The 53,375-nt window shown below is 44.7% G+C and overlaps 1 protein-coding gene across 2 annotated transcripts; it reads right to left on the bottom strand.

The window, feature by feature from the left end:
- Positions 1-1,532: 1,532 nt before the first annotated feature.
- Positions 1,533-37,382, bottom strand: ACOX2 (acyl-CoA oxidase 2). Of its 2 annotated transcripts, none has more exons than XM_068557830.1 (15): positions 37,311-37,382; positions 35,104-35,286; positions 34,516-34,678; positions 34,154-34,305; positions 33,628-33,735; positions 31,361-31,480; positions 30,922-31,037; positions 30,046-30,218; positions 27,816-27,978; positions 20,004-20,194; positions 18,260-18,430; positions 15,636-15,741; positions 11,524-11,741; positions 5,054-5,186; positions 1,533-1,882 (listed from the first exon to the last, which is right to left on the bottom strand). In XM_068557830.1, the coding sequence occupies exons 2-15, from the start codon at positions 35,261-35,263 to the stop codon at positions 1,820-1,822; spliced, it is 2,037 nt and encodes a 678-aa protein (XP_068413931.1). In that variant the 5' UTR covers positions 35,264-35,286; positions 37,311-37,382; the 3' UTR covers positions 1,533-1,819. The 2 variants fall into 2 exon arrangements, with proteins under 2 accessions (XP_068413931.1, XP_068413932.1); XM_068557831.1 differs by having other exon boundaries at positions 35,104-35,357; positions 37,311-37,381.
- Positions 37,383-53,375: the final 15,993 nt, after the last annotated feature.

Raw genomic sequence — 53,375 nt, 5'->3', positions numbered from 1 at the left:
TCTCCTCCTTCAAATTGATTAGTGGTTACCTAAAAAAGAAACAAGAAAAGGAACAGCCCAGCCAGTTATGTGTTGTTGAGTTAGCTGAGGTGAATGAAAGATGAAATTATTTGGGTTGAAAACAGGTATGGAAATGGGAATAAATAGTTGTTCCAAGGTTTTAAGAGTTAAACATCTGTGAGGTCTCTTCCTTGTCCAGATTACTGGAGATAAGTTTGCTTTTGGTAAATTTTCTCATATTTATAAATTATTAACAATTAAATGATTATTTATATGAGTAAATTAGGAAAAGTAGCCCGCTGAGATTTTTTGCAATTTAATTTGTTTGATGGTATTTAATTTTGAGTGTTCTATATACTTGGGCAGTTGAAAATGATGTGAAAAATGTAGGTTGGTTATATTTGGGTAATTTGAGACAATTATGTCTTTTATGAAACTTTAAATCATTTTTACTGTCGAAGAGTTAATTTTTTAAACATTTATGTTGTATTCCTAGGGCTCTATTTTTTTCCTTTTCATTTTTTTAATTGAAGTATAGTTGACGTACAATATTATATTGGTTTCAGGTGTACAACATAGTGATTCGACATTTATATACGTTACGAATTGATCACTATAAGTCTGGTAACCATCTGTCACCATACAAAGTTATCACGCTATTATTGACTATACTCCCTGTGCTGTACATTACATCCCGTGGCTTGCTTATTTTATAACTGAAAGTTTGTACCTTTTAATCCCTTTCACCTACCTCCCATCCCCCACTCCGCCAACCACCACTGTATCTATGAGTCTGTTTCTGTTTTGTTTTGTTTGCTCATTTGTTTTGTTTTTTAGATTCTACATGTAAGTGAAATCATATGGTATTTGTCTTTGTGTTGGATTTATTTTACTTAGCCAGTACCCTCTAGGTCCATTCATGTTGTTGCAAATGGCACAGTCTCATTCTTTTTTATGGCTGAGTAATATTCCTTTGTTTATATACACGACAGTTTCTTTAGCCATTCATGTGTTGTTGGACACTTAGGTTGCTTCCAGATCTTGGCTGTTGTAAATAGTGCTGCAGTGAATGTAGAGGTACATGTATCTTTTCAAATTAGTGTTTTTGTTTTCTTTGGGTAAATACCCAGAAGTGGAATTGCTGGATTGTATCATAGTTCTATTTTTAATTTTTTGAGGAACCTCCATACTGTTTTCCATAGAGGCGGCACCAACTTACATTCCCTGCAGCAGTGCACAAGTGTTTCCTTTTCTCCATATCCTTGCCAATACTTGTTATTTATTACCTTTTTAATGACAGCCATTCTGATTGGTGTGTGGTGATCTACATTTTATTTAGATTATACCAAGTGTAGGCACTTTTAGAAGAGGATTGTTTGTGTGCATGTGTGTGTGTATATATGTGTTCTTCTAAGCCCTGGGATAAATAAATGTGTGCTATAAGGACACAAGTGATAACTAATGAGTCTGTTGGCTTTTGCTAGATCTAAAGCAAAACCCTGGCATTTAACAAAATAGAAGCTGCAAATGGATAGTGCTACTTTTTTTTATTGTGGGAAATTTCAAACATATTCGGAAGTAGAATAATGTAAACACCCACACACGCATTGAGTAGCTTCAACAATGATTCATTCCCCCTTTTTCTTCCCATGGATTATTTTGAAATAAATCACAGATATTTCATCCACTTCAGTCTGTGTCTCTGGAAGATAATGATTCTTTTTAAAAAATACATACATATGTAGTTGTAGATTTTAATGATGCATATGCCATAGTACCATTACCACGTGGTGGTGCCTCTTGAATGCTGTTGATTATTTCATAGCCTGGATCTCCAGCCTTGTAATAGTGGTCTTATATATTTCTCATAGGCAGGGTTCCCCTGTTTGTAGAAAAAAGTGCATTGTTAAGACAGACTATTTCTGCCAGTATTAATGACTTTTACTTTCAAATTAAGTTTTTTAGTTTCAAAAAAGTAACATTACATAAGGTTCTTAATTTTTAAATTTATTTTTAAAATTCATTTTGTGTGAACGTATGGGGAAACATTTTTTCCAAAGGGCATCCTTCCTTTTCTCATGCAGATTTTAAATTGTGGATGCAGGTGGCTAATTAAAAAAACACAGCTATCATTTGCTTTTGGGATTTAATGCAAATAAAAGGCTTGACTCTTTGAGGCTCTTTGAAATTGAACATGTTAACCACAAAGCAAGGAACCAGAAGGTGAAATCAGGTAAGCAATAGTCTATGTCAGAATTGGCTATCCCCATTATTCTCTATTGTGATGTCTTGATTTCTTTTCTTCACAGATCTACCCTCATCTTTTATAGTATTTACTTGTTTACTTTTTTGCCTGTCTCAGTTAAAACTGTAAGCTCTTTGACGACAGGGTCTATAACTCTTTTGTTCTCCTGTGTCCTCAGTACCTAGAATAGTTTCTGGCATACATCATGTGCTCAATAAATATTTGTTGAATGATTGAATGAATGCATGGATCAGTAGATGTGTTTAACGCATCTGGCAACTACTTGAATAAATATCTGCAATAGAATAATTGGGGGGAAATAGGATTCTTATTTTGAAATTATCCCCAGTGGTTCTTTCACTGCTTACATCTATAGGGAATCACTTAGATAGGAGTTCACGTGGGGAACAGGAACAGTCTTCTGCAGTTCATTTCGGAGAAACTGTCGTGAAATAGCATCCAAATCAGGAAAAAAGCCAAAAGGCAGAACACCGTAGCGAGAGTAAACCATGGGAGTGCATCATCCTGTCTGGGAATAAAGCTCAGCACTTAACCTGCCCCAGACAGGAGAGACTCATGTAATTCTAAGACATTCAACACAGCATAGCACTTTTCTTTTGGTAGAAATGTCAGTGAAATAAACTCCTGTTTGTACTTCTGCGTCTACAAGGCATGTTTCAAAGTAGCTTTTGTTTTAATTTAGTTGAAATACCTGTAGAGTTCCTTTCTCTGCTAGTGCAAATGAGGAAAAACGTCTCTAACTGCAGTTTCAAAATTACCTACAGCAGATTAGAAAATACACTTTAAAAGGGCTGTTTTGGTGGTGCCTAGAGGAGCCAGAAATGTAAGCTTAGGGAGCCATATATCAGTTGTCAACCAAGTGTCGTTTTAACTAACTGGAAACATTCTTCAAGGTCACTTATAATCTCACATTCTTAAAGTCGCTGTGCATGAAAGAGCCACGTTGCTGTACCTGCCACCTTTTTTGCGAGGTAACGTAAGCTAGGGTGGCGAAAGTGTGCAGTATTGGGTATGCAGCAGGGTCCTCGTCCCGCTGCGTAGGTCACGGAACCATGTTCATTTACTCCGTAAATGCGAAGTATCTACTCTGTGATAGACCCTGGAGTTGGGAAGATGAAAACTCCACCCTCGTTCACAGTCACGTGGCAGGAGATAGGGAAGAGTGAATGGGATGGCTTGCATCGCCATCCTACCAAGTCTGCTGGTGCTGTGGGTCAGTCATGCCCCGCATCTAGACAAGCCTGCCCTCACATAGTGTCCAGATTAAATTCTTTCAAGATGAAGAGTAGAAACAAGTAAAAGACAAGAAAGCCCCTGTGTTCTTTGGTGAATATGAGGAATCAGGAGAACTGGCACGTTTCCTTGTGTTGCTAGTAAAGCAGGTTTGAGCTAGATACGTCAGTGTTTCCTGACAGGTGTTAAGGCAGGGTAGGTTTTTCTCTTGAGTACCAAAGGGCATGTGTGTTTCTTTAGACCACAGGGGCTAATCTGGAGTGACAGGATTGCTGTAGTTCTATGCCAGGATTTAAATGTTAGAAAGTAGAGAGATCTAATCATTAGAAAAAATAACACACTAGAAGTAGCTTAACTGTACTAAGCAGTACATGTATTGTACCTTCTTTAGGTAAGTTCTTTATCTTTCCTTGTTGAGTTAAAAGGATGCCTTCCTGGAGACAGGGATTGGCCTTCTAGCCGACAACCATCTTGGGGGTAACGCTGTGTTGCAACTTGAGATAACCGTGTTAAATTAAGCTATGAGGTATGACAGGATGCAGAATTTTAAGAGCAAGTCTTAACACCATGTTAAGTGTGAACGAAAGCCTGAGAGGTGCCAATTTGATGAGGTGTTAAGACACCTTTTCTGAAATTTGACTGAAGAGGTAAAGAACTAGACTTCATCATCTGAATTACATATCTGCATTATAGAACTTAAAATAACCTGTTGTGTAGCTGTAGAGTGTCTTTGTTTTGATCATCTGTATCAAATCTGCTAGTAAATGTTGGTTCCCCAAATTCTAAATACAGGATTTATTTCTCTAATCCAGTTAATGTAGCCATTGATATTCATAATGTTTCCCAATGAGGCCCATAGCAGAGAGTCTGGGACGCTGGCTGTAGACTGTTAGGATTTTATGAGCCCTTCCCCTTCTTCTGTTAATGAGTTCTGGTGTTCTCTCCTGGGACAGCTGGGGATCTTTTTGCCATAAGCCTTGTAATTGTCATTTATTTGGCTTTCCTGGGATACTGATGGCAGTGCAGCAGGCTTCTTTGTCCCTGGGATTTTGTTCCTCGGAGAGAAGAGGGAGGAGGCATCTCTAGCAGGCAGTGAGGGCTGAGAGAGAGACCCCCACCCCCAAGCTTCCTGTCACCCCTGAATACCTACTGTATCAACACGAAACTAAGAGTTAAAAGGCTGAAATTAAGACTGTTAAATCAGTGCAGTGATTTATCTTCTTATTTCTGTTACTTAAAAGCCACTTTGCCACTATGTGTGTATGCCCTTGTGTATGTCAAGCCATGATTTAGAGCTTGGGCCTTTCTCCCAATTCCCTTTACCAAATTCTGAGCAGTGCATTTTGCTTATTACAGTTCAGACTCAGAGTTCCTACCAGGCCACATCCCTGCCCCTGGTTTCTTTTATGTATTCTCAAAATATTTTAAATAGACATGCTATGCCAAGCAATGTCTAACCTAATGGGAATCAATTAAAATGGGAAAACGTGGAGGTATATTCACTGCTTGCTCTCGGCTCTCTTGCATAATTTATAATGTGTTCTATTCAACTACCTGAGTATTGGTTGGTGACTTCTGAGCCCACTGGAACAGACGTTCATAGACATTTCCATCATAACAACCAAGTGCTGAATTTAAACACTGATCGCTGAAGTCAAAGGCATCAGTTAACAAGATAGCATCCTTTCTGAGAGAAAAAAACAAAAGAGTTTGTGAGTATTTTAGATTGCTTTTACGAATCTGATTAATCTGGGATGGTGAATAACAACACCTAATTAGAAGTTGCATCATTATCCACTTTTCGAACAACTCAGCTGTTTTTTTTTTTAAGTTTTAATTTTTGATCAGTTATATAAGCACAGTATAAAGAGTCAAATAGTTCTTCAAGGCTTGTTATTGAAAATCAGCCTATCCCTGCCTCTCACCTTCATTTCTTCCCCCCTACCCCTAGAGGCAATCAGTTTTAGTCTTTTAGCTGATATTTTGGGAATTTACCTGAATGCCTCTAAATGTCTTGTTTGTATTGCTACTTCATATTCAGTGTTGCTAGATATTATCTGTTGACTGTTACAGAAGATACGGATTTACTTTAGCACCACTCTCCTCACCAGTACCGATCATCCCCCTCCCCATCCCCCAACCTCTGCTTCCTCCCCATGGCCTTCCTGCCTCCCAATATAATTACAGTTTTGGCCAGACTGATATTCAGTGCTTACCTTGTTATGACTGTATGTCTCCTGTGCGTTAGTATGACTTTATTTATTCTGTTCACGGCAGAGTCATGTTCCCATCACATCTCTCCTGGTCTAGGGGTCGCTCTCTAGCACTCTAGAGTCTCTCTGTGAGTCTCTGTCATAATTCTTAGTGATTTCACTGTCTATGTGGAAGTTCCTCTAAAACTTGATTTCTCCGTTCCTTGAATCTTCTCCTCCCTTGACCGTGTTCTACAGCCTCTCTCTGTCACTGTCTGCCAAGATCACACACCAGGCCTTGTCATCCGCATCTGCATCTCACCATAGTCTCAGCCATGTTCTTGTCACTGTCTCCTCTCTTTCTAGCTTACTCCCTCTACTATTCTGACTTCTATAATTCTTATTCTCCCTTTCAAGCAACAAAATTATTTTAACCTATGGAATGAAATATTAAAATAATTGTTCACATGCTTCCCTTCCTTTTTTTAGCAGAGGATATAAAATAAAATATGTGATTGTTTGTTTACACTCTTCCCTAACCCTTGTTTCACAGAGTATTTGAGGTGAATGGGATACTGTACTTATTTAATCCTTTCTGGATGGCCTTTAATCATTATTATGAAATGATTTTCCTGTAGGGCTGTTTATGATTCTTTGACCCTCCTGGCACCTACTGCCTATTTAAAGTCCCTCATCTGCATGGTCTCACTTCCCTCATCTGTCTGAAATTCCATGGTCTATTATATTCACTCCCTCCAAACAATATTCAACAATTTTTCTTTCTTTGTCATACTTGTTTAGCAAAACCCCATTCCTCGTTATTTCCAGTTTCCCCCCGACTTTGCCCCATACCTTTGTAACAATATATGGCTGGAAAAACCAATACTGACTGTTGTCATAAGGACTCAGGTGGGCCCTTATTGCTACCTGGCAGTCATACAACATTCTAATTCATGTACTCGTTCATTCTCTTAGATGATTATCTCCCACCTTCTCTTTGATCCTCAGATCTACACTACTCACCTCCCCATCTCTCTTAACCTACATGCCTTGGAGTCCTATTTCACTGGTAAAATAGAAGTGGTAAGAAGAGTTCCACAAGTTCCCACCCATGCATTTAAACATATGGGGTTTTCTCCCATAGCACAGGTAAACTGTCCAGGTTCCCAGCTCAGACCAGTCCCTCCTCGTCCACTAGATGCCTTCCCCTCCTGCCTAGTAGAGAGCAATGTTCCAGAAGTCCTCCTGCCTCTCCCCTATAACGTCAAAATTCCCCTCTCTCCCGGATCATTTCCATCAGTTTACAAACAAGCTGTCATTTCTCCCACCTAAAAACAATCGCTTGACTCTCTTTCCCTCTCCATCATCTGACCCATATCTTGGCTCTGCTTTGTGACAAAACTCCTTGAAAGTGTTCTGCTTGTTTATGCTTGCTCTTTCCAGTTCTTCTCCGCCTCTTCTCCTCAACTAGATCCGTTCAGGTTTTCACGCCCACCACTCCACTGAAACCGCTCTCGTCGAGGTCACCTCCTCATCATCTTTGGAGGGTCCCAAGACTCCGCACTTGGGCCGCTCCTCTTCATACACTCACCCCTTGTGGTACCATCCTTCTCATGGCTTTAAATACCAACCATATGCCAGTGACTTCGAAATTTCTCTCTCCAGTCTCACCTGCTTACTAACATCTTACTTGATTTCTAGCAGGCTCTTCAAACTTGATGTATTCAAAACCAAACTCCTGACCTTCTAGACCTTCTATCCATCCTGCCCAAACCTGGCCCTCCTGTAGTCTTCCCCGTTCATAGTAAATGGCGACTCTGTCCTGGCCCAAAGCCTGAACTCCTCTCTGTCTCTTACATTCCATATCTAATCTGTCAGCAAATCTTTTTCTACCTTCAGAATATATCCAGACTTCTACCACTTCCCACCACCTCCAGTGCTATCACCCTGGTCCAGTCCAGCAGCATCTCTCACCTGGATTATCTCAGCAGCCTCCTGACTGGGCTCCCTGCTTTTCACTCTTGTCCCCCTCCCGAGTCAGTTCTTAATATGGCAGCTGGAGTGATCCTTTAGAAACCACCTCGGATCTCCTCAGATTGTGTCTGTCCTATGCTCAGAACCTTCCTTGTTCTCACACAAAGTGAAAGTCAAAGTCTTTCGTCTTTGCAATGACCTACACCCCCTCCTTTGTCGTTCCCAGTACACCCCTAGCTCTCTGACCTCTATTCTCATTCTCCACCTCAGTCATGCCACTCCAGCTGCTGCGGCCTCTTCTCTGTTTGCCGGATGGACATGCCAGGCACGCTCTGGCTTCCAGCATTTGTACTGCTCCTTTGCCTGGAATGCACTTTTCCCAGCCAACCACATGGCTCCTCTCGCCTCCCCACCTTCAGATCTTTCCTCAGACATCACCCTCCCCGAGAGGCCTTCTCTAACCTATTTGAAACTACAGTCCTCCACCCCCACCCCCAGCATTCCTCATCCCCCTTCCCTGCTATCCTTTTCTTCGTAGCGTTTATTACCACTTTGCACACTATACGTTTGACTTATTTTGTGTAAGTGTGTTTGTTTCCTCTCCTCTAGTCTGTGGCCTTTTCAATCTGAAACTCATATCCTTCATTTGAGGAGTATCTTCTTGAATCATTTTGTTAATGATTTGCTCCCTTCTGCTTTATCTGTCATCTCTTTCTAGACCTGTTCTTTAGATGATGGGCGGTTAGGATCAGTCCTCTTACTATTTTTATCTTCTCTCCTATTTTTGTCTTCTTGCCTTTTTGCTTTCTTTCTGCGAGATTTCTGCAGCTTTGTCTTCCAGTCCTTCAGTTGAGCTTTTCATTTTCACCATCATTAATTTCATAGAGCTCTTTTTTTTTGTTGTTCTCTGAATATTACTTTTTAAGAAATGACATTCTTGTTTTGTGGTTGCCATATCTCCTCTTAACTCTTTGTGGATATTACTGATCTTTCAAAAAAGTTTTCTTCTCCGTGAAGATTCTTTTGTGACCCTCGAGTTGCCTTGTTCTTGCTTGGTCTCTGTCTTTTATGTCAGGGGCTTTCCTCAGGTGTCTGGTGATCATTGAGTGTCTGATCATAGCTAAGAGTGGGGCATTAACTAGCTGATTAGAACTCTGGGTGTGCTTGTCAGTGTGGGCTTCCCTATGGGGTGAACTGGGTAGACCATTGGGGGACCTCGGTGTCAGTGTCTTTACTTCTCTCTCCTTTGGGCTGGTCAGATTCTCTAGAGGAGGATCATGTTATCATTTTCCTGCAGGACACTAGCCTGGATGCCAATATGCTGGGAACCAGTGGGAAAAGAGGGCTGGGGGAGAGGGCTGTCAGCATTGGCCTGTAAACATTTATTCAAGCCCCTGTTTTCTGTAGGGTAGCCTGATGTTCTTCATCCTCAACTATGCCTGATGTCCCCTAGTCTATAGACCCTCTGTTTACCCTTCTCCCAGGGTGCGGTCAGGGAAAGCCTTAAAACTACTCAGACAGGAGAAGGGGAACTGGGGATTCAACTCCTTCTGAAATAGACTTCCAACGCATCCCGTCACTTTTACCTTCACCCCCATTGCCAGAGGTACCTGGTGCTGTAGTTCTTGAGGTTCTTTGGTGGCACTTGATTGCTTCTTGGCTTTTCCTACTTCTGGTTTATGATTCAGTTTATTCAGGTCTGCTAAGTCACTGTTTGTCCATCTACTCTCCAAATTTCATGTTTCCTCTCCTGTTCTCTTTCTTTGTGGGTTAATGCCTTTTAAAATTTAAATTTTTATGGGTTTGTGCCTTTTTAAATTTTTAAATTAATTTACTGACGTTTTAGTAGGGTTTCAGGAGGGAACAAAAATAAATGCATATGTTCAATCTGCCAGCTTTGCCTGGAAGTCTCCCACCTGAGATTTTATGACCATTTAAACAACTAAAAACTGTTTTGGTCAGTTAATTACCATAACACAGAGAGCTGGTTCTTAGTGTCACTTAGAATAGTGTGCCATCCTTCATTTGTCATCTCAGAAACCTGAGGGCGATACTGAATAATCGAGGCATGGAACACAGAACTGTTAAAAGCATGGAGTCTGTTACAGACCTCATTACCCTGCAGTAGTCGGAAGGTTACTTAGGAACCATAATGTGAGTAAATCAGTTTGTGGGTTTGATGCATGCATAAGTTGTCTATTTGCGTCAGTGCTGTCTTTCTTGTCTTGAATTGTAAGCCTCTGGGGCCAAGGGAAGCACTTAGCATGCTGTTGGAGATTAAAAAAATCATGCTTATGGGTATTAAGGTGATCTTTTGTGTTTCATTATCACTGGCAATCAGGGCTAGAACATTATTGTCTTCATGTGCTTTTAAATGCCAAGCGTTTCAGAAAGTTAGATACACTTGGGCTTGAATTGTGCAGTACTCAAGCATGCTATTAATGGTTCCCACCACTGGATTCTCTATATTAGGGAAAGTTTAATACCTGGGGCATAATTATATCAAGTGTAGCTTTTGATAATTTTTGAAGATTTAATTGAACAGACATTTACTGACCACCAACTATCTGTTAGGTGCTTATTTGGAGTCATATGTAACATGTTGCATATTGTTAGAAAGAAAAAGAACCTGGTCTAGTTTTTTTTTAAACCTCCTTCATGAATATCTTATTTTATAAAAAAAATTCAAATCTTTATTTATTGGCCGCGCCGCGTGGGATGCGGGATCTCAGTTCCCTGACCAGGGATCGAACCCATGCCCCCTGCAGTGGAAGCGCGGAGTCCTAACCACTGGACCGCCAGGGAATTCCCCTTTCTTTTTGTTCTTAGTCTTGTTGATAATGTGAACTATTGGAGGTTCTAGGGGAAAAGTCATACACACATGTGTCATGCCCCATCCAGCCCCCAACACACACAACAGGCATCCCATTTTTTCAGAAAAGGTTGTGTTCTCAAGTTAGCTCATTTTCCATCTTATGGACAATGGTTACTAATTAGTATTAAATTCTGTTTCTTCCAGTACCCTGGTCATGTTGGGGCTTTGGTTTTTATATGTTTTTAAAGTGATCATTTAGATTATATATAAAGTGACAGGATGAAAGTATTGCATTAGTATGTCATGACCCTAAACTGCACTGCATTATGCTGCATATAAAAACTGTATTATTGTGTTACAAATCAGTATGTGAATTACTAGATTTTAAAAATGTCATTTTGAAGCTGAGGGAGTATTAAAGTGAGTTTAGTCAACTAAGCGTATTCAACAAAGGTAAGGATAGATTTGAAATAAACAATAGCCCAACCTTCACTTTAACATACAGTTTAAGAGCACATGCTCTGGAGGCAGACAGGTCCTAGATTGTGCCCAGACCCTCCTCTGGCTAATTGTGTGACCTTGGGCCCTAAGCCTGAATTTCCTCCCCTGTAAAATGGGGAGGGTTAAATGAGATGATGTATATAAAAGCTTTTGGCATAGTGCCTGCCACGCATAAGTGTTCCTTAAGTATCAGCTAAGACCAAGGCTCATTAATATTATTAATTAATACATATTAATACATATTATTAATATGTAGTATGCTTTTATTCATATTCTGTAGATTCTGTCATTTCTGGACAATGTTGAAGAGTTCGATTGAGGTAGCTAGATAATTTATTCTTAAGCATTTTTAGTTGTGATTTTTCCCCCATTTTTTCCTTTCATTAATTCATAATGCTTTATGTTGGTATAATGATGCCAGGATGTAAACCTGTCCAGGGCTGGTGCTGCTTTTGCCAGACCCCCATTTAACAAGGTTTTAGAGTGGAAGGTTTTGGAGTTTGAAGTGAACAGAGGGCTGAGGGTGAAGGGCAGCCACTCACCGGATGAGGAGGAGCAGGTCCAGGTAGGCTTTTCTCGCCATATCTATTTGGGCGCCGGATAGGAAGCCATCATGGAGAAAGTCGCCCGTGTTAGTCATGATGCCGTGTAAAGCATAGAGATCACAGAGGCGTTTGAGCACCTGCTGAATTGCTGGTTGATTTTCCAGTTTCTCCAGAGCTTCTGTAAAAATCTTCACAGTGACATAGTAGAGGTGTGCCTACAAAGACACAAAGATGCGTTAGCCTCTGATTTCTGCCTTGACAAGTCATCCTGGAAGCTTGGCAAAACTGCTGGAATAAGCTTGCTGTGGCCATGTGTTTCCCAGCAGGCTGACAAGCAGCTGCCTTTCTACTAGCTCACCGCGTCTAACTGAGCCTTTTTGACAGGGGTGTGTGCATGCGTGTGTGTGCACACGCGTGTGTGTGCGCGTGCTGGGGGCTGGTGGGCTCTGGAACTTGGCCCTTAGTTTCCTCATTTTCCTTGGGCCAGTCAAGTAGGTTTGAAAGTAGAGAGAGAGAATACAGCAGTATTGGAGGCTGACCTGGGGACAGTGGAGGACAGCACTGCTTTTCTCAAGAAAACAGCTACTTATTGTCTGCCGTGTTCAAGGCAGTGGTTTTGTGTGTGTGTGTGTGTATGCGTGTGCCTTGAAGTGAGAGAATAGAGGTTCAAGATATACACGAAATTTATCCCAGCTATACTGTAAACTCCTTGAGGTAAGCTATTTAGCCCATATACAACAGTCCAGCTTTGTCGGTGGTTAAAACAATACTTTGATGCTGGTTGGTAAGTGACCACTGCCCTCAACTGGCAAGAACCCCCTCTGCCAGGCTTCTTCCCAGGGATGCCCCCTCCTCCACACAGCCCAGCAACTAAAGGTTTAACGCCCGCCCGACCCAGCAGGAGGCTTTTAGGACCCTGCCTCTCTTAGGTCTGAAGTCGTTTCTGATTGGTGGGTGCTCCTGCCCTACTGGTTATTAAACCCTTCTCCCTAAGACAAATGCACATTATTTTTATCTGGTAGGATATACGAGTTCTATGGGAGGAGAGAGAAAAGGAGAGCATATATATTAGGTCTTCTCAAATTTTTATGTGCGTACAGATTACCTGGGGATTTTGTCAAAATGCAGATTTTGGAATAGCTCCCCAGTAATGCCCATCCTGCTGGTAGTGACTTGAAGTAGCAAGGCTTAGAGTGTCTCGAGGGATCAAAGGAGTTTACCCGAGGGACAAGGAATGAGGGTAAAGTCATTCTAGGCAGGGGAAAACTGCACGGGCACGGGGCTATACTGTCAGGAGGCTGCAGCAATTTAAGGGTAAGGTGAGGTGATGACAGGGAACTGTGAAAGTTAGGGTGGACGGGCAGCTGGGACCCAGGTTGATGAAGGGCTGTGAATGACGTGGTTGGGTTTTTATTCTGTGGGGGTCAGGGGGCCACCAGAGTCTTCAACAGGCCAGTGACCTGATGAGGTTTCTCACTTGGAGTGGATCTGCCTTTCCCAGGGAGGCCTCACATGGGTGCTAACAATACCACTTTGCCACCTGGACCTGGGGTGCTCATAGCCATGCTGGGTTTGCAGCATTTGGATATGGAAAACGAGAAGATGTGCTCTGCTGCCCCTGCTGGGTCAAACAGCCCTTGGTGTTCAAACTGGACCCAGTTTGGCAAAGCTGGAGAGCCTCACTTTTTTCACTTAGGCCCTGTTTCCCTTTTCTAATCCGAGAGCCACATCCTTAAATTCTCAGGGACCTGGGTTTAAGAGTGGAGTGATGAAGAGCTGCCCAAGGGCCTCTGCCTCACAAAGCAGGAGGAGGACCAGAGAGAGGAAGGTGGCCTCTTCCTTTGGGGAAAGGCTGAGCCAAACCTTGGCACCATGCTCTGAACACAATGAACTTTATTTATTGTGTGTGTGTGTGTGTGTGTGTGTGTGTGTGTGTTTGTGTGTCTGTTTCAGTCTTGCTTCCTGCCTAATTTAGGGGTCGGGGTGGGATGTGTAGCATTTATAGCCTAGGTGGCTCTTTAAGTTGTACAGGTATTAACTCATTTAATCTTCACAATAATCCTACAAGTTAGGTACTATCAGTAGCTCCATTTTGCAGATGAGGCCTCTGAGGCATCGAGAGATTAAGTTCCTTGCCTGCCCGAGCACTGGCTGGTGAGTGGTAGCAGTGAGATCCAAACCAGGGTAGTCTGCCTCTCGGTTAAGTTTGTACTGTTAAGCACTGTGCTGTGTTGCCACAGCCACCAGAGACTGAGGCGAGACTATAATGGGCTGGGACCAGAACTTAGGCCCAGGTTCGCTCCTCCTTGTCCACCCCTCTGCCACTGTTCCCACCCCCCATCGTGTTGCCGTCACTCTACCTACACGTTTGTGGTTTCCAGATGAGACCCAGTTGGGTACTTGAGGTTTCTGTAGAGGAGATGGCCTCCCAGGGCACAAAGACCAGAAAGAGCAGATTTCCCTGCGCATTATGACTTTAGAGACTCGGCTTGGGCACCACCTTCCCAGGAAGCCACTCATCCTTAACACTGAGGTCATGCTACTTTCCCTCTCAGGGTCATTTAATATGAGGTAACCCTGGCAAGCAGCGTCTGGTGCATTTGAAGGCCGGGCATGGGTTTGGAAAGCAGGCGAATAATGGGCAGGTGTGGTTCCTTTCTAGGTGTCTGGTGAGAGCACAGCCTTTGCTTACCTCTTCTGTGTTGACCGGACATTTAACACAGCAGGGGGTGCCTCTGTGGTGGCCGGAGCAGAATGGAGGGTGGCAGAGTTAATACGAGCGCCGGCCGATGTGATGGAGGTGGTAGGTCACCAGGTGGCGCTCATGCCCAGCCTGCCTGACCAGCCCTGGCCACCCCCAACCCCGCCCCATGAGGGCTGCTGCAAAACTCTTCTGGGCTCCCCTGTTCTAGCCTGCTATTTTCGGGGCCTGCTGCCTGAGGATTGAAGTGAACACCTTGGTTTTCCAGCTGTAGGTAGGGCCGGAGTCCCAGCTGCCTAAGCTAAGAGCTCAGCGGTCATTCCTACCTCCTTCCCACTGCATTGCTCTCTGAAGCCCGTCCCTTTCTTCTACACCCTCAATATCTCTGCATCTCCCACTTCTCTCCATGCCCTCTGGCAGGCTCATGGTCTGGATCACCCTCAGCCCTTGCCCAGACTGCTGCTGCCTGCTCCGTACTGGCCTCCAGCCTCCAGTCCATTCCTCCCCCTGCAGCCTGTATGATCCTTCTAGAATGAAACTGATCGCTTCGCTCCTCTGATACAAACCCTGCAAAGGCTTCCCACTGCAATGAAAAACAGAAGCCAGACTTCTCACAGTGGTGCAGGAGGTGCCAGGCCTTGCCTGTCTTTCCTCCTCCCCTATCCTCCTTCCTGTCCTGGTTTGTCTTCTTCCTTTAGGTTCTCCTTGGAAGGATGTCCATTTCCTCCCAAGCACCATGCCTTTTCTTGCCTCCTCCTTCTGCACCTCCTGGTCCCTTTGCTGGGACACCTTCCTGTCCAAAGCCACAGCCTCCACCCCTTGCCTGGTTAATTTCAGCTCATCCTTGCAGTCTTGGCCTATATGCCACTTCTGAGAAGGCTTTCTGACTCTTCAAGGCGGGTAGACTTGCACCTGCTCTGGGATCTTGTGGCAGCCTGTATTTCCCCGTGACAGTGCTTTCCTGATCGTAGCCGTCTGTGGACACTGTTGAGCCCCCAGTACCCAGCCTGCTGGCTGATGTTGAGTGGGTGCTCAAATATTTGCTGACTGACTGTGAATTACGCGCAAACACAAAACACAGTGGAAATGGAATCAGACATCTAAGGATTGCCTGTGGGGCTAAGGAGAGACTTGACCTGCTTTTCTATCTGGGAGGAAATATTTGAACAACCTGAAGCAAATCCAATAACACTGCCTCATTACACTTTTTCCCTAAGAGCTGCCAGTAAGATTGCTTTGGAGTTAAGTCCTTTAATTAAAATACCCTGGACTAAAGCCTTGAAAGTAAAATGAAGGCAGCCACTGAGCAGGGCTGGGGAATAATGGCAGAGTTCAGATTTTCTCAGCACGACAACCTGCTGGGGAAACAAAACAGGTCTCTTTCAGCTTTAGCTGATGGGCAGCTCACCTTGGCGGCCTGGAGATGTATGACAGTGGTCTGGTTCCATGCCTCGTGCCTGTCAGCCCCAGATTGCATGAGAGTCTGTAAATGATGCACTGAGTCCTTTATGAGCCTAAAGGCCAAAGAAAAAAGGTTCTGTTTCTTGAACAAGTGGGGAAGAGATGGATGGCATTTGTTCCCAGGCTTCCTGGGGTCCCACAGAAGTAGAAATAATACCAATTTATTGACCATTTGTTTGTGTTACAAACCTAAATACTTGATATACATTATCTCTTTAACCCTTTTAAGGGAAGGCATTCCCAGTTTGCAGTGGGGAACACTGAGTTCTAGAGAGGCTAATTAACTGGTCCAGGGTCACGTAGCTAATAAGGAGTGGAGCTGTTCTTAACCTCCCGGCTGTAAAGCCTCAGGGCCCTGGGCCAGGCACCATCCCTTCTTTCTAATGCAGACTCCATCCTGATACCAGTGTTTTCAGGCCATTCAACTGACTGACTTCCTATGGCCCAGCAAGGAGAGTGGTTTTCCTCTAAAGGCTGGTGAAGCCTGTCAGTCACCCAGTCTGCTCCAAGTTCTACCAAAGGGACCTTAAAAGAAAAGAAAAGAGGAGAAAAGAAAACCAATCCTTGTTCTCCAAACCACGAAACTGGTAATTTGCCATTTAGTTAACCTTTATTCTTTTATTTTCTATTCCCTGCCCATCCACTCATGACCCTTGGAATTTGTATGCAAAACAAACTGTTTATTAAGCAATACTTATTTTGTTTTGTCATGGGATAGATAAGCACATGTCACATTGAGTTCTAAGCAAAAAGCAATATACAGCCGTCCCTTGGTGTCTCTGGGGGGATTGGTTCCAGGACCACCACAGATACCAAAATCGAGATACTCAAGTCCTGGTATAAAACAGTGTAGTATGGTCACCCTCCTTATTCACAGGTTCTGCATCTGGGGATATGGAAGACCAACTGTGATGGCATTTTAATTACCCTGAGCAGCCTTATTTTGCCTGCCCCACTGCTCCAACTGAAATGTTAGTTCTGTGAGGCCTGGGCTTTTTTTTTTTTTTAGCAATTTTTTTTTTTTTTTTTCCTGCATTGGGTCTTTGTTGCTGTGCGCGGGCTTTCTCTAATTGTGGCGAGTGGGGGCTACTCTTCGTTGCAGTGTGTGGGCTTCTCATTGCGGGGGCTTCTCTTGTGGAGCACAGGCTCTAAGCGCGCAGGCTTCAGTAGTTGTAGCATGCAGGCTCAGTAGTTATGGCTTGTGGGCTCTAGAGGGCAGGCTCAGTAGTTGTGGCGCATGGGCTTAGTTGCTACGTGGCATGTGGGATCTTTCGGACCGGGACTCGAACCAATATCCCCTACATTGGCAGGTGGAGTCTTAACCACCGTGCCACCAGGGAAGCCCGAGGCCTGGGCTTTTTATCAGACTGGTTTACCGATAGATCCCTAGTGCCTGGAACAGTGCCTGGCAGATTATAGTACTAAATATTTGTGGAAAAACATAAATGAATGTCCCAAGTTGCTTGTGATCTTGAAATAACTATTAACCATCCCTGGGACCACAGGTTGGGATATAAGACCTCATATTATATACTGAAACTATTTTTTCCAGGTTGTTTTTGGTGTTTTAGTTGGGGAGGGGCTCAGAAGGTTTCCTTTCTAGGTAGCTAAATCTCTCCACCTTTTCCATGATGGTGTCTTTATTCCCAGCCCCCTGGCATGTTTGGACATTCCTGACATACAGTAAGTGTCCGACGATATTTGCTGGATGACAGAATGGAGGAGTCCTTGGTCTTGTCTGTGTTACCTGGAGCCTACTAGACCCTGGAAATAAACATATACTATCCCTTGTTATAGTCACATTTTTGAAAATTATTTTTAGATTGTGGGATATTTCGAATATGTGGGCACAGTTGTCCCTCTGTATCCACAGTTTCCACATCTTCAAATTCAACCAAGAATCAAATATTTGGGAAAAAAAATTCTAGAAATTTCCAAAAAGCAAAAATAGAATTTGCTGCACACTGGCAACTATTTACATATCATTTACATTGTATTTATACCTATTTACATAATATTTACATTTTATTGGGTATTATAAGTAATCTAGAGATGATTTAAAGTAAATGGGAGGATGTGCATATGCAAATACCTACGCATAATATTGCAAATCTGCAAATATCCCATTTTATAGAAGGGACTTGTGCATCCTGGGAGTTTGGTATCCGCAGGGGTCCTGGAACCAATCCCCTGCAGATACAGATGGATGACTGTATTGCTTTATTTATTAGTATTTATGTACCAATACATATGTAGTATTTACATATGGGTACATTCTTTGTATTGCAAACCACAGTGAGAACCTAAAGATTTTAAAAATTCCTTGCACTGGCTAGAGAGGTGATGTCTTCCTACTATCTTGACCTGGATGGGGAAGTGATAGTGGTCCACGGCTGATAGGTGAATTCTCCTTTCTGCCCCTGGTGGCAGGAGCTGAGAGGACTGAGGAGGTTGGGGAAGGGGGTGGTTTTCGGAAGAGTATCCTAGAATGTCCACCCAACCAGTCCCAAAGGCCTTAGTGGGAAGGAGCCTGCCCCCAGGTGGGATGGTTGATTTCTGAACTTGGCTCACCTTGCTGCCACGTGTGCCCAGGCCGTGGTGTAAAGCTCTGGGTGGAGGAAGTCGGCTACCTTTTGGGCTGGGCACCTGGCCAGGTGAGGTGCAGTCAGGTATGCAACAGACTGAGGGAGAGACCTCTGTGATGTGGACTCCTGAGCCTGCAGGTAGCTCTTCACCAGAAACCTGGGGGACAGGGGTACCAGCAGGTGAGAGGGTGGGGAGCCCTGAGGGACAGCCCAGCACCCCTCTCCCAGTGTCATGCACTCTTAATGCTCCCTGTGGGAGAACCAGGGCCACCCACTTTCTTTCCCAGGTCCCTACTGATAGCTACTCTTCACTCAAAAGCCAAAATGCATCCCGAGGCTGTAGCTTCTTTCACAGTGAAATGGAGCTGGAGCTGTAGACCGCAGACATTCTCAGATCATCAACATAAACTCTTTTGATATCTGAACAAACTGAATCTTTTCTCTTGGTTAAGATCTTATGATTTGGGGATTTATGATGAATTGTACAGTGACGGCGGAAATTAAATTTTCTTAGCTCATAAAAGGATAGATGCAAGATTGCGAGCATGTATGGGAGAACTACAGGTGACTCTTAGCTTCTTCCTTGTGCTAATCCAATGGTTAGCGGCTCTGGGTCAGACAACCCTGGATTGTTGTGCAGCTCCACGCAGACCTGTGTGACTTCACTTCCCTCAGCCTCAGTGCCTCCATCTCTAGATGAGGATGGGGTCACCTGAGAGGGGGTTTGGGAAAACTGAATGAGGTAATATTTGCAGAGCGCTTGGCACAGTGCGGGGCATAGAGTATCTAATACATGATTTTGTATTCCTTTTGTAATTTGAAAAGAAAAATGTATATTTAAAATTTTTAAAAGAAATGTTATATAGCCAATTTGCCAGCAAGTCCTTTCTCCCTGCCTGGAGAAGTATTTGCCCTGTCAACTCACCTGAGATAGAAAGGCCTGGTCAGCCACGAGACCCACAGACATAAGAGAGAGAGAGAAACTGCCTGTTGCGGGGAGGGGGAATCAGCCATTCCTCCCTGCCTTTCAGGTTGGAGCCTCCTGGTGCAGACCCTGTGCTGAACCTGGGGATGCTACAGTGAACAAGGCCGGCAGACTCCCTGCCCTCAAGGCCCGTCACACAAAAAGAGCCGCAGGGGGCGCATCTGAAGGAAGTGTCATTTTAGCTGAGACCTGAAGGATGAGGAGGAGCCAGCTGTACAGCAGGAACCTGGCGGTGGAGAGGATTAGGGGGAGGGAAGAGAGTGTGCAGGCCCCGAAGAAGAAACGTGTGGCTGGCAAAGTGAGCAGAGGAGAAGGTTGTGAGAGGATGGAGGGGAGGCAGGGGCCAGGTCTTAAGGTCCTTGCAGGCCACAGTGTGGACTGTGGCATTTTCCTGTGAGCTGTGGGAAGCCATTGAAGAATTTCAAGCAAGGGAAAGATGTGATCTTCTTTAGGCTTCGAAAAAATCCCCCTGGCTGCCTGTGGAGGAAGGACGGAAGTGGGGCAGGGTGGGAGCAGCAGACCAGTGAGGAGACTGATGTTGTCCCGGTGAGAGGGGGTGGCAGCCTGGCTGGGAGCTGCATGAGTCTGGGGAGAAGTGGATGGATTGGAGACATAATGTGAGAGTTGGACAGTCTCCAAATGGTGGTCCCCAAAGTCTGCTCCCTCTGTGGGTATCAGATGGTGCTTCAACCCAGGCATAAGCTTGGTGGGGTCCCTGGGGGTTGGACAGAGGCGTGGGCCTTACCTGGCTGTCTGCAGGTAGAGCACCGTGTTCTCACCCTCATAGGTGCAGGAGGCTGTCACTCTGGTGACCAGGGAGGGCAGGCCGCTCAGCTTTGAGTAGCCATGTCCACCACAGGCCCTGCGGCACAGCTCAGCCCCCTGGATGCAGAAGTCCGACACCAAGGCCTTCATACCTGCGCTCAGTGCGTGAAGCTGCAAAAACAGGAAGGGGGTCAGGTGGCATAAGGGGCCCTTCAGTTACAACCATGCTTACCACTCACGGAGCGCCCACTGTATGCTGAGAACAGCTCTGTGAGATAAGAACTGTTTCCTCAGCTCACAACTTTATGAATGAGAAGACTGAGACTCAGGTTATGTGACTCACCCAAGGTCATACAAAGAGGCAGTGTTGCTGTAGGGGCAATAAGAACAAAGGAAAACTGTCTAGACCAGTGTCTCCAGGATCTTGGGAAGAGAGTGCTTCCTGGATTGGTCTCACCATTATCCAGGAGCTGTGGATTTTGCTGGCAGACAGAGGTTTTGGAGAGCTTGTCTGTGAGGATGCAGGTCCACCATCAGCCCACTGCTCTGGGCTGTAGGAGGGGCTGCCAGGCAGCAGACCTGGTTTGAGTTTTTGGTTCTTGAAAGCCCTTACCCATCTTTCACACTTTCAAGTCCTTGGGAGGAAGGGTCATGTCCCTTAACCTCTCTGTGCTTCACTTTCCTCATCTGTAAAATGGGTATACAAATGGTGCCTGCTGTACAGTTGGAAGGATTACTGAAGCAATGCTTACAAAGCACAGAGCCTGGACAGACTAAATCTTAATGTATATGTAAGTCCACCATCCTTTATCTGAGAATCTTGGGTCCAGATGCGTTTTGGAATCAGAATATTTTTTGAATTTTAGAAAGGTAAAGCAGTGCCTTTAAGGTAGATTATATATAATACCCCTAGAGGAGTCCAGGGAGACCTTAGTGATCCAATGTATTAATATTTTCTGCTGCAAGATGTATTCACACTCAGTGGGATAAATCAGGTTAATTCAGGTCAAACTGTGCCACCAAATGAGTTCTAAATAACTTTTGGTTTTCAGAGCTTTCCAGGTTTCAAAGACATACCAGGGGGACTTCCCTGGTGGCGCAGTGGTTAAGAATCTGCCTGCCAGTGCAGGGGACACGGGTTCGATCCCTGGTCTGGGAAGATCCCACATGCCGCAGAGCAACTAAACCTGTGCGCCACAACTACTGAGCCTGTGCTCTAGAGCCCGCGAGCCACAACTACTGAGCCTGCGTACCACAACTACTGAAGCCCGTGCCTAGAGCCCCTGCTCCGCAACAAGAGAAGAGAGATTGGTTCAAGATGGTGGAGTAGAAGGACATGAGCTCACTTCTTCTTGTGAGAGCACCGGAATCACAACTAATTGCTGAACAATCATCAACAGGAAGACACTGGAACTCACCAAAAAAGATACCCCACATCCAAAGACAAAGGAGAAGCTGCAGTGAGATGATAGGAGGGGCGCAATCACAATAAAATCAAATCCCATAACCGCTGGGTGGGTGAGTCACAAACTGGAGAATACTTATACCACAGAAGTCCACCCACTGGAGTGAAGGTTCTGAGCCCCACGTCAGGCTTCCCAACCTGGGGGTCCGGCAAAGGACCTGGGAGGAGGAATTCCCAGAGAATCAGACTTTGAAGGCTAGTGGGATTTGATTGCAGGACTTCGACAGGACTGGGGGAAACAGAGCCTCCACTCTTGGAGGGCACACACAAAGTAGTGTGCGCATCAGGACCCTGGGGGAAGGAGCAGTGACCCCATAGGAGACTGAACCAGACCTACCTGCTAGTGTTGGAGGCTCTCCTGCAGAGGCGGGGGGTGGCTTGGCTCACCGCGGGGACAAGGACACTGGCAGCAGAAGATCTGGGAAGTACTCCTTGGCATGAGCCCTCACGGAGTCCGCCATTAGCCCCACCAAAGAGCCTGTAGCCTCCAGTGCTGGGTCGCCTCAGGCCAAACACCCAACAGGGAGTGAACTCAGCCCCACCCATCAGCAGACAAGTGGATTAAAGTTTTACTGAGCTCTGCCCACCAGAGCAACACCCAGCTCTACCACCACCAGTCCCTCCCATCAAGAAGCTTGCATAAGCCTCTTAGATAGCCTCATCCACCAGAGGGCAGACAGCAGAAGCAAGAAGAACTACAGTGCTGCAGCCTGTGGAATGAAAACCACATTCACAGAAAGATAGAGGACTGTACCAGCTGAAGGAACAAGATAAAACCCCAGAAAAACAACTAAATGAAGTGGAGACAGGCAACCTTCCAGAAAAAGAATTCAGAATAATGATAGTGAAGATGATCCAGGACCTCGGAAAAAGAATGGAGACAAAGATTAAGATGCAAGAAATGTTTAACAAAGACTTAGAAGAATTAAAGAACAAACACCTAGAAGAATTAAAGAACAAACAAACAGAGATGAACAATACAATAACTGAAATGAAAAATACACTAGAAGGAATCAATAGCAGAATAACCAAGGCAGAAGAACAGATAAGTGACCTGGAAGACAGAATGGTAGAATTCACTGCCACAGAACAGAATAAAGAAAAAAGAATGAAAAGAAATGAAGACAGCCTAAGAGACCTCTGGGACAGCATTAAACACACCAACATTCGCATTTTAGGGGTCCCAGAAGGAGAAGAGAGAGAGGAAGGACCAGAGAAAATATTTGAAGAGATTATAGTCGAAAACTTCCCAAAACATGGGAGAGGAAATAGGCACCCAAGTCCAGGAAGCGCAGTGTCCCAGGCAGGATAAACCCAAGGAGAAACACGCCAAGACACATAGTAATCAAATTTACAAAAATTAAAGACAAAGAAAAATTATTAAAAGCAACAAGGGAAAAATGACAACATACAAGGGAACTCCCGTAAGGTTAAAAGCTGATTTCTCAGCAGAAAGTCTACAAGCCAGAAGGGAGTGACATGATATACTTAAAAGTGATGAAAGGGAAGAACGTACAACCAAGATTACTCTACCAGGCAAGGATCTCATTCTGATTCAACGGAGAAATCAAAAGCTTTACAGACAAGCAAAAGCTAAGAGAATTCAGCACCACCAAACCAGCTCTACAACAAATGCTAAAGGAACTTCTCTAAGTGGAAAACACAAAAGAAGAAAAGGACCTACAAAAACAAACCCAAAACAATTAAGAAAATGGTCATAGGAACATACATATCGATAATTCCCTTAAATGTAAATGGATTAAATGTTCCAACCAAAAGACATAAGCTTGCTGAATGGATACAAAAACAAGACCCGTGTATATATATGCTGTCTACAAGAGACCCACTTCAGACCTAGGGAAACATACAGACTGAAAGTGAGAGAATGGAAAAAGGTATTCCATGCAAATGGAAATCAAAAGAAAGCTGGAGTAGCAATACTCATATCAGATAAAATAGACATTAAAATAAAGAATGTTACAAGAGACAAGGAAGGACACTACATAATGATCAAGGGATCAATCCAAGAAGGAGATATAGCAATTATAAATATATATGCACCCAACATAGGAGCACCTCAATACATAAGGCAACTGCTAACAGCTATAAAAGAGGAAATCCACAGTAACACAATAATAGTGGGGGACTTTAACACCTCACTTACACCAATGGACAGATCATCCAGACAGAAAATTAATAAGGAGATACAAGCTTTAAATGACACAATACACCAGATAGATTTAATTGATATTTATAGGACATTTCATCAAAAAACAGCAGATTACACTTTCTTCTCAAGTGCACACGGAACATTCTCCAGGATAGATCACATCTTGGGTCACAAATCAAGCCTCGGTAAGTTTAAGAAAATTGAAATCATATCAAGCATCTTTTCCAACCACAGCACTGTGAGATTAGAAATAAATTACAGGGAAAAAAAACCCATCATAAACACGAACACATGGAAGCTAAACAATACATTACTAAATAACCAAGAGATCACTGAAGAAATCAAAGAGGAAATCAAAAACTACCTAGAGACAAATGACAACGAAAGCACGATGATCCAAAACCTATGGGATGTAGCAAAAGCAGTTCTAAGAGGGAAGTTTATAGCAATACAATCCTACCTCAAGAAACCAGAAAAATCTCAAATAAACAATCTAACCTTACACCTAAAGGAACTGGAGAAAGAAGAACAAACAAAACCCAAAATTAGTAGAAGGAAAGAAACATAAAGATAAGAGCAGAAATAAATAGAAATAAGGAAAACAATAGCAAAGACCAATAAAACTAAAAGCTGGTTCTTTGAGAAGATAAAATTGATAAACCTTTATCCAGACTCATCAAGAAAAAGAGGGAGAGGACTCAAATCAGTAAAATTAGAAATGAAAAAGGAGAAGTTACAACGGGCACTGCAGAAATACAGCACATCAAAAGAGACTACTACAAGCAACTCTATGCCAATAAAATGGACAACCTGGAAGAAATGGACAAATTCCTAGAAGGTATAACCTTCTAAGACTGAACCAGAAAGAAATAGAAAATATAAACAGACCAATCACAAGTAATGAAATTGAAACTGTGATTAAAAATCTTCAAACAAAAGTCCAGGACCAGATGGCTTCACAGGTGAATGCTATCAAACATTTAGAGAAGCGCTAACACCCATCCTTCTTAAACTCTTCCAAAAAACTGCAGAGGAAGGAACACTCCCAAACTCATTCTACGAGGCCACCATCACCCTGAGACCAAAACCAGACAAAGATATCACAAAAAAGGAAAATTACAGACCAATATCACTGATAAATATAGATGCAAAAATCCTCAACAAAATACTAGCAAACAGAATCCAACAACACATTAAAAAAATCATACACCGTGGGCTTCCCTGGTGGCGCAGTGGTTGAGAATCTGCCTGCCAATGCAGGGGACACGGGTTCAAGCCCTGGTCTGGGAAGATCCCACATGCCGCGGAGCAACTGGGCCCATGAGCCACAACTGCTGAGCCTGCGCATCTGGAGCTTGTGCTCCGCAACAAGAGAGGCCACGATAGTGAGAGGCGCGCGCACCGCGATGAAGAGTGGCCCCCGCTTGCCGCAACTAGAGAAAGCCCTCGCACAGAAACGAAGACCCAACACAGCCAAAAAAATAAATTAATTAATTAAAAAAAGAAAACAAAAACCGTATGATCATCTCAATAGATGCAGAAGAAGCTTTTGACAAAATTCAGCACCCATTTATGATAAAAACTCTCCAGAAAGTGGGCATAGAGGGAACCTACCTCCACATAATAAAGGCCATATACGACAAACTCACAGCAGGCATCATTCTCAGTGGTGAAAAACTGAAAGCGTTTCCTCTAAGATCAGGAACAGGACAAGAATGTCCACTCTCGCCACTATTATTCAACATAGTTTTGGAAATTTTAGCCACGGCAATCAGAGAAGAAGAAATAAAAGGAATCCAAATTGGAAAAGAAGAAGTAAAACTGGACCACTGTTTGCATATGACATGATACTATACATAGAGAATCCTAAAGATGCCACCAGAAAACTACTAGAGCTAATCAATGAATTTGGTAAAGTTGCAGGATACAAAATTAATGCACAGAAATCTCTTGCATTCCTATATACTAAAAATGAAAGATCAGCAAGAGCAATTAAGGAAACAATCCCATTCACCATTGCAACAAAAAGAATAAAATACCTAGGAATAAACCTACCTAAGGAGGTAAAAGACCTGTACTCAGAAAACTATAAGACAATGATGAAAGAAATCAAAGATGACACAAACAGATGGAGAGATATACCATGTTCTTGGTTTGGAAGAATCAATATTGTGAAAATGACTATACTACCCAAAGCAATCTACAGATTCAATGTAATCCCTATCAAATTATCAATGGCATTTTTTACGGAACTAGAACAAAACATCCTCAAATTTGTATGGAGACACAAAAGACCCCGAATAGCCAAAGCAATCTTGAGGGAAAAAAACGGAGCTGGAGGAATCAGACTCCCTGACTTCATACTATACAACAGAGCTACAGTAATCAAGACAATACCGTACTGGCACAAAAACAGAAATATAGATCAATGGAACAGGATAGAAAGCCCAACGATAAACCCACACTCCTATGGTCAACTAATCTATGACAAAGGAGGCAAGGATATACAATGGAGAAAAGACAGTCTCTTCAATAAGTGGTGCTGGGAAAACTGGACAGATACGTGTAAAAAATGAAATTAGAACACTCCTTAACACCATACACAAAAATAAACTCAAAATGGATTAAAGACCTAAATGTAAGGCCAGACACTATAAAACTCTTAGAGGAAAACATAGGCAGAACACTCTTGACATAAATCACAGCAAGATCTTTTTTGACCCACCTCCTAGAGTAATGGAAATAAAAACAAAAACAAATGGGACCTAATGAAACCTAAAAGCTTTTGCACAGCAAAGGAAACTATAAACAAGATGAAAAGACAACGCTCAGAATGGGAGAAAATATTTGCACACGAATCAACAGACAAAGGATTAATCTCCAAAATATATAAACAGCTCATGCAGCTCAATATTAAAAAAGCAAACAACCCAATCAAAAAATGGACAGAAGACCTAAATAGTCATTTCTCCAAAGAAGACATGCAGATGGCCAAGTGGCACATGAAAAGCTGCTCAACATCACTCCTTATTAGAGAAATGCAAATCAAAACTGCACTGAGGTCTGTCACCTCACACCGGTTAGAATGGGCATCCTCAGAAAATCTACAAACAATAAATGCTGCAGAGGGTGTGGAGAAAAGGGAACCCTCTTGCACTGTTGGTGGGAATGTAAATTGATATAGCCACTATGGAGAATAGTATGGAGGTTCCTTAAAAAACTAAAAATATAATTACCATATGACCCAGCAATCCCACTACTGGGCATATACCCAGAGAAAACCATAATTCAAAAAGACACATGCATTCCAATGTTCGTCGCAGCACTATTTACAATAGCCAGGACATGGAACCAACCTAAATGCCCATCGTCAGACAAATGGATAAAGAAGATGTGGTACATATATACAATGGAATATTACTCAGCCATAAAAAGGAACGAAATTGGGTCATTTGTAGAGATGTGGATGGACCTAGAGACTGTCATACAGAGTGAAGTAAGTCAGCAAGAGAAAAACAAATGTCGTATATGAACGCATATATGTGGAATCTAGAAAAACGGTACAGATGCACCCATTTGCAAGGCAGGAACAGAGACACAGATGTAGAGAACAAACGTATGGACACCAAGGTGGGTAAGTGGGGTTGGGGGTGGTGTGATGAATTGGGATATTGGGATTGACATGTATACGCTAATATGTATCAAATAGATAACTAATAAGAACCTGCTGTATAAAAAAAATTAAAATAAAATTCAAAAAAAGAAAAAAGAGAAGCCACTGCAATGAGAAGCCCGCTCACCGCAAGGAAGAGTAGCCCCCGCTCGCCGCAACTAGAGAAAGCCCACGCGCAGCAACGAAGACCCAACGCAGCCAAAAATAAATAAATAAATAAATCTATAAAAACAAAAAGCACACCAGGGATTGTGCACCTGTGTTCTATACACTATCTGTGATCATTTCCTCTAACATGTTTGGAGCTTCCTGGGGGCCAGATGTAGGTGGATTTATATGTCAGGGTACAGTTCATCTGGGATGTTGGAAGCCTGCAGAGGGAGAAAGTGGAAAGAGCCCATAGGGGCAGGATTGGGGCTGCTTCCCAGTGGGAGGACCATTTCAGCCACGGTCCCAGCTCCTGCCCCCCAGAGAAAGCAGGTACCTCAGGCAGGAGACTGAAGTCTCTGTCCAAAATGGAACTGTAGGAGCGATGGAAGAATTCCAAGAGACTGTTTGCCACGAAGTGGAATGCATAGGCCTTGGCCAGCGGAGGAAAGAGTTTCTGCTGCTGCGTCTGGTAGTCCAGGACTTTTGCCTCTGGGTCACTGAGGGGAAGAAAAGCAGAAGATTTGCTACCTGCCACATCCATCTCCCCATATCCCCAATGCCATAAAAGCCTTAAAAACGCACAGTTTTTTATAGCTCACTGCAAAATTTGACCTAGACTGACGTGACGCTAGTAATAATCTTAAAATTCCATCTAACATGAATATCCACACATTTCACTGTAGAAATATTGACATGTCTGCTTATAGGTGCTGCCCCTTGTGGAGGTTTACAGTATACGCACCGTATTAACCTGCTAAAAATCTGGAAAGTTCTGAATTCCAACAGATCTGGTCTCAAGGATTTTGGGTGAGGGGTTGTGGCCCTGAAGCCCTGATTATTTGAACCTTGACCTTTCACTGTCCAGGTGCATGTGCTGTGTGCTGGGAAATATGTGGAACCTAATCGATAACTCTGAGGCTGTGAACTTGGGTTGGATGGAATTCCAAGGTAGGGATTGCACCCGCCTTGTCCGTTGCTGTGTTCTCAGTGCTGGAGACTCTGTTCAGCGTTAGGGGCCTTTGGTAACTATCTGCGGATTGAAATGGAGTGTGAATGTGAGACGCCTCCCGTGGCTGATGGGGAGAAACCTGGTGTCTCTTCTCTGGGCCAGCAGCCCCTCACCTGGGCATGTACTGTTATAACCATCCCAGTCTTATGCAACCCAGAAGACTGGGCTCCGACAGGATATCGTTGGCAATACCTCCTTCCCAGCTCCCCTGTCCCCCAGAGAAGACTCCCTCAGCCCGGGATTCTGAAGCCAGGCTGGCTGAGGGTGATTTGGGTTTGCCAGTAAAGGACCCTGGGCTGAGGGCCTGGCATGCTTCACTGCGTTTCAGCCCTAACACCACCCTGGAAGAGCGTTTTTGTCACGCGCATTTAGTTGATGAGGCAGCTGAGGGACAAAGAGGTGGGGTGGCTAATCTAAGCTCCCACAGCTAGGAAGTGGCTGAGCTGAGGGCGGCCCCAGGTCTGCCTGGTGTTCGACCCTCAGTCCATTTTGTGTTAGGGAACTCTGGATCCTTGAGCCCATGGTGTGGAATACCACCAGACTCTTGAACCAGACATCCTCAAGTTCCAGTCCTGGTGATCTCACTCTTTCCTTTACAAGTGAGAAGACAGGCCCAGAGAGGGCAAAGGACTTGCCAAGGGGCACTTAGTAGAGTTGGGGCAAGAACTGCCAGGTTAAAGCTCGTCTCTGCACCATGAGTTCCGTCAGTTATGCTGTGTCCAGCCCCACCCTCTCTCCCTGTGCTCATGCTGTGGCCCCATATGCCCAGGCTCCAGTTTGCTGCATCCTGGATATGTGCCCATTTGGGACATATTTATCCTAAAAAATTATTTGTTTACCTAAAATTGAAATGTAACTGGCAGTCCTGTATTTTTATTTGCTGAATCTGATAACCTTGTGTGTGTGTGTGTGTGTGTGTGTGTGTGCTTGCACATGCGTGTGTACACATACTCACATTAAAGCAGAGGGTACAGTGAGCCCTTTGGTGCCATGGAGTAGACCTATTAGCCAGACAGAACCACATACAACAAAATGGATGTAGACGTGGACATACCATGGTCAGATGTTGGCAGTCACAACCAGACAGAATCAACTTCAGCCAAATACAGTCTGACGTGACAGCTGGGCTTTTCCAGACAGTCACTCACACCTGACAGAACAATCTCGGGAGCCACATTCACCCACAGCTTGGTGCCCAGCCGATCCAGACACACTCAGCCAGTCACAGCCATACCGTGACTGGATTGAAACAGTCCGAGTTTGTTGGACAGACTGAGTCAGATCTGGTGGTACAGGGCCAGAGACACAAGATCACACAGAGCCGGATGGGGCCAGACACTGACAGACATAGGTTGGGCCAGCTGGTCAGCCTGGATTAGCGACAGCCAGATAGAGACCCCACAGACCAGACGGGCCAGGTCCAGGCGAATGTGTGTGCAAGGGGGGGTAACGTGTGCTCCCAGCACCCCACTCTGGCGGAGGGTTGGTGTCAGGGGGTAGGCACTGTGGGATCGAGGTAGCCCGGGCCGCAGTGGCTCCTCGGGGCGCCCCTTGCCTGGGCCGGAGCCGGGATTGGCGGCGTATGACCGAGTAGCGGATGGCAATGACACAGGCCTTCTGCAGCAGTGGTATGACCTCGTCTGACAGTATGTCCACCCGCACCACCACCATGCTGAGGTAGTTGCTCTTTGCTGTTCCAAGCTTGATGTAGGTACCATCTGGCAAGACCTGGTAGACCAAGGACAGGCAGTGGGTCTGAGCCAGGGCTCCCCAGCCTTCCCCACACCCAGAACTGTGGTCCTCCATGCCCTGAAAGCACCACCGTCCTCAAACTGCTCACCCGGGATAGACTCAGCCAGCCGCCAGCCAGAATGTGCTGGTATGGCCACGCTGATTGTTAAAACTGAAACACTCCTGTGCTTGTTGCTAAATAGCCACTGCCCAGGTGTCTTGGTTCACTGCTCCTCTCCTGTGACACCCCAGACCTCCCCACAATCCACAGTTCCCCACATTTCCATGGTAATGCCTGGCAAAACGGAGACCTCCAGAACTTCCTCCAGCACTTGGCTGCTGGCTGTTCAGTGATTGGTTGTGTCCAGGCTGCGCTGTAGGTAGATATGCACATCATCCTCAGCCCATTCCTCTTCTCCTCAGATTGCCTTGCCACCCTACCCCATGATTGCTCTGCCACCCCATGAGGTGAGCGTTTACCCATGAGAACTCTGAGGTTCGGAAAGGCCAAGTGACTGGCCCCAAATCACAGAGCTCCTAAGCTGGGGTTTTTCTCAGGTCTGTGGGACACCAGAGCCTCTCTGGGAGGGGTGCCCCAAACTCAGCTCTGTAGAGAAGGACCCAGAGGCAGCAGCAGCCTACGGGGTGCCTCTGTCCCCTCTCCAGGCAGTGCAGGCTTGCAGCCTCCCCGGGACCCCACCTGTGCAAAGCGGCTCAGCATGTTCTCCCTGGGGACGCGCACGTGGTCCAGTTGCAGGAAGCCATTATCTGAGTGGTCAAAGTCCATCTTGGGCCCAATGTCTCCAACGGTGATTCCTAGGAGGAGATAGAGGTAGGGACGTCTATCAGTTGAGTGCTTGTATGTTAGGTACCAACACCCACATTCCAGCTCATCTGAGCCTGCCAGCAGCCTGTGACATCAGGGTTATTATACCTGTTTGCAGGTGACCAAGCTGAGGTCAGGTGCTGAATCTTGCTCATAGTCATCCAGCCAGTTAGCGCCAGGTCTGTACAACTGGACCCCTCCCTGCCCAAGGGAGACATGCCCCAGTTTCTCCCATGGACCTCTGGGGCCCCAGGACAGGGAGGCCTGGTGGGGTCTCCTGGCAGGGGTCCTGGAGGAAGCAGCATGAGCTTACCTGGCAGTGGGCTGTGGTCCTTGAGACTCCGGATGGGCACAATAAAGGCATGCATGCCCTGCTGGGCTCCTGAGCAGATCAGCTGGGCCTGGACCAGGGCATGGGTGGCTGACCGTCCCACTGAGGGTAGAGAGGTGAGAAGCCCAGCATGATCCCTGATGTACAGAGCAGGCAGGCTAACCTTCCCCATCAGGACCCTGGGTGTGGGCCTAGTCTGTGAGGAGGACCAGTGTGGTGGTATGGGAAGGGCAGGACACTCTGTGAGGCTGGAATGGGGCTTTGTTTGAACTACGTTGGAAGGTGTGGGTCAGGGGAGGATGCACGAGGAGCCTGGAGGACAAAGGGTGTTTTCTAGGGGAGCCACACGGACAGGATATGCAAGGCAGAGGGAACAGCCTGCTCAGAAGCTTGAGGACTGGATTGGCTTGTTGGGGCCAGGCAGCGGAGGTGGTAGCATCCAGGGCAGCCAAGGGATGCTTGGTCAGGATACCCCTTGATTCATAAGGCCTTTACTCGTCCTTGGAAATGACTGGAACCATCCAAAGAGCTTTAATGTGAGTGTCTGGCTCTAGAATGCGCTGGGTTGGTGGCTGGAGATACAGGGGGTTCTGTCTAAACGTCAGGTTTGTATAGGAACCACCCTACGATACACAGGCAGGATCCCCATGGGCTAGGGAAGGCACAAGGAGGCTGATGGAGATCTTGAGGGGACGAAAGCCCTCTATGCCCTCTGGCTGCTCTTTCTTCCAAAGGCAAAGCTTGACAAAGGCTATGGATTTTAATGAAATCACCCAAATGGAGCAATCTGGAAAAGCTCTGCATCTTTTAAAACTTGGTCCTACTACAGTCTTCTGACTGAAGTGTGTGCTCTTGAGTCATTTTCTTTGGAATCAAGGAGACAGGATTTTTATATCATAGCTGCTGGGGTACGTATGTCAGGATCTGTGGTCAGAACATGGGTCCCAAGTCATAGGGAGATGTGTGCATTGCTGCCCACCCTAGCAGACGGGCACCTTTGAGACCTCAAAAAGTCCCTGTTCACAAAGAGGGGGAACTACCGCCAAAGAGCTAAACAAATCTAGCAGTGACTTGCAAAGGGCACTGTGAAATAAACAAGCTTTTTTTTTTTTTGTCCTCAAAAACTTATTAATGACTCTCTCTGCCATCAACCTAATAATATGAATACAGATAGCTAGCATTTACCAAAATCCAGGTGGTACCGCCCCTGTGCTGGTGCTTTCCAGTCTTTGCAGGGCAGGTATGCTGAAGTCCCATTTTCCAGAAAAGGAAACTGAGGCTCAGAGAACGGAGTGATGTGCTCAAGGTCACTGGCCTGAACGGGGCAGAGCCCGGATTTGAACCCTGCCTGATTTCAAAGGCTGGTTTCTTTTTTTCTGCAGTTTTGTCAGTGGTCATTGATCACCACACCCCACCTCCCGGCCCCGAGCATCGCTCTCTTATTTCTCTGGCCTGCCTCTCCACTTCTCTCTCCTTCTCTCAATCTTTCTCCCTCTCTGCTTGTCTCTCACCTCTCCCTCTCTCTCTTTCTGCTTTAGTTGGACTCCTCACACTTGTTGTATTTTTTTTTCCATATAAGTGTTCACCTAATGTGTCCCCAAGTGCCACAGATGTGTCCTCAGAGATGTATTCTCAAATCAGAGGAAGAGGGCCCTGGCGGAACCCTGCTCCTTGGGGCTTGGCAAATCACTGAGACTCTAGGAAGCGCAGTGGGTGTGGCCTCCACCTGGTGGCCACAGGGGGTGGTGTGGCATCAGTGGCTTGATTGGCGCTGGGGGTGGGCCTGAGCCTTTCTGAGTGTCTGGAGCAGGGGAAGGGAGGGACGGTTTTCTCATTGACTGTACCCTGTGTGCTGGCTGGTGGCAAGCTTAATCATTAACTTGGGAGATGAGAGGAACAGGGGCTGTGGCGAGTGCTGTGTGTGGAGGGTGTGGGGGCAGTGTGCATGTGAGAGAGACCTTGACCGTCAGCCCCCAAAGTTTGGGTCAGTTTCCTCAGCTATTTCAAAGTTCCCTTGGCGGCCTTTCAGCCACTCACTGATGAAATTCTTCATATCCCACCTGTTTTACTACATAAGGACCTGGGGCTCAGGGAGACGTATTCACTTGCCCAAGGTCACCAGCCTAGAACAGGGAATCAATCTGAGGTCTGTTGGACATCAAAGTCAGTGCTATTCTGCTGTCCAGCTTTGTTCTTCTCCTTGGGGGCAGATGGCGGGGGGCGGGGTGATGAAGGGATACTATACTCACGGTCGCCAGGCCACCATTTGATGGCAGTCAGCGTGGGGCTGTGCACCACAAACTCCTGGGTGGCTGCATCGTAGGTGGCTTCAGTCTCCAGGCCCTGAAGATATGTCCCTGGGCATCAAGGAGGGGAGTTAGACACTGGGCCAGGGTCAGAATCTCACCGGGGGAGCAGTGTCTAGGTTGGCCTGGAGCTGCCAGGCATCAGCGCAGTATGGAGTCGGGGTGGCTCCCAGCTGTACTCACAGGCATTCCTCTCCTTTCACCGGTGGGCTCTTTGGGGGACACATGGCCAGCCCATGATAGGGAATGGTGGCTGACATTTCCAGAAGGAACACCTTGCCTCACCACTAGCTCATACAATATGTTCGTGTAAATTAGAAAAAATCACCCCCTCCTCAAGACCTTTAACTGCCACCTGCTGTAACATCTTCATATTAAATATATAAATCTATGACTAGTGAGATGTGAATGGGCCCTCTGGAACTGTGCAGTGCACACCTGTACACTGCACGCAGCAGCCCTGGCTCACCGTGCCCCAGTTCCGTCTGGGCGTATGTCGCGAGGATCTGTAACTTGTTGCAGAGTGGGTCCCACTTGGCAATCTGCTCCTCTGAGCCCAGGCTCCTGAGGGCTTTCTGGAAGACGAATTGTAACGCTAAGCCCAGATCTCCAGAGAGGCTTCTGCAGGGGAGAGACACAGTGGTTGAACAGCCCATTGGAGACAAGGACCCAGGTACCCTCAGGCTGGCAGGGTGCAGGAGGGAAGGGGCACCTGATATCCTTGTTTCCCAACAAGTAGTACCTTTGTTGGGGAAAATAGCTCATGGGCTGGGTTTTCTGGGGGGTCCCAGGTGAATTCCTCTCTGGTGGGGTTGCCCTGGGAGTGAGCACCTGTTAGCATAATATAATTCACGACTGTCTTCAGACCAGCCCAGGCGCTGTGCTAACATCTGGATGTGGAATTTCTTCTTAATGGCGGCTTCATAACGTTCATTCTGGGTCATGAAATAATTATCCTTCAGGCTAAGCTCTGGGTCACTGTGGATGATGCTTTCTGTCAGGGACAGAGAACAGAGGGCTTAGAGTCCTGGGTGAGGTTCCTGGTACCTTCAAATCTTCCCATCCACTTGCCTCATGGATGTGGAAAGGAAGTCAGACATTGCTGTCATTTTACAGATGCAATGAATGAGGTCCAGAGGTGGCAAAGTGACATGCCCAAGGTTACAAAGCTATGTGCAGTGGAAGAATAAGGACTCCATCCAGGTCTTCTGCTGCCTAGGACTCTTCTATCCCTCAGATGGGCTCAGGGAATATTGACATGTTAAAGATGCCTTCATAGTCCAAAAGAATGAATCTCTAATAGTGGAATTTTGAGAGCAGAGTTTGTTATTTGAAGGTAGGACTGCTATTGAGGGACTCTTCTTCCAAGAAAAGCATATGGGCACAAAGCAGGTGCTCCATTCCCCAGCCTCCTCTTACCGACTTTCCTCCGGAGTGCAGTGTTCTGGGCCCCTCCATCAAGGATGTTGGTGAGCTCTTCCACGTTGAAGGACTGCATGTGCCTCTCGCTCTCTATGTCAGGGTGCACTTGCCTGCTCCAGGTGTCCCCCATTGACACTCGGTGCACTGGACTGCCCATCCTAGCCCGGGTCTGCCTGGTGTCTGAGAAGAGAGACTTCTGGCCTGGGTGCTCTGAGCCTTGGGCTGTGCTAAGAACCTGTGTGCAGGACGAACTGCCCAGGGCTGAGTGTCAGCTGAGGCCTGCTTTGGAGGAAAGCAACCTCCCTTAAATGCTCGTGTGCCACTCCACCCCCGCACTCTCCCCTGTGGCCCTTGGCTCTGTACCAGGCATGCAGTAACTTCATACTGTTCTTCAGTGAACAGTAGTTCAGCGCGTTCTAGCCAAGATTTGGACAGGGTCTGATTACCTGGGGGAAATTCTCACATAAAGTCAGTGAAGGTCACGTATGAAGAAATTCATGTTAGAGAGGTTAAGTGCATGGCCTCTAGCTGCACAGCTACTGCTGGCCAGGAGTTGGACCGGGTCCGGCCACGGAACACATGCTCTGTCCATGCTACAGCCGCACCTGGGGAGCTAAGTCCCAGGCTCGTTTGGCCCATTTCCGTGAGCCTTGAGGGGTACTGCGGAGCTGAGGGGAGGAAGCTTGCCCCTTGCCTGTGCCATGTTCCTCCGGGAGCCCTGTGTGTCCTCCACAGCCACGGTGGGCCCTGCGTCCTTCACAGCAAACCCTCAGCCTCTCAGAGCCCCTGTTTCCCCACAGCACGGCGACCAGCAGGTAGAGTCCGTTCTACTTCTCGAGTCTCTCAGATCCATTTGTTCCATCCATTCCCTTGGCTACCACCTAGGCCACCTTCGTCGCTCACCTGGCCTCAGTGCCTCTCATCTGTTCTTCTGGCTGCCAGGGTGAGCTCTTAGACTGCAGCCACATTGTTTACCTCGTACCCTGCTGGGAGTCTGGTCCTTGGGGCTGGCTGTTTTTTTGTATGGAGTCCACGCCCTCTGCCATCTCACCACCTCTCACCCCTTGCCCTGTATCCACCCACTGCGCCTACCCAGGCCTCCTCTCTCTCTCCTCCTGCCTTTGGCCCCCACTGTTTCCCCTGGTGTTCCTAGTGAGCCCCAGCCTCCAGGGCCACCTCCTCTAAGAAGCCTTCCCTATGGCAGTGCCCCCTGGGGGAACCGAGCAGGCCTTCGGTGCCCCCACTGGGTGCTGTTAGAGTGGACAATAAGGAATGATTCCTCATTCACTCGAATGTCCCTCTCCCAAGGCAGTTAGTGCCTGGGGGGCCAGCTCTGCTTTTGTGGGGTCCCAAGAGCCTGCAGGTGGCCACTATTTTGATTCCTGTTCTTCTTCACCACAGCCCAGCAGATACACTGCTGTTATTATAACTATTTTATAGAGAGGACAGGAGCCTCGGGAAGAGAGGAGACTTTGTAAGGTCACGCAGCCACATGTACAATAGCAAATGGGATTCATCCACAGGCTTACAAACCGACACCCCTAAGTGGGCAACAGGGCTGTGGGATGCTGACAAAGGGCCTGGCACATTCAAGGAGCCCCCGTCATCTGCCCCCTGGATCCCTGCAAGGCCTTCTAGCCTGTCTCCTCTCTTCCTGCCTCTCCCTCCTGCGCTCTGCACTGCTGCTGCGTCCTTGCTGTGCTCCAACACCCGGGCCTCGGCCCTCACCCTCCAGCCTCTAGAGGCCAGGGCTGTGTGCTGTGCCTGGAACACTCCTTCCCCGATGTGCCCATGGCTCCCTCACTACCTCTGCAAGTCCTCATCAGTGCCACCTTCTCAGTGAGCCCCACCTGAGCACCCTCTTTAAAATCCCAAGCCCCTTCCCCCAGCATTCCCAGACCCCTCACTCTGCTCTACTTTTTCTCTTTTCACTTATCGTAACATAATTTGCTCATTTGCTCTGTTTTTGTTTATTGCTGTGTCTACCTACTTAAAGGTAAACTCCAAGAGGGCCAGGATCTTTGCCACATTCGTGCTGTGGCTCTCACACTTAGCACAGGGCCTGGCTCACAGGTAGCGTCTAGGAAATAGGGGTCGAATGGAAGAAAGCAGCTCTCAGCGTCAGTAGGAGTTGCGGGGAGGGTGCCGTCCTCAGGAGTCTCCCAGCCCCTCCCCGGCCCCATGGCCCGGTTCACCTGACTCACCTCTGTCCTGTGTCTGCACAGTCGGCCTGGCCTGGTCTCTAGCTGCAGGCCTAGGCCTCTCACGGGTGGCCCGGCCCCTTTCTCCTCCCCTGGAGGGGCTGGACCACAGAAGACTGAAGGCGCTGCCTGGCAGGCCCTCGGCTCCCAGCTGTCCCTGGTTGAGCTCATTGCATGTACTCTCCTGTCCTGCTGCCTCCCTCTGGTGGTTGTGACCGTGCTGTGCCTGCCGGGGCTACCCTGGGAGATTGCTAGGAGGGTGTGAAGTAGGCTAGAAAGCTCAGCACGAGGCTGGCTGGGCAGCTTAGTGAGTGCCAGCTACTGAGCCTCTGTCTCTCCCTTTCTCTGCCTGCCTATCCGGCCCGCCTCCCAGAGCCTGGTGCTGGTCAGATGTACACACACATTCACTCTGCAGAAAGAAACACCACAGGCCCCCACCTGGAGTCCAGAGACCTGGGTTCAAATCCTGGAGGTATGACTCTGAGTTACTTCACCTCTCTAAGCTTCCCTTCCCTTAACTATAACTCACAGGGTATGAAGGAAAGCTCTTGATAAACTGTAAAGCCCCAAGCATTTGTAACTTGAGAGTATTACTGTTTTCTTAGCTCCCCATAAGAGAATTTCTTAATTCCCAGGAGTGATGTTTAATGGTAGAATTTCCCATTCTGTGGCAGGGTGCTGGTGAGAGATCTGTGGGCAGGTGTGTGAGGGTTTGGGTCGCACAGGATGCACTGATTTGGTTACGCGTCAATATTTATTTTTGAATGTTCACAGTGATCTAAGCACTGGGGCACAGCAGGAAGCCCAAACCACAGAAAACAAAACTATACTAGTCCCCTGCCCTCGGGAACCTTCCAGGCTGGGGTCAGGGGGGCTGCTGGAGAGACAGATCATCACAGTAGGAATGGGCAGGAAAGCCTAGCGGGATACTCACAACCACTTCTAATGAACTTATAACTTTTTTGAACTTAAAACCTTCTTGCCCTCTCTTCCTGCTACCGAAGTCCCCAGGGCCTTCCCGCTTTACCTGTCCAGCTCCTGTGTCTTTTCGTCTCACTACAATGTCACACTCTTTTGGGAAGTCACCCCAGTCTGGATTAGAAGCTCCTGGCCTTGCTTTCTTAGCTCCAAGCTTTTGCGCTTTATGGTGTAATAAAATGTATAGATTTGGTCTCTGGCACAGAGCTCCTATAAAAATCCTTGTAATCTGCTGAGTGATAAGACTGTCCTTTTTGTCTGTGGCTGGGGGCCCACACATAACTTCGGGCTGGGGGCTTGTTGCCAGGAAGACCAAGCCTTAATTCGAGGGTTGGAACTTTCAATGCCCCACCCCACCCCGCCAGTCTCTGGGGAAGGAGAGATGCTGGAGATTGAGTTAATCACCAATGGTCAATGATTTAATCAATTATACCTACGTAATGAATCCTCGATAAAAATCCCTAAACAGTGGGGTTTGGGGAGCTTCTGAGTTGGTGAACACATAGAGGTGCTGGGAGGGTGGCCTCCCAGCCATATCCTGTCCTATGCATCCCTCCCAATGGCTGTTCCTGAGTTGTGTCCTTTCTAATAAACCGGCAAATGCAAGTAAAGTGCTTTCCTGAGTTCTGTGAGTCATTCTGGCAAATTATTGAAGCCGGGGTGGGGGTTATGGGAACCCCTGAATTTATAGCTGGTAGGTCAGAAGTACTGAGATTTGCAATTGTTGTCTGAAGTTGGGGGGGTCTTGTAGGACTGAGCCCTAAACCTGTGGGGATCTGCGCTAACTCCAAGAGTTAGTGTCAGAATTGAATTGTTGGACGTCCAGTGTTGGGGAGTCAGAGAATTGCTTGTTGTTGGAGTGGGAAGACTACACGTTTGGTGTCACAAGTAGTGGTGGAAAGAGACAACACACCCTTGGTATGCCCACAACAGTGGTGGCTATTTTTTTCTTTAATTATTGGTTTTTGTCTAAATCACCGGTGAAAGCAAGAACTGTGTTGTTCTTGGTCACCAATGCAGTCCCAGCCCCAGCCCCAGCCTAGGGCCTGGCCCGGGGTAGGCGCTCAGCAAGTATTTGGTGGATGAATGAATAAACGAAGGTTGGCAGGAGCCATCAGGATTCTCTGTCCCAAGGGCATGGCCATGCTTGGGGAAAGACTCTGGAATTTTGGCACTTTTTTTTAAAAATTTGGTATTGACTCTTTTCTGCTTGAATTTTTTTCCTTTATTTATTTACTGTTTTAATTGAAGTATAGTTGATTTACAATGTTGTGTTAGTTTCAGGTTACAGCAAAGTGATTCAGTTATACATATATATGTATATATGTATGTGTGTGTGTGTATATATATATAAATCTATTCTTTTTCAGATTCTTTTCCATCATAGATTATTAAAAATATTGAATATAGTTCCCTGTGCTATACAGTAAACACTTGTTGGTTATCTATTTCATATATAGTAGTGTGTTTATGTTAATCCCATACTCCTAATTTATCCCTCCCTCTCTTTCCCCTTTGGTAACCATAAGTTTGTCTACTATGTCTGTGAGTCTATTTCTGTTTTGTAAATAAGTTCATTTGTATCGTTTTTTTTTTTTTTTAGTTTCCACATATAAGTGATATCATATGATATTTGTCTTTCTCTTTCTGACTTACTTCATTTAGTATGATAATCTCTAGGTCCATCCATGTTGCTGCAAATGGCATTATTTCATTACTTTTTACGGCTGAGTAATATTCCATTGTATATATGAACCACATCCTCTTTATCCACTCATCTGTCAATGGACATTTAGGTTGCTTCCATGTCTTGGCTATTGTAAATAGTGCTGCTACGAACACTGGGGTGCATGTATCTTTTCAAATTACAGTTTTCTCTGGATATATGCCCAGGAGTGGGATTGCTGGATCATGTAGTAACTCTATTTTTAGTTTTTTAAGGAACCTCCATACTGTTCTCCATGTGGCTGCACCAATTTACATTCCCACCAACAGTGTAGGAAGGTTCCTTTTTCTCCACACCCTCTCCATCGTTTATTATTTGTAGACTTTTTGATGATGGCCATTCTGACTAGCATGAGGTGGTACCTCATTGTAGTCTTGATTTGCATTTCCTTAATAATTAGCAATGTCAAGCATGTTTTCCAGTGCCTGTTGGCCGTCTGTATGTCTTCTTTGGAGAAATGTGTATTTAGGTCTTCTGCCCACATTTTGACTGGGTTGTTTGTTTTTTCGATATTGAGTTGTATGAGCTGTTTGTTTCTTTTGGAAATTAATCCCTTGTTGGTTGCATTGTTTGCAGATATTTTCTGCCATTCCATAGGTTGCCTTTCAGTTTTGTTTATGGTTTCCTTTGCTGTGCAAAAGCTTTAAGTTTAATTAGGTCCTATTTGTTTATGGCACTTTTTTAAAAGGTGAGGGTTGGTGTGTGTGCACATGCACGTGTCCACCCTATTTGTACTTACTTGCATGCCCCGACCTGAGATCCAGTCCTCTAATCTCAAAGCTGGATTCCTCTGGGACTAAAAAAGCTGTATACCCAGCTACGTTTCCGAAGTGATCCTGGCCTTTCTGCTTCCTCTCCTGGTCCTTCCTGATGGCTCCTGCCATCCTGTGCCCTTCAGGAACTCAAGTTGTTAATATCCCAGCAGCTTAGAAGGCTCCCCTCACGGGTTCCTTCAGTGAAAGAATTTCTCTGTAATGTGAACGATTTTCCTCTCTCCCCATGTTTCTGCTCTAAAATTTGGCTTGTCTTATTCATGCTTAGCATTAGTATTTGTACACCCCTATCCATCATTCCCTGGACAGATATTTTTGGAGTATCTGCAGTGGATTGGGCACTGCTTTGAGTGGGACCCAGAGGGGAACCTGGCCTCGGTGAGTGAGGTGGTGTGTTTATAGGTTCCCTCACTTCCCTTGCATAACAACCCTGGAAAGTAGGATGCAGCTCCCCATTTTGCAGGGGAGGAAACAAGTTCGGAGAGGTTGTCACTTGCCCAGGTTTGCACAATAAGTAGATTACAGAGCTGGAATTTGAACCAGGTCTTTTGATGGTAAAGACTGTCTCTTAACCCATTTGTGCAAGGTTGGAAAAGAAGTCAGGAGACGCAGGCCTCCTGTCCTGGCAGGACTTCTGAGATGTGCTGACTCTGGGCAGGCGCCCTCCCCTCCTGGGTCTCTGCTTCCCCATCTGTAATGTGGAGTGTTTGCTCACTGAGGGGCCTCACAGCTGTCCACCATATCCCCAAGGTAGCGCCCAGCTTGTGTCCTGAGGAAGGGGCAGGATCCAAACTCTGAGATATCACCTAGCAGATCCTGCTGGGAATGGGGAGCTGGACCCTTGGGTCTCCTGTTGCTGTTGGCAATGGCCATACACAAGGTGGTGGCTTCAGGGAAGATGGCCTTGACCCTACTGTTTGGAGGGGAAAGTTCTGGGTTCCAACCTGGCTCTGCCAAGGATTTACGCTATTACTGACTACGGGAAATTACTTAATTTCTCTCTGCCATAGTTTCCACATATTGATTGTCTTGAGATAAAGCTCTTGATTTTTTTTTTTTTTAAGTTCTTTCCATATAGGAACATTTATTTTAACAGAGGAAATGTGAATGGAAATGAGTCAGGTGATACTTCATAGGAAATACGGTTTACAAGAAGAAGGCTAAGAAAAATTTAAGACAGTCATATCAACTCAATATAATTCAGTGGCATTTTTTTTTCCCCCTGGGCTACAGAACTATAGAGCTAGTGAAGAAATTGTGTTGATACAGGAATGCTTGAGAGATATTCACTTATTTACTGCCTTGTCCATGAAAACACTTCTTTTTTTGTTTGTTTGTTTGTTTGTTTTTTTATACTGCAGGTTCTTATTAGGCATCAATTTTATACACATCAGTGTATACATGTCAATCCCAATCGCCCAATTCAGCACACCACCATCCCCACCCCACCGGAGTTTTCCCCCCTTGGTGTCCATATGTCCATTCTCTACATCTGTGTCTCAACTTCTGCCCTGCAAACCGGCTCATCTGTACCATTTTTCTAGGTTCCACATACATGCATTAATATACGATATTTGTTTTTCTCTTTCTGACTTACTTCACTCTGTATGACAGTCTCTAGATCCATCCACTTCTCAACAAATGACTCAATTTCGTTCCTTTTTATGGCTGAGTAATATTCCATTGTATATATGTACCACAACTTCTTTATCCATTCGTCTGTTGATGGGCATTTAGGTTGCTTCCATGACCTGGCTATGGTAAATAGTGCTGCAATGAACATTCGGGTGCATGTGTCTTTTTGAATTACGGTTTTCTCTGGGTGTATGCCCAGTAGTGGGATTGCTGGGTCATATGGTAATTCTATTTTTAGTTTTTTAAGGAACCTCCATATTGTTCTCCATAGTGGCTGTATCAATTTACATTCCCACCAACAGTGCAAGAGGGTTCCCTTTTCTCCACACCCTCTCCAGCATTTGTTGTTTGTAGATTTTCTGATGATGCCCATTCTAACAGGAGTGAGGTGATACCTCATTGTAGTTTTGATTTGCATTTCTCTAATAAGTAGTGATGTTGAGCATCTTTTCATGTGCTTCGTGGCCGTCTGTATGTCTTCTTTGGAGAAATGTCTATTTAGGTCTTCTGCCCATTTTTGGATTGCGGTGTTTGTTTCTTTAATATTGAGCTGAATGAGCTGTTTATATATTTTGGAGATTAATCCTTTGTCCGTTGATTGATGTGCAAATATTTTCTCCCATTCTGAGGGTTGTCTTTTCGTCTTGTTTATGGTTTCCTTTGCTGCACAAAAGCTTTGAAGTTTCATTAGGTCCCATTTGTTTATTTTTGTTTTTATTTCCATTACTCTAGGAGGTGGATCAAAAAAGATCTCGCTGTGATTTATGTCAAAGAGTGTTCTTCCTATGTTTTCCTCTAAGACTTTTATAGTGTCCAGTCTTATATTTAGGTCTCTAATCCATTTTGAGTTTATTTTTGTGTATGGTGTTAGGGAGTATTTTAATTTCATTCTTTTACATGTAGGTGTCCAGTTTTCCCAGCACCACTTAATGAAGAGACTGTCTTTTCTCCATTGTATATCTTTGCCTCCTTTGTCATAGATTAGTTGACCATAGGTGCGTGGGTTAATCTCTGGGCTTTCTATCTTGTTCCATTGATCTATGTTTCTGTTTTTGTGCCAGTACCGTACTGTCTTGATTACTGTAGCTTTGTAGTATAGTCTGAAGTCAGGGAGTCTGATTCCTCCAGCTCCATTTTTTTCCCTCAAGACTGCTTTGGCTATTCGGGGTCTTTTGTGACTCCATACAAATCTTAAGATAATTTGTTCTAGCTCCGTAAAAAATGCCATTGGTAATTTGATAGGGATTGCATTTAACCTGTAGATTGCTTTGGGTAGTATACTCATTTTCACAATGTTGATTCTTCCAATCCAAGAACATGGTATATCTTTCCATCTGCTGGTATCATCTTTAATTTCTTTCATCAGTGTCTTATAGTTTTCTGCATACAGGTCTTTTGTCTCCCTAGGTAGGTTTATTCCTAGATGTTTTATTCTTTTTGTTGCAATGGTAAATGGGAGTGTTTCCATAATTTCTCTTTCAGATTTTTCATCATTAGTGTATAGGAATGCAAGAGATTTCTGTGCATTAATTTTGTATCCTGCAACTTTACCATATTCATTAATTAGCTCTAGCAGTTTTCTGGTGGCAGTTTTAGGATTCTCTATGTATAGTATCATGTCATCCGCAAACAGTGACAGTTTTACTTCTTCCTTTCCAATTTGGATTCCTTTTATTTCTTTTTCTTCTCTGATTGCCGTGGCTAGGACTTCCAGAACTATGTTGAATAATAGTGGTGAGAGTGGACATCCTTGTCTCGTTCCTGATCTTAGAGGAAATGCTTTCAGTTTTTCACCATTGAGAATGATGTTTGCTGTGGGTTTGTCATATATGGCCTTTATTATGTTGAGGTAGGTTCCCTCTATGCCCACTTTCTGGAGAGTTTTTATCAGAAATGGGTGTTGAATTTTGTCAAAAGCTTTTTCTGCATCTATTGAGATGATCATATGGTTTTTCTTCTTCAATTTGTTAATATGGTGTATCACATTGATTGATTTGCATATGTTGAAGAATCCTTGCATCCCTGGGATAAATCCCACTTGATCGTGGTGTATGATCCTTTTAATGTGTTGTTGGATTCTGTTTGCTAGTATTTTGTTGAGGATTTTTGCATCTATATTCATCAGTGATATTGGTCTGTAATTTTCTTTTTTTGTAGTGTCTTTGTCTGGTTTTGGTATCAGGGTGATGGTGGCCTCATAGAATGAGTTTGGGAGTGTTCCTTCCTCTGCAGTTTTTTGGAAGAGTTTGAGAAGGATGGGTGTTAGCTCTTCTCTAAATGTTTGATAGAATTCACCTGTGAAGCCATCTGGTCCTGGACTTTTGTTTGTTGGAAGATTTTTAATCAGAGTTTCAATTTCATTACTTGTGATTGGTCTGTTCATATTTTCTGTTTCTTCCTGGTTCAGTCTTGGAAGGTTATACCTTTCTAAGAATTTGTCCATTTCTTCCAGGTTGTCCATTTTATTGGCATAAAGTTGCTTGTAGTAGTCTCTTAGGATGCTTTGTATTTCTGCGGTGTCTGTTGTAACTTCTCCTTTTTCATTTCTGATTTTATTGATTTGAGTCCTCTCCCTCTTTTTCTTGATGAGTCTAGCTAATGGCTTATCAATTTTGTTTATCTTCTCAAAGAACCAACTTTTAGTTTTATTGATCTTTGCTATTGTTTCCTTCATTTCTTTTTCATTTATTTCTTCTCTGAACTTTATGATTTCTTTCCTTCTGCTAACTTTGGGTTTTGTTTGTTCTTCTTTCTCTAGTTTCTTTAGGTGTAAGGTTAGATTGTTTACTTTAGATTTTTCTTGTTTCTTGAGGTAGGCTTGTATAGCTATAAACTTCCCTCTTAGAACTGCTTTTGCTGCATCCCATAGGTTTTGGGTCGTCGTGTTTTCATTGTCATTTGTCTCTAGGTATTTTTTGATTTCCTCTTTGATTTCTTCAGTGATCTCTTGGTTATTTAGTAATGTATTGTTTAGCCTCCATGTGTTTGTCTTTTTTACGTTTTTTTCCCTGTCATTGATTTCTAATCTCATAGCGTTGTGGTCAGAAAAGATGCTTGATATGATTTCAATTTTCTTAAATTTACTGAGGCTTGATTTGTGACCCAAGATGTGATCTATCCTGGAGAATGTTCCGTGCGCACTTGAGAAGAACGTGTAATCTGCCGTTTTTGGATGGAATGTCCTATATATGTCAATTAAATCTATCTGGTCTATTGTGTCATTTAAAGCTTCTGTTTCCTTATTTATTTTCATTTTGGATGATCTGTCCATTGGTGTAAGTGAGGTGTTAAAGTCCCCCACTATGATTGTGTTACTGTCGATTTCCTCTTTTAGAGCTGTTAGCAGTTGCCTTATGTATTGAGGTTCTCCTATGTTGGGTGCATATATATTTATAATTGTTATATCTTCTTCTTGGATTGATCCCTGGATCATTATGTAGTGTCCTTCCTTGTCTCTTGTAACATTCTTTATTTTAAAGTCTATTTTATCTGATATGAGTATAGCTACTCCAGCTTTCTTTTGATTTCCATTTGCATGGAATATCTTTTTCCATCCCCTCACTTTCAGTCTCTATGTGTCCCTAGGTCTAAAGTGGGTCTCTTGTAGACAGCATATATATGGGTCTTGTTTTTGTATCCATTCAGCCAGTCTATGTCTTTTGGTTGGGGCATTTAATCCATTCACGTTTAAGGGAATTATCGATATGTATGTTCCTATGACCATTTTCTTAATGGTTTTGGGTTTGTTTTTCTAGGTCCTTTTCTTCTCTTGTGTTTCCCACTTAGAGAATTTCCTTTAGCATTTGTTGTAGAGCTGGTTTGGTGGTGCTGAATTCTCGTAGCTTTTGCTTGTCTGTAAAGCTTTTGATTTCTCCATCAAATCTAAATGAGATCCTTGCCGGGTAGAGTAATGTTGGTTGTAGGTTCTTCCCTTTCATCACTTTAAGTATATCATGCCACTCCCTTCTGGCTTGTAGAGTTTCTGCTGAGAAATCAGCTGTTAACCTTATGGGAGTTCCCTTGTATGTTATTTCTCGTTTTTCCCTCGCTGCTTTCAATAATTTTTCTTTGTCTTTAATTTTTGCCACTTTGATTACTATGTGTCTCGGCGTGTTTCTCCTTGGGTTTATCCTGTGTGGGACTCTCTGCGCTTCCTGGACTTGGGTGGCTATTTCCTTTCCCATGTTAGGGAAGTTTTCGACTATAATCTCTTCAAATATTTTCTCGGGTCCTTTCTCTCTCTCTTCTCCTTCTGGGACCCCTATAATGCGAATGTTGCTGCGTTTAATGTTGTCCCAGAGGTCTCTTAGGCTGTCTTCATTTCTTTTCATTCTTTTTTCTTTAGTCTGTTCCGCAGCAGTGAATTCCACCATTCTGTCTTCCAGGTCACTTATCCGTTCTTCTGCCTCAGTTATTCTGCTATTGATTCCTTCTAGTGTAGTTTTCATTTCAGTTATTGTATTGGTCATCTCTGTTTGTTTGTTCTTTAATTCTTCTAGGTCTTTGTTAATCATTTCTTGCATCTTCTCGATCTTTGCCTCCATTCTTATTCCGAGGTCCTGGATCATCTTCACTATCATTATTCTGAATTCTTTTTCTGGAAGGTTGCCTATCTCCACTTCATTTAGTTGTTTTTCTGGGTTTTTTTCTTGTTCCTTCATCTGATATATAGCCCTCTGCCTTTTCATCTTGTCTGTCTTTCTGTAACTGTGGTTTTTGGTCCACAGGCTGCAGGATTGTAGTTTTTCTTGCTTCTGCTGTCTGCCCTCTGGTGGTTGAGGCTATCTAAGAGGCTTGATGGGAGGTTCTGTTGGTGGGTAGAGCTGACTGTTGCTGTGGCGGACAGAGCTCCGTAACACTTTAATCCACTTGACTGTTGATGGGTGGGGCTGGGTTCCCTCCCTGTTGGTTGTTTTGCCTGTGGCAACTCAACACTGGAGCCTACCTGGGCTCTTTGATGGGGTTAATGGCAGACTCTGGGAGGGCTCATGCCAAGGAGCACTTCCCAGAACCTCCGCTGCCAGTGTCCTTGTCCCCATGGTGAAACAGAGCCACCTCCCGCCTCTGCAGGAGATCCCCCAACACCAGCAGGTAGGTCTGGTTCAGTCTCCCCCAGGGTCACTGCTCCTTCCCCTGGGTCCCGATGCGCACACTACTTTGTGTGTGCCCTCCAAGAGTGGGGTCTCTGTTTCCCCCAGTCCTGTCAAAGTCCTGCAATCAATTCCCACTAGGCTTCAAAGTCTGATTCTCTAGGAATTCCTCCTCCCGTTGCCGGACCCCCAGGTTGGGAAGCCTGACGTGGGGCTCAGAAGCTTCACTCCAGTGGGTGGACTTCTGTGGTATAAGTGTTCGCCAGTCTGTGAGTCACCCACCCAGCAGTTATGGGATTTGGTTGTACTCTGATTGCGCCCCTCCTACCGTCTCACTGTGGCTTCTCCTCTGTCCTTGGACGTGGGGTATCCTCCTTGGTGAGTTCCAGTGTCTTCCTGTCGATGATTGTCCAGCAGCCAGTTGTGATTCTGGTGCTCTCGCAAGAGGGAGTGAGAGCACGTCCTTCTACTCCGCCATCTTGGTTAATCTCAGCTCTTGATTTTTTAAATGTATTTTATTATATGTTTCAAGTGTACGTCATTATAATTTGACATCTGTGTACACTACAAAGTGACCACCCCCAAAAGTCTAGTTACCATCAGTCACTATACAATTAACCCCCTTTACCCCTTTGCTCACCCCGGCAGCCCTCTACCCTTCTGGTAACCATTGATCTGTTCTCTGAATCTGTAGGTTTGTTTGTTTCGTGTTTTGTTTTAGATTCCACATATGAGTGAAATCATATGGTATTTGTCTTTGTCCTTCTGACTTATTTCACTTAGTATATACCCTCAAGGTCTATCCATGTTTCCACAAATGGAAGGATTTCCTTCTTTTTTATGGCTGAGTAGTATTTTTTTGTATATAGATATACCACATCTTCATTATCCATTCATCGATTGATGGACACCTAGGTTGTCTCCCATATCTTAGCTATTGTAAATAATGCTGCAGTGAACATAGTGGTGCATATATCTTTTCAAATTAGTGTTTTCGTGTTCTTCAGATAAATACCCAGAAGTGCAATAGCTAGATCATATAGTAGTTCTAGCCTTAATTTTTTGAGGAATCTCCATACTGTTTTCCATAATGGCTGCACCAATTTACAATATGACCAACAGTGTGTGAAGGTTCCCTTTTTTCCACACCCTCTCCAGTACTTGTTATTTCTTGACTTTTTGATAATGGCCATTCTAACAGGTGTGAGGTGATATCTCATTGTGGCTTTTATTTGCATTTCCCTAATAAATAGTGATGTTGACCATCTTTTCATGTGCCTGTTGGCCATCTGTATGTCTTCTTTGGAAAAGTGTCTATTCAAGTTCTTTGCCCATTTTTAAATCAGGTTGTTTGTTTTGTTGTTGTTGAGTTTTATGAGTCCTTTATCTATTTTCAATATAACCCTTTGTTGACTATATGATTTGCAAATATCTTCTCCCATTCAGTTAGATGGTCTTTTAGTTTTGTTGATAGTTTTCTTCACTGTGCAGAAGCTTTTCAGTTTGATGAAGTCCCATTTGTTTATTTTTGTTTTTGTTTCCCTTGCCTTTGGAGTCAGATCCACAAAAACATCGCTAAGACTGATATTAAGAAGCTTACCACCTATGTTTCCTTATAGGAATTTTATGGTTTCAGATCTCACATTCAATTCTTTAATCCACTTTGAGTTAATTTTTTTGTATGTAAGATAGTGGTCTCGTTTCTTCTCTTGAATATGGCTGTCCAGTTTTCCCAACAGCATAATGAAGAGACAGTCCTTTCTCCATTGTGTGTTCTTTGCTCCTTTGTTGTAAATTAATTGTCCATATATGTGTGGGTTTACTTCTGGGCTCTCAATTCTGTTGCATTGACCTGTGTGTATGTTTTCATGCCAGTACCATGCTGTTTTGATTACTATAGCTTTGTAGTATAGTTTGAAATCAGAAAGTGTGATACCTCCAGCTTTGTTCTTCTTTCTCAAGATTGTTTTGACTATTTGGGATCTTTTGTGGTTTCATACACATTTTAGAATTATTTGTTCTAGTTCTGTGAAATATGCCATTGGAATTTTGATAGAGATTGTGTTGAATCTGTAGATTGCTTTGGGTAGTATGGACATTTTAACAATATTATCAATAATTATTCCCACCTATGAGCATGGAATATTTTTTCATTTGTGTCTTCTTCAGTGTCTGTCATCAGTGTCTTATAGGTTTCAATGTACAGGTCTTTTACCTCCTTGGTTAAATTTATTCCTAGATGTTTTATTCTTTTCGATGCAATTGTAAATGGGATTATTTTCTTAATTTCTCTTTTTGATAGCTTGTTTCTTTATAAATGATTTATCCACGACCTTTACTATATGTTTACCTTTTCCAGTGAGAATGTTACTTTCATATGTTTTCTTATTATTAATTAGTGCCTTTTCTTTTCAGCCTAAAGAAGTCCTTTTAACATTTCTTATAAGGCTGGTTTAGTGGTGATGAACTCCTTTAGTTATTACTCATCTGGAGAACTTTTACTCTCTCCTTCAATTCTGAATTATAACCTTGCCAGGTAGAGAATTCTTGGTTTGAAATTTTTTTCTTTCAGCCCTTGAAATATGTCATGCCAGTCCATTCTGGCTTGTAAATTTTCTGCTGAAAAATCTGCTGAAAGCCTTATGGGGTTTCCCTTGTACATAATAAGTTGTTTTTCTCTTGCTGCTTTTATTCTTTCTTTATCCTTAACTTTTACCATTTTAATTATGTTGTGTCTTGGTGTGGGTTCCCTTTGGGTTCCTCTTATTTGGAACTCTCTGGGCTTATGGGACTTGGATGTCTGTTTCCTTCCTCAGATTAGGGAAGTTTTCAGCCATTATTTCTTCAAATATTTTTTCTGGCCCTTTCTCTCTTTTTTTCTGGGACCTCTGTAATGTGAATATTATTCTACTTGATGTTGTACTAGAAGTCCCTTAAGGTATCTTCACTTTTTAAAATTCATTTTTCATTTTGCTTCCCTTTCTAGGTGATTTCCTTTGCTTTGTCTTCCAGCTCACTGATTCATTCTTCTACTTCATCCAGTCTGCTGTTGAACCCCTCAAGTGTATTTTTCCCAGTTCATTTATAACTTCTCTTTGCTACTTTGTTATATTTTCTCTTTGTTGAAGTTCGTATTGTGTTCCTCCATTTTTGTCCTGAGATTGGTGAACATCTTCTTTTTTCTTTTTTGGCTGCATTGTGTCTTCGTTGCTGCATGTGGGCTTTCTCTAGTTGAGGTGAGCGGGGGCTATTTTTCGTTGTGGTGTGTGGGCTTCTCATTGCGGTGGCTTCTCTTGTTGCAGAGCATGGGCTCTAGGCGCATGGGCTTCAGTAGTTGCAGCACGTGGGCTCAGTAGTTGCGGCGCGCGGGCTCTAGAGCACGCAGGCTTCAGTAGTTGTGGCACACGGGCTCAGTAGTTGTGGCTTGTGGGCTCAGTAGTTGTGGCACATGGGCTTAGTTGCTCCACGGCATGTGGGATCTTCCCAGACCAGGGTTCAAACCCGTGTCCCTTGAATTGGCAGGTGGATTCTTAACCATTGCGCCACCATGGAAGTCCCGGTGAGCATCTTTATGATTATTACTTTAAACTGTTTATCAGATAGTTTGTTTACCTCCATTTTATTAAGATCTTTTTTGGGGGGATTTATCTTATTCTTTGGTTTGGAACATGCTCCTTTGTCTTCTCATTTTGCCTGACTATATGTGTTTGTCTGTATGTATTAGGCAAAACAGCTACCTCTCCCAGTCTTGAAGGAGTGTTCTTGTGTAGGAGATGATTCGTGGGGCCCAGATGCACAGTCCCTCTGGCCACCAGTACCAGCCACTCAAGGGGGTGTCCCTCATGTGGCAGGGCTGGAGCTGCTATGTGGTGTGGGCAGGGCAGGACACTGTATACTCGCCTGGCCAGGTTGTGGCTTGGCAGCTGCACAGTGTAGGCTGGGCTTGGGGTGCTCAAGACACTGCTGCATGGGGAGGGCAGGGTACAGTTCCTTCAATGTTTGGGAAATTCTGTGTTTAAATAATTTCTTTATCAACTTTGGTGCTGACTCTGCTTTACATGTTTTTGGAGGTGATCATTTCATTTTGTTGTACCAAACTATTGAATCCTCTAGTTTAATTTTTTTTTATTATGAAAAATTGAAAACCTGTCCAAATGTGGAGAGAGCAATATAATGATTCCACAAGTACCTAACACTCAGCTTTAACACTTATCATCTCATGTCTCCCTATTCTTTGTTTTTGACTTTCTATTTCAAAATAACTTTAGACTTTCAGAAGGTTGCCAAAAATAGTAGTTTCTGTATGCCTTTCACCCAGCCACCTCCAGTGTTGACATCTTACATAACTGTGGTGCGGTTAGTGAAAGCAAGAAATTATCATGACATACTACTATTAACTAATCTTCAGAACTTATTTGAGTGTGTTGGAAGGTCCCCAAGATGAACTTCAGGTTCAGTGACTTGCTTGAAGTACTCACAGAACTCAGAAAAGCTAATATACTCATGATCATGGTTTATCACTGCAAAAGGATACAGATTAAAATCAGCAAAGGAAAAGACATATAAAGTGGAGTCCAGGAGAGACCAGGCACGACCTTCCAGTTGTCCGTCCTCTCCCAGTGGAGTTGTATGGACAGCATTTAATTCTCCCTGTGTGGCAACACGCACACTGTACCTATAACCAGGGAAGCTCACCCCAGCCTTGGCATCCAGGGTTATAGGGCATGAGTCATAGAGCCATGGGATGCTGGTGTGGCTGATCTTAGTTACTCAGTCTCCAGCCGCTCCAGAAGCCACACTGATACAGCATGACCCGTGACCCCACGTACATCACATTGTTAGTGTAAACTGCCTGGCGGGGCCCAAGGGCCCGGGTGGACAGAGGTACTCTTTTCAGGCAGGATAGTCTAAGAGTTTAGAGGTTAGCTCCCAGGAGCTGTCAAGGGCCAGTGCTTTCTTTGGAACGTGCAGGGTTTGAAATCCTTCTGAGTTAGTCATTTACTGCATATTGAGCTTTGCCAGTTTTCCCACTAATATCTTTTTCCTGGTTCAAGACCCATTCCAGGATCCACACTGCGTTTAATTGTCCTGTCTCCTCCAATTGGTACAGTTCCTCAGTCTTTCTTTGTCTTTATGACCTTGATACTTTGAGGAGTACTGGTGAGGTGTTTTTTTCAGAATGTCCCTCAATTTAGATTGGGGTGTGAGATGGTATGGGCGACACCTCCCCGAAAAAAGGGACTGGGAGAAGGGCAGAGGGTCTTGGGGTGGCCAGCCATGAGGGAGGGGTGGATGCCAGACAAGCTTAGGGACTAAGAGAAATAAATGAGTGGAAATAGAACTTGGAGGGGTCCGGTCAGTGACAGATATGACAGACAGAATGAAACTACCAAGGAAAGGGAAGACAATAATTAACTTTTACTGAATGCTGGCCATGTGCCTGTGCTTAACAAATATTTTATATTTGTTAATTCAGCCCTCTTAACAGTCTGTAAGGCTGGTACTATTGGAAACTTCATTTAACAGATGAGAAACTCAGAGATGTTAAGTTACTTCTCCAAGGTCACCCATCTGGTGAGTGGCAGAGCCAGATCCCCTACCCCACCCCCAGGTCTAAAGTCTGCCTGATTTTGTGGCCTGGGCTCCTAACAGCCATGCTGTGCTACCTGTCACGATATCCTAACGAGGGGAGAGAGAGGTGGGGAGAAGGAACTTTCATCCCTTGAAATGTGCCAGGCCCTGGGCTAGGTGCTCTGTGTCTGTTCTCTCGTGTTCCAGGACCTACCAGGCATATGGTAGGTGCTTAATGCGTGTTTCTCTCCTTCCTGCTCCTTCCCTGAGCTTCCTGGGCCAAGAGCAGGCATGT

The sequence above is a fragment of the Eschrichtius robustus genome, chromosome 12 (assembly GCF_028021215.1).
Source record: "Eschrichtius robustus isolate mEscRob2 chromosome 12, mEscRob2.pri, whole genome shotgun sequence".
Taxonomy (NCBI): Eukaryota; Metazoa; Chordata; class Mammalia; order Artiodactyla; family Eschrichtiidae; genus Eschrichtius; species Eschrichtius robustus.
The sequence above is the reverse complement of the archived record's forward strand: the minus strand, read 5'-3'. Positions and strand labels throughout refer to the sequence as shown.

Coding starts and splice junctions, on each gene's coding strand:
- ACOX2 (XM_068557830.1), bottom strand. CDS start 35,263: ATGGGCAGTCCAGTGCACCGAGTGTCAATGGGGGACACCTGGAGCAGG. Junction 34,306..34,515: donor GAATTATATTATGCTAACAG/GTGCTCACTCCC, acceptor TCTCCCCTGCAG/AAGCCTCTCTGGAGATCTGG. Junction 18,431..20,003: donor CTCTACCTGCAGACAGCCAG/GTAAGGCCCACG, acceptor CCTGTCCCCCAG/GTTTCTGGTGAAGAGCTACC.